Source organism: Cornus florida, unplaced genomic scaffold, assembly GCF_030987335.1.
Source record: "Cornus florida cultivar Cherokee Brave unplaced genomic scaffold, ASM3098733v1 CherokeeBrave_3.0.0_Hap2_Chr08, whole genome shotgun sequence".
Classification (NCBI taxonomy): domain Eukaryota; kingdom Viridiplantae; phylum Streptophyta; class Magnoliopsida; order Cornales; family Cornaceae; genus Cornus; species Cornus florida.
In genome coordinates, this window is record NW_026775578.1 from 40,931,253 (window position 1) to 41,003,341 (window position 72,089).

At 34.1% G+C, this 72,089-nt stretch overlaps 5 protein-coding genes across 6 annotated transcripts in view; 4 read left to right on the top strand and 1 right to left on the bottom strand.

Annotated features, from left to right (window-relative positions):
• The first annotated feature begins 5,560 nt into the window (after positions 1 to 5,560).
• On the top strand, positions 5,561 to 12,806 carry LOC132271463 (cell division cycle protein 48 homolog). Its single transcript, XM_059772844.1, has 8 exons — positions 5,561 to 5,839; positions 7,484 to 8,139; positions 8,242 to 8,469; positions 8,579 to 8,803; positions 10,092 to 10,163; positions 10,253 to 10,534; positions 10,635 to 10,991; positions 11,604 to 12,806. Exons 1-8 carry the CDS (start codon positions 5,674 to 5,676, stop codon positions 11,754 to 11,756), a joined length of 2,139 nt encoding a protein of 712 aa, XP_059628827.1. The 5' UTR covers positions 5,561 to 5,673; the 3' UTR covers positions 11,757 to 12,806.
• A 17,237-nt stretch (positions 12,807 to 30,043) lies between these two features.
• Positions 30,044 to 35,501, top strand: LOC132271464 (cell division cycle protein 48 homolog). Its single transcript, XM_059772845.1, has 7 exons — positions 30,044 to 30,332; positions 30,947 to 31,593; positions 31,711 to 31,938; positions 32,044 to 32,268; positions 33,678 to 33,998; positions 34,083 to 34,439; positions 35,053 to 35,501. The coding sequence occupies exons 1-7, from the start codon at positions 30,170 to 30,172 to the stop codon at positions 35,233 to 35,235; spliced, it is 2,124 nt and encodes a 707-aa protein (XP_059628828.1). The 5' UTR covers positions 30,044 to 30,169; the 3' UTR covers positions 35,236 to 35,501.
• Positions 35,502 to 39,139: 3,638 nt separating this feature from the next.
• On the top strand, positions 39,140 to 44,233 carry LOC132271465 (cell division cycle protein 48 homolog). Of its 2 annotated transcripts, none has more exons than XM_059772847.1 (7): positions 39,140 to 39,579; positions 40,198 to 40,910; positions 41,037 to 41,255; positions 42,394 to 42,465; positions 42,549 to 42,830; positions 42,924 to 43,280; positions 43,752 to 44,233. In XM_059772847.1, exons 1-7 carry the CDS (start codon positions 39,414 to 39,416, stop codon positions 43,932 to 43,934), a joined length of 1,992 nt encoding a protein of 663 aa, XP_059628830.1. In that variant the 5' UTR covers positions 39,140 to 39,413; the 3' UTR covers positions 43,935 to 44,233. The 2 variants fall into 2 exon arrangements, with proteins under 2 accessions (XP_059628830.1, XP_059628829.1); XM_059772846.1 differs by having other exon boundaries at positions 39,226 to 39,579; positions 43,749 to 44,233.
• Positions 44,234 to 49,973: 5,740 nt separating this feature from the next.
• On the top strand, positions 49,974 to 50,950 carry LOC132268613 (dirigent protein 19-like). The gene has a single exon (XM_059769439.1). The coding sequence runs from the start codon at positions 50,206 to 50,208 to the stop codon at positions 50,791 to 50,793; it is 588 nt and encodes a 195-aa protein (XP_059625422.1). The 5' UTR covers positions 49,974 to 50,205; the 3' UTR covers positions 50,794 to 50,950.
• Positions 50,951 to 60,525: 9,575 nt separating this feature from the next.
• The window catches only part of LOC132271466 (protein SUPPRESSOR OF FRI 4-like), a 14,404-nt gene continuing 2,840 nt past the window's right edge, over positions 60,526 to 72,089 (bottom strand). Inside the window, exons 2-7 of the mRNA XM_059772848.1 lie at positions 69,533 to 69,633; positions 66,887 to 67,010; positions 65,874 to 66,298; positions 61,773 to 61,915; positions 61,621 to 61,674; positions 60,526 to 60,911 (exon numbers count right to left, since the gene is read on the bottom strand). Coding sequence (XP_059628831.1) covers positions 60,840 to 60,911; positions 61,621 to 61,674; positions 61,773 to 61,915; positions 65,874 to 66,298; positions 66,887 to 67,010; positions 69,533 to 69,633 — 919 coding nt within the window. The 3' untranslated portion in view covers positions 60,526 to 60,839. The remainder of the gene's footprint in view (positions 60,912 to 61,620; positions 61,675 to 61,772; positions 61,916 to 65,873; positions 66,299 to 66,886; positions 67,011 to 69,532; positions 69,634 to 72,089) is intronic.

Below are 72,089 nucleotides of genomic sequence, written 5' to 3' on the forward strand. Positions count from 1 at the left end.
CCCCACTGAACCGGTTTGAGTCCCCCAGTGCACTATTTTGCCTTATTTAGTTGTCAGCTTGGAACGCTTGACTTCAGACGGCCATAACTTCTTCGTTCTGAACCCAAATAGGGTCATTCTTGAGTCCATTTTCAAAGATTTTGAGTTAGCTTTCCAATGAGACCAACCTAATCTACAAATTCCATTTATGTTGAGAGTTATGATTGTTTTAGTGGAACAGTGTCGGAATTTCTCTTGAACTGAGTAAGGGTACTTTTGGGAATTCATATCCGACGACCGTAGAACCTCACCGAGCATCATGGAATGACTAAAATGATTGTTTTAAACCTTATTTGTCTAGTTTAAGGATAAATTATCCTTTCACATTGTAAAACGACCATTTTATGCCTCGTGTGTCCTCTGGGTCGTTACAGGTGGAAGGACGACGGCGGCAGCCGATCAGCGGGTGAGGGAGAGGGACCCCGATGACGACAAAGGGGATGGCAAAGAGAGAAAGAAAAAGAAGAGAGAGGAGAGAGAAAGGAGAAAAAAAAAATTATTTTCAGTTTGGGTTTTGGGTTGGGTTTGGATTGAGCCCGAGCCTATAATACCCCTAATTTTAAAAGGATAGTCTCGGTATTTTATTAATTGTTTTAATTGTATTTTTAATTATATATTTGATTTATTGACTATTTATTTAATTGATTAATTGGTTATTTGACTATGTGGTTATTTGAATTATTTTTTTATTTTAAATGGTGTGTTAATTAAATAATTATTTGTATGATTTTTACTTGATTAGATGATGTGTAGTTAATTGGTAATTAATTGTTAGGAGTTAAATGATTTAAATGTTTGTTTCATTTTATTTTATTTTATGTTAATGGTTATGGAGAGTAGTCATGGACCTAACCCATGGGTCGCATGAACTATTTGGATAGGAGATTAAAATGGTACAAATAGTTACCTTTGGATTGATGGTACATATATATATGGTACCTTTGGATTAAAGTTAATAGTTAGTAATATTAATTATTATAGTCTGTATAACTATATATATATATATATATATATATATATATATATATATATATATATATATATATATATATAGTATATTTATGTATATGAAATCACGTATTGACATAGTTGTATATATTTATATTTTATATTTTTCCTTTTATTTTAGTATTTACCATATTAGCAGAAGTAGAGTGCATATAGGATTAGGGTTAAAGTGAAGGCCTATATATATTCTTTAAGTCTGTAGAAGAGAGGGCTTAAATATTATTTACGTGATATATATTATTAGAGAGAGAAAGAGGCAAAGAGATAACAGAGAGTTGAGAGAATATGTGAAAGAGAGGAAGAAGGAGATTCGGCTAAGGGAGGAGGGCGAACCCAAGGAGAAGAAAGGAGGGGTTGTGTGTGGGCTAGCGCGGAGTAGCAGAGAGGTTTGACGACAGCGCAAGTCGCCGGAATATCAAAGAAGAAGGATATTTAAGGTTTTCATTACGAAACCTTGAAGGCAAGTTCTTTTCCTATTCTCTCCTTTGGACTTGTGTTTCTATACATGCCTAAGAGATTCCAGGATACTTAAACAATATAATAAAATGATTATGCATGTTTGAATTAGATTAGAACAGAGGATTTCATAGTTTTATTCACCTGTTCTTGATTTGTTTATTTTTGGATTTATGTTTCATGATTTGTTGTTAAAGTTTGATCTTTACATGTTAGGACATCTAAAATAAATTAGTATGAGAGTATGGGACTTAGATCGAAGGTTAGAATTCTGTCAATGGAGGTTGGACGGAAAAAGAGGGGAGTTACAGGAAGAAGTAGTCGACTATATTAAAGGGCATAGTAGATTACGCGTAGTCGACTATATTGAAGGGCATAGTAGATTACGCATATTCGACTATATTGAAGGGCATATTGAAGTAGTAGTCGACTATGTACACTAGACTATCTTGAAGGCACAGAAGACTACGTATAGTTGACTATGTTGAGGGCACAATCGACTATGTTGAGGGTGGTTTTAGTTGTGATTTGGGTTTCTTGGTTATTTTGCCCATAATGTGTATTGTTCCATGTTAATTACTTTAAATGATTTAAATGGACATGAAAAAAATCTCAGAATGCATAATCTACCGTAACATGCTATGTATAATATGCTCAATTAATTATCTGATTTTTATTATGCATATTATTCAAATTTTATTGATGTATTATTTTAATTATTTCATCAATTATTGGATTGTGTGTATCTGATGTACCAGTATGGGATGGTGGCATCTTAGGGACGAATTAACTGATAAAAGTTAAGTCCTACCTATTCGGATTTATAAGGGAATGAATTAACTAAAAAGTTAAGTCTTCCTTATTTTCATGTCAGGCCATTAAATTATAATGGATTTTATTTTATGCTTTAGACAGGATGGATTTTTATATACATATGGATATGAGCCATGATATGAGCTTGAGTCTCAGGATCTATGGTTAGGGAGCGTATACTGCCTTGGGAAGTCTCATTGGTTATAAGAGTGTTGAGAATCCTGGTAGGTTGAGGTACTCATGCCTACTATATGTGCATTTTGCATATTTTCTTCTATTCAGGTTAAGTCCATCCTATAGTCCAATGGTAACCCTTTAGTATGTGTGTGTGTGTGTGTGTGTGTGTATATATATATATATATATTTTTTTACAGACTATTAGTTATTGTTGAGTTAACTAGGATGTATACGTGTATCGAATCTCCGCTCGGACTGTAGTAGAGTAAAACTTGTTTGTGGGTCTGACCCACTATTATTTTTCAGGTGTCCGTCAGCTTCAGGGATAGAGACTGTTTGTGCTGAGCAGAGATAGTTATTCATTCTTCCGACTACGTAGGATTCTTCGTCATGTTTTAGTTTTAGATTATTTCATTTAAGATGTTTTGTTTTGGGATATTATTAGGAGTCCACTAGATGGATTCCCGAGTTGTAATGATATAGGATGTTTTGGATAATTATTGTGGAGGATTAATTATTATGGATTCAAGGATTTATAATTTAGTTTCATTCTACTATTTTATTTGTTCTTAGTTATTTCTTTTGTATTTAATTGCTTGTTTATTACTTAATTGTTTGATATCCCTCGGGTTTGGGCTTGGGCCTGATCAACCAATGTCTCTGAGTCAAGGGGTATCACAGAGCCTAACCAGAATATGTCTGGGTTTTGACAAAACCCAACCCGAATATGAACTCGATTTGTGAATTTTAAGCCCTAATTTTAAAATTTTTGGGTTGGGGTTGGGTTGGGCTGGATTAGCCCGCCCAAATTATAACTTTAGACTTGGAGTCAGGCTATTAAAAAGTGTAATTTCTAAATGGAGGAGTTAAGTATAGACCTGAGCTTTTGACACTGTATACGTATAGAGCAATCTACCCAGAAAAAAAGGTATGAATTGAGTAGTTGTGTTTAGATTTCAACCCCCATTTTTTGGATTTGACAATCTATTTATTTATTTTCCTTTTGTACTTGAACAAACACATAAGATTGTTTCATTGGTTAGGAAATTAAACCCTTAATCTCCGATGTTAATATGTCCATTTGACGTCTGGACAGAGTTATGTCCCATTATGCCCCAAATGAGACGGGATTGCTTAGTTGGATATGTTCTAATCAGGTTATGCTTGGTATGAGAATTAGAATCAAGATCGGTCCAACTCCAAACCCGCCCCATTCAATTTTTAAACTATATGTAAAACATAAAATGGATAATTCAATTATTTGAGTTTTTGTTCTTTTTCACTTTTTTCACGATTCTTTAGATATATAACTATAAAATTAACAAAATTTATTATCATTCTTATAAATTATTTGGTTATATTTATCTTTTCTAAGGAATTAATATTGAATTAATTATAAATTGCATTTAGTAATTGTTTGAAATATGCATAAAAGGAACCCTCAAATCTTCAATCTATCTCGAGTTTAGAATGAGGCAAGGCGAGACCAGTTAGGTTTGAGTAGGAATGGCAATGGGGCGGGGATCTCATTTCCCATCCCCGTTTAATTTTTTCACCCCCATAATCGCTCCAAAACCCGCCGGGTTTTTCAAAGCAGCCTCCATCTTCATCCCCATCTACATAATCAGTTCTCCAAATTCGCCCCAAATGTGGCGGGGCCTCGCCAGGATAAAGATTTTTGTTATTCCTAATATATATATACTTATCCTATTTTATTAATATATCATAGTATGTAAGAGAAATTTAATAAATTTATAGTATATTTGGGGCGGGCGAGGCAACCATCCACCAAAACTATCCCAAAATTGATCGTGTTTTTCAAAGCAGCCCACATTCCCGTCTTCATTTACATAATCGGTTTCTCAAAATTGCTCTCAAATGAGATAGGACGGGCAAGACCTCATTGGGGTTGAGATTTTTGCCATCCTTAAATTTGAGAATTAATTTGACTTTATCAAACGAGTTTAGAATAAGAACGTCGTGTGTTATACCCGTTCCATTTACATCTCTACACAAGAAGTTTGAACAGCAATTAAGGCTGCAAGTAGGTCCAATTTAAGAATCTAATAAAGACCCCACCCAAAAAAAAAAAAAAAAAAAAAAAAAAAAAAGGAAATGACCCAGGGTTGCATGACCGTTGGAAAATGGTCAAACTCAAAACAGATGCTTTCTTGGTCATCTACAGCAGTAAGAAATAGTCGTGAGGTTTATTAATTTTGATTTGTCTTTTTTCCCTGTTTCTCAAAATTACAGTTTAGCATAATGACATAATTTACTCTAAATGAAATTTAATACTGTATTTTAATTGTATAATACTCATATAAATTTTTTATTTTTATTTTTACATTCTTTACTTCATTTACTATTTTTTTTTTTTTTCACGTGCTATACTTAAATTGTTGTAGTGTTAATAAATGCTGGAACAACTATGCCTCATGGAATTGGTTAACAGGAGTTTCCCTAATCAAATATAAATTTACTAAAAATGCATGCACAAATAATACACATGTCATTTTCTTAGGTCAAAATTTTATCCTAAAAGTTTCTTAAAATATCTTTTTTTAGTGAAAAATGACATGCTGTTGAGACAATTAACTGATTAGGACATAATGCACTGATGAGTGCAAGAGTTACCATTGTCGTGCTCCTTAAGAACATTAAAAGCTCTCAAAATTGACAATCATAGACTCCATGGGCCATGCCTCATTCCCTTATGTTGTTCCTCTTCAATAATGCATTATCCACTGAAATATGAACAAAGCACCAAAACCTAAATTTTTTTTTCTCCCTCAAATTGACAATTTTGCTACCAAAATTGAACTTCTAATACAAGTAGAGCTATATAAAAACATGTCAAATAACACAAAAATAATTGAAAAAGAAATCAAAAAAGAGATACAAAAAAGTTTTGCTCTCTACAAATTTTTTTATTTATTTATTTTTTTATATAACCGCCTTTGGATGACATGTGGCAAGAATTTATTGACTCACCTGTCCGTATGCAAGAGGTCAATCAATCAGTTAAGTCAAGAAATCCACCGAGAATAATCTCGCGCGAAGGGTTCTCTCTCGAACAAGCATTTGAACCTTGGGCTCACCATGTCCTTATGTTGAGGCTTCAAGAAACTTCCAATTTTCCAAACCCTTCTTTCCTTCTTCGGCTCTTTCCTTTGTTCTTCCATGGCTTCTGCATTTACTACTCTATCGATTAAACCATCCACTTTTTCTTTGTCTTCCAATTTTCCAAACCCTTCTTTCCGTCTTCGTTCTGCACCTTTTGTTTCTTTAGACCTTCGATCTCGTATCAAACCAAGCGCTTCTCGATGGCCCTCTGTTTCTGAAACAGGTATTTTCTTCTTCTTCTTCTTCTTCTTCTTCTTCTTTTTTTTTTTTTTTGGGGGCAAAATAACCCAAGCAATACTCTTTGGTATTTTCTTCTCAAAATTGTTGATAAGCGAAATAGGTCTCAAATTGTAACTTGCGATTTGACTAGATTACAATGTTACCGAACAACTGGTTATGAATTGATTTGATTGCTCAGATATTGTTATTCATGATATTGACCCGATTCAAGCCAGAGGTAATTCAACCATTGAATTTACAGGGGGAAAGATTTATCATCTCTATGGGATTAAATCACGAGTTATTGCCAAAAAAAAAAAAAGATTATGGAAGTAAAAATTCTAGCATTTATTGCTATTGCACTGTTCATTCTATTTCCCAATGCTTTTCTACTAATCATTTACATAAAAACGGTTGGTCAAAGTGATCTGGACTTGCAGTAGTATGAACTCTCAAGCCGTGCCAAAAATAGAAAGTAATTAATTCCAGTCTCATGAGTATTTCCTTTCAACTAACAGTTTGTTTGTTGCATTTTTAATGGATAAATTCTCTTGCTGTTTCCATATTTGTCTTAATTATTTAACGAAATTATTGTTATTGTTGGTGGTGGTGCTGCATTTATGTGTTGCACCTGCTTTACAGTGAGGAAGAGGGGTGACCTCCTTGTAAGGGTAGGAATGGGGGTATGAAATTCAGAGTACTTGAGCGTGAGCCACCAGAGTATTGCCTCTGTAGTTCTCCCGGGCAGTGAGGATCAATTAGTCAAGCAGGATGGTTTTGATGATGTTGGTGGTGCCAGTAAACAGAGGGCAGAGACTTGGGAAATAGTAGAGTGGCCACTGAAGTGTCCACATCTATTTCAGTCAGTTGGTGTGAAGCCACCTAAAGGGATTCTCTTATATAACAAAACTGGTGCTTCCTTCTTCTGTATAAATGGACCAGAGCTTATGTCTCAATATTTCGGAGGGAGTGAAAGCAATCTCAGGAAAGTATTCGAGAAAGCACATAAGAATGCTCCATCGATTATCTTTATTGATGAGATTGATTCTATTGCTCCCAATCGAGAGAAAACTCGTGGGTAACCTATTGAGAGGGTTGTTTCCCAGCTACTAACCCTTATGGATGGTGTTGAGCATCGTGCTCAAGTTTTTGTGATTGGTGTTACTAATCTTCCTAACAGCATTGACCCGGCCCTGAGAAGGTTTGGTAGATTTGATAAGGAAATTGAAATTGGTGTTCCGGATATGAACAGTGCAATAGCAAAAATGATGAGATTATGGAAGTAAAAATTCTAGAATTTATTGCTACTGCACTGTTCATTCTAGTTCTTACTGCTTTTCTACTTATCATTACTTAAAAACAGTTAGTCAAAATGATGTGGACTTGTACTAACATGAACTCTCAAGTCATCCCAAAGTTCATATTTAAAATCGAAAGTAATTCCAGTCCAGTGTTAGCACATTAGATGATGGTCCAGGAGTTCTTTCCTTTCAACTAACAGTTTGTTTGTTGCCTAGCTAGTTAATGGTTAAATTCTCTTGTTGTTAGTATAGATGTCTTATTTAATGAGCCTTCAGAAAATTATATCATGTTATTATTAATATTGTTGGTGGTGGTGGTGCATTTGAGTATTGAACCTGCTTTACAGGGAGGAAGAGGGGTAACCTCTTTCTTGTAAGGGGAGGAATAGTTCCCCTGGGCAGTGAGGATCAATTAGACAAGCAGGATGGTTATTATGATGTTGGTGGTGTCAGTAAACAGATGGCAGAGATTCGGGAAATAGTAATGTGGCCCCTGAAGAATCCACATCTATTTCAGTCAGTTGGTGTGAAGCCACCTAAAGGGATTCTCTTACATGGACCTCCAGGATGCGGAAAGACTTCAATAGGAAGAGCTATTGCTAACGAAGCTGGTGCTTCCTTCTTCTGTATAAATGGACCAGAGCTTATGTCTAAATATGTCGGAGGGAGTGAGAGCAATCTCAGGAAAGTATTTGAGGAAGCAGAGAAGAAGGCTCCATCGATTATCTTTATTGATGAGATTGATTCTATTGCTCCCAACAGAGAGAAAACTCATGGGGAAGCTACAGGGAGGGTTGTTTCCCAGCTGTTAACCCTTATGGATGGTGTTAAGAGCCGTGCTTATGTTATTGTGATTGGTGCTACTAATCGTCCTAACAGCATTGACCCTGCCCTGAGAAGGGCTGGTAGATTTGATAAGGAAATTGAAATTGGTGTTCCAGATATGGTTGGGCGTCTTGAGATTCTTCGAATCCATACAAAGAACATGCCGCTTGCTGAAAATGTAATGTCAAACACTATACTTTTGAGTTAGTATCATCTTCCATTTTTATAGTAGGTGTGTATATTGTTTTTGAACAATTTATATATGCTTTTAATTGTGCAGGTTGATTTAGAAAGAATTGCCAAAGGCACACATGGATATGTTGGTGCCGATTTAGCAGCTCTGTGCAGCGAGGCTGGACGCCTATGTATCAGAGAGAATATGGGCGTGATTGGCTTGAAAAATGATGTCATGGATGCTGAGATACTCAACTCCGTGGCTGTTACGAATGAGCTCTTCCAACTACAAATTGCTACGGGAAAAAGCAAGCCATCAATTCTGCCCGAAACAGTGAGGGATTTTTTATATTTTGTTTTTTTTCATAAGCAGGTATTGTATTGATCAAAAGATAGATCAATCAGTATATAAGGATCAAACTTTATGCCTTTTAATTGTGCAGGTTGAGTTAGAAAGAATTGCCAAAGACACACATGGATATGTTGGTGCTGATTTATCAGGTCTGTGCAGTGAGCCTGCATTGCAATTCCTCAGAGAGATGGGTGTGATTGGCTTGAAAATTGAGGTCATAGATGCTGAGTTACTCAACTCCATGGTTGTTCCGAATAAGCACTTCCAACTACAAATTGCTATGGGAAAAAGCAAGCCATCAATCCTGCGTGAAATGGTGCGGGAATTTTTTATATTTTATTTTTTCATTAGCAGGTATTGTATTGATCAAAAGATGGATCAATCAGTACATAAGGATCAAAGTGAAGGCATTCCTTCACTCTAGACATCGACAAGAAACAGATAAGTACCACTTCCAGTATACATGGAAGAAAAAGAAAAACACAGAAAGAAAACTGCATGGCAGCAACAACATCATGTAGAAAAGCCCCAACACCAAGTGTGACCCTTGTCACCTCAACAGCAGACATGCTAACCCCTTTGATGGAATCTAAAATTTCTCTCCCCTCAAATAGCCCACACAACAGCTGTGAAAACCATCCTCTTAACTTGGCATTATGTGATGATCGAAGCTATAGTATACTTAATTAACCAATTCAGCAGTTGATCAAAAGTTCTCACCTCTGGTAGAGACAGACTCAGAACATCATCAAACCATGCCCATATTTTCTTAGCAAATTGGCACCCCATGAATAAATGATCCCTAGAATAATCAAATGAAAGACAGTTAGAACACACTGAAGTCAGCTGAAATCCCCTCTTCTGCAGATTAAATAGTGATAGGTGCTTGTCCAAAATAATCAAACAAGCAGCAAAACAATTTGATGCCTCCCCTTATTCCAAGGCACCAAAGGAAGATGTTGTCTACATTTATCCCAAGCTTTTTTCGAAGTAAATGAACCCTCATCCCACATCAGTCTATCTCCACGTACCATTATGAATAGGCAAAATATAAATGAACTACTTTACATGGTACATCCCAGCTCCCAAAAAACTGAGATAGCATCTACCATCTTGAATAAGAACATTCACTACGGCCTGTCTTGAGAGTGAAAAGCATCTAACCTCTGCGACAAAGTAAGGCCACATCTCTTAACAAGCTAAAATTCACATTCTGTAGCATGATGTCCCTGACTGATAGAACCTGTTCCAAATAGCAGAATGAGAGGATGAAAGAATTGAACTCCAGTAGGAAGCTAGTGTTTCTGATGTACCTATTAGTAAACCAAGCAACCCACAGAGATTCTTTCTTCTTAATCAAGTCCCAAACCAAAGCACGTGAAAACAATTTCTGAATATCCTCAATCTTTCTCACACCAAACCCACCCTCAGCTTTAGGTAAAGAGACCTTCTTCCAACACAACAATTGAGCTTTCTTCACCAAATCTGAATCTCCCCAAATAAATGTCTTCAATTTTCTTTCTATACCATGAGACACAAAAGCAGGTAAATGAAACACAGTACTCCAATAGTTTCAACTCATTTCTAATGTTGTGGTGAGCCAGGTTGTTGAAGTGCCCAATGTCAGTTGGGAAGATATCGGAGGCCTTGAGACTGTTAGGCAGCAGCTTCAAGAGGTAGTTGCAGTTGCTGCATTGCAGTGTATGTATACACCTAAACCTTATATTTTTCAATTTTCTCCTCATACTCTCTCTTTATCATGTAGATCATCCAGTATCCCATGGAGCATCCTGAAAAGTTTGAGAAGTTTGGTGTGTCAGCCTCAAAGGGAGTTCTTTTCTATGGCCCACCAGGATGTGGGAAAACTCTTCTGGCCAAGGCTGTTGCCAATGAATGTCAAGCCAACTTTATCAGTGTTAAGGGTCCGGAATTACTTACCATGTGGTATGGAGAAAGTGAGGCTAATGTTCGAAAAATATTTGAAAAGGCTCGCCAATGTGCTCCTTGTGTGCTATTCTTTGATGAGCTGGATTCAATTGCTATAAAGGTCTGTTTTAGTGTTTTCTACCCCGAATTGTTCGTTGTGATATTTTGTAATCCCTGTTTACATTTTTTTTTTTTTTTTTTTTTTTTTTCATTCCTTGTAGAAGGGGCAGAATTCAGTAGATAGTGGCGCTTCTGACAGGGTTTTGAATCAACTGCTAACGGAGATGGATGGATTTTCTACCAATAAAATGGTTTTTGTTATTGGAGCCACCAACAGGCTTGATCTTATTGATCCTGCACTTACGCGTCCTGGCCGTTTTGATCAATTGATTTATATCGCTTTGCCTGATGAAGAATCTCGCTATCAGATTTTCAAGGCTTGCCTTAAGAAATCTCCTGTTTCTGAAGATGTAGACCTGGGATCCCTTGCTAAGAACACCCAAGGCTGCAGTGGTGCTGATATTATGGAAATATGCCAACGTGCCTGCACCTATGCCATAAAAGAGGAAATTCAGAAGGTAAGCTTCTGTACTAATTTTTCATGTGTGCCAACAAAAACCTCAGTGACCCCAGCACGGCCCAGTCTTCCCAGCCTTACCACCCCAGCACCCTAAAAATATTGTGTTAGTTGAATGAAAATTATAAAAGCCTCTTCATATGCCCACATAATTGGAACAATGGTGTTGTATCATGTCTGGAAAGGCGTGTAACAACTGTATTGGTTAGGTGTGAATATATGCCCTTACGCCTGTGGTCTAATCAGAGTCCAAGACTCGTTTGTTATGATGTCACTAATTTATGTTATATATAATCAGATTTAGTTGTAACTGAACTTCCATGAAAGTTGGACAATGCTTACTGTGTTTGAGTTTGGCCTTTTGTAGTACAAAGGAGATAGCATGCCATGATAATGCCATCCCAGTAAAATCCTTTGTCATATTCTGGGAAGTCCTTACACTAAAGAAATGATAAGAAAAGCAACTCAATTCTTTTAAAGGCACAATGCCCTCATTTGAACCTATGTGAAACTCAAAGGACTTGTTTAGTTCAAACCATCTTCGGAAATTCTTACTTTATTTTGTGGAAACTAAAATAGTATTAAGGTTGAATTTTCACTTTTCATTTTGCAGGAGAGTGAGAGGGAGAGGAGGAGAATGGAGAATCCGGAGGCTATGGAGGAGGATGTAGAAGAAGAAGTGTCAGAGGTCAAGGCTGCCCATTTTGATGAATCAATGAAATATGCGCGTAGGAGTGTAAGTGATATGATGATGTCATTGATATGAACCAGGCAGTTGTTGCAGGGGGTCTGAACTGACCATTTTTGAACCTTTCTTCAACAAACACACAGACACCTTTGAAGGCAACAATGGTATTAAGACTAATGTTCGTCTGATGATTACTATGTTGTTGTTTCCTGCTTTTTGTGGCATTTTCACTCGAGACGTTGTTACATATCCATATGCATGTAAATAATTTGATAAATAAATAAGGCTCGGGTGGGTTTTACACCTCTATGATATCGATATAGTGCGTGTAATTCCCCATTGTTTGCTCACCTCTGCATTTTGGGTGTTGACCTCTATTGACCTATACCGGAGCTAGACAAAAAGACTAAAATAGCCCTTATCTATGATTTAAAAATAATAAAATAACAAAAAAAATGGGAAAAGACTAAAATAGCCCTCTATCAATACTCCATCCCTACTCTCGTTCTCGACTCTGATCTTGCCCTCTCTCTCTCTCTGCCACTGCAAACTACAAAACCATACAAGAATCAGAAGTTCAAAACCCATATATCTATCTGTCTGCAAGAATCAAAAGTTCAAAACCTATTACCTATCAAAACCCATGTCGGCATATCATTTCAGATTGTTCAAAAAATTAAAACCCACATCTTTCAGTTTCCGTTTCAGATTGTTCCAAAAATCAAAACCCATATCTTTCAGTTTCCATTTCAGATTGTTCAAAAAATCAAAACCCATATCTTTCGGTTTCCATCGCCCGCTGTTCTAGTTCGGGTTTGCCGTTCGCAAGCTTCAGCCGTTGTCTCTCAATTCTCAAGCTTGCCCCCCTCTCTCTGTGCAACTGCTAACTTGTGTGTATGGTTTTTGTTTTAATTTTTTTTCTAAATCAACTAATCAAGGTCTATAATTCTTGTTTTGCAAACTAAATCCTCTTTGGTGAAATTTTTTATGATCTTTTTTATATAATTTTTTTTTAGGGCAAATCATTTCAGCCTTCCCAATCGCCTCCATCTCTAGTCTTGTTCTCAACTCTGAACTTACCCTCTATGCTCCATGGCTGCTTCAACTCTCTCTGCTATCACCCCTTCTCAGGTAAACCACCCTCTCTCCTCCAAACCTCTTTCCAGTGACATAACATAACATAAAAAATGGGTATTTCTTCTTCTCTTTATGATGTTAGTAATATTAATTGAGTTGTGGTTTTCAGCTGTGTTTGAGTAAGAATGGGATGTTCTCACCATGTCAAGCTCTAATGGTGAAGTCCACAAGGACTCGTCATCAATTGGGTGCTGTAACTGCAAACTACAAAAAAAAAAAAAAATACTGTACACAAATATATATATATTTGTGTATAGTATTGCAGTTACAGCACCCAATTGATGACTAGTCCTTGTGGACTTCATTTGTGTATTGTATTTTTTTGTAGTTTGCAGTTACAGCACCCAATTGATGACGAGTCCTTGTGGACTTCACCATTAGAGCTTGACATGATGAGAACATCCCATTCTTACTCAAACACAGTTGAAAACCACAACCCAATTAATATTACTATATATGTGTGTGTGTGTGTGTGTGTGTGTGTGTGTGTGTGTGTGTGGTGAGGGAAGTAAAGAAATATAAAAGGGTAATTTTGGAAATAAAGGGTTTAAAATGGTCATGTGCCGTGCACATGACCAACTCACCGGAATTTTCACCGCAATTCTCACCGGACGTGTTTAATCGCACATTTTTATATCTAGTATGGATTTATATAAACAAATTAAACGAAAAGGGTGTAATTCGCACAAATTGAAAACCAAAGGAGTATTTTTCAAACTTTCCCCAATAAATAATCAACTTGAAGTTCTTAAAGTCAGAGTGCAAAAGAGGATAATTTTAAAAGATAAAAGAAATTAGAGAGAAAAAACCAATTTGATTGTTCTTTCTCACTTCTCTTTTAATAGTCATTTTTGCCTACTTCTTGGAACATGAGAACTTATTAAAAACCCATATGGATATATATATATATATATATATATATATATATATATATATATATTACATACGCATATATGATCAAAATTGAACAATGTTACACATCTGAAATAAAAATAGAGATATGTATCTCAAATACGATGTGGTGATAATTAGAAGAAAGATGTGTTCTCTATTTTAATAGATATTATACTTTCTTTCTCTTGTTAAAGTATTAACATATTTAAGTAATAGTTAAATTAAGAAAACAAGCAAATCCAAAGTTGTAGATGATTCTCATCATGTATGTATATGTAATTATATATATAAGTTATAGGCATTTGTGTTTTCTCTTACTTTTGAGCTAAGAATATTTTTTGAGAATATGGACGTGGAGTAAGGCCATTAAAAAGTGTAATTTCTAAATGGAGGAGTTAAGTATAGACCTGAACTTTTGATACTGTATACGTATAGAGCAATCTACCCAGAAAAAAGAAGGTATGAATTGAGCAGTTGCGTTTAGATTTCAACCCCCATTTTTTGGATTTGACAATCTGTTTATTTATTTTCCTTTTGTACTTGAACAAATACATAAGATTGTTTCAACAGAAATAGAACCATCAACCTTCAATGTAAATATTCCTATTTGACGTCTGGACAGAGTTATGTCCCATTACGCCCCAAGTTATGTCCCATTACGCTCCAAATGAGATGGGATTGATTAGTTGGATATGTTCTGGTTATGCTTAGTATAAGAATTAGAATTAAGATCGGTCCAACCCCAAACCCGCTCCATTCAATTTTTAAACTCTACATAAAATGGATAATTCAATTATTTGAGTTTTTATTCTTATTCACTTTTTTTCACAATTCTTTAGGTATATAACTATAAAATTAACAAATTTATTATCATTCTTATAAATTATTTGGTTATATAAATATTTTCTAAAGAATTGATATTGAATTAATTATAGATTGTATTTAGTAATTGTTTGAAATATGTATAAACCCTCAAATCTTCAACCTATCTCGAGTTCGGAATGAGGCAAGGCGAGACCAGTTAGGTTTGAGTAGGAATGGCAATGTGGCGGGGGATCTCATTCCCCATCCCCGTTTAATTTTTTCACCCCCATAATCACCCCAAAACCCGCCGAGTTTTTCCAAACAGCCTCCATCTCCATCCCCATCTACATAATTGGTTCCCCAAATTCGCTCCAAATAGGGTGAGGCCTCGCCGGGATGGAGATTTTTGTTATTCCTAATATATATATATATAACCTATTTTATTAATATATCATAGTATGTAAGAGAAATTTAATAAATTTATAGTATATTTGGGACGGGACGGGGCAACCATCCCTCCCAAAATTGGTCGTGGTTTTCAAAGCAACCCACATCCCCGTCTCCATTTACATAATCGGTTTTTCAAAATCGCCCTCAAATGGGATAGGGCAAGGCAAGGCTTCACCGTGGTAGGAATTTTTGCCATCCCTAAATTTAAGAATTAATATATATATATATATATATATATATATATATATATATATATATATATAAAAATAATAAAAGATAAAAGAAAAGAAAATAAAATAAATTAGAGAGAAAAAAACCAATTTGATTGTTCTTTATCACTTCTCTTTTAATGGTCAATTTGCCTAGTTCCTTAGAACATGAGGACTTATTAAAAACTCAGATGTGTACACACACATATATCTATATCTATACCATACTATTATTAAAAGTGTAAAGAGTTTAATATTTCAGTATTTATTTATTAATATAAAAAAAAATATTTATTAATTGATATAAAAAGAGTTTTTATAAAACTCTAACACGAATTACCTATTTATCTATTTATTATGAGTTTTTTAATAAAAGAAAATCTAATTAGATAAGGATATATTAAAAAATAAATAAAATAATTTTTATAAAACTCTACCACAAATTACTTATTTTATTTTCTATAAAACTCCACCACATATAACCTGTATTTATCTATTTAGTATGATTTTTTTAATAAAAGAAAATCTAATTAGACAATGATATTTTTAAAGAAAATAAAATAATTTCTATAAAACTCTACCACAAATTACCTATTTTATTTTCTATAAAACTCTATCACATATAACCTGTATTTATCTATTTATTATGAGTTTTTTTAATAAAAGGATATCTAAATTTCTAATTAGACAAGGATATATTTAAAGAAAATAAAATAATTTCTATAAAACTCTACCACAAAAAAATATATATATTTTTTAATTGATGTAAAAGGAGTTTTTAAAAGATTTTCTATAAAACTCTAACACAAAATACCTATTTAACTATTTATTATGAGTTTTTTAATAAAAGAAAATCTAATTAGATAAGGATATATTTAAAGAAAATAAAATAATTTCTACAAAACTTTATCTATTTATTAGACAAGATATATTTTAACAAAATAAAATAATTTCTAGAAAACTCTACCACAAATTACCTATTTCTACAAAATTCTACCACAAATTATTGTAATGTAATTGATTTTTCCTATTTTCTATTTTTGGAGATTTTTTTATTTTTTGATTTTTCAGAATTTTTCTTCTCGTATCTCATTTTGCGTGCCAGACCCCGTGGGGTGTGCCGAATGAGTCCCTGGAGTTGGTTGGGGCATTTATTCGAAATCGGGACTCTTAGAAATGCATTGTTGGCCATTTCGGCATTTTTTTAATTTTTCAGGCTGGGAGGTCCTAGGCGAGACCCGCACCTGAATTTTTTGTGCACGAGATTGTGTTTCGGGGCCGTTATATATTTCTTGCATCTTTAATTAGTGCTTAATTGTGTGGCTAGATGTTTAAATTCATTATGTGGTACATATGTGTGTGTGTGTGTGTGTGTGGGGGGGGGGGGGGGGGGGAGGGGGGGTTGTTTTGGGGGGACAAAATTGATTTTTTGGTGGGTGTGGAGCCTTTGGCAAAAGGGGCCAAAGCCCCCTTTTTCTTCATTCTTTTCCCTTCCCAATCGCTACCCTTTCTCTCTCCTATATTCTTTCCTTTTTTCTTTTCTTTTAAGCTTCAATATTTCTCTTCCATTTTTTAGCCTATCCGATAGGTTTCCGGGCTCGATTCCTTGATGGAAAGTGTTCCCCTCCTTATCATCTAGCACATTGTTCAAGTGTTTAATTTTTAGAGGAGTGATGAATATTTTACGAATTTTTAAAAATTATAGATCTAAAGCTTCAGAGGGGGTTTTAAGCCATTTCAAGTCGGATTCCGGAGCCGCGCCTTTGGAGCAGTTTACTCTCCTAGTCGTCAGCTACATCTCCACCAAACAGTTTCCCATTCGCCCGACATTAATCGGCGTTGACTTTCCAGCCGAGGATGTCTTTTAGCTGCATTTTGAGGTAGTGATGTCTAAGCAATTACGTTTTGACTTTGGTTGAGTTATTTTGCTTAATTTCTTGTTGAGCATGCTTAGAATGATAAATTTAGGAATTTGAATGTTGGTTATGCGTTTACGTGTTTATGTGATGAAGCATGTTCTAAATGATGTTAATTGTGTATATATATGTGCTTGGTTGCAAAGTCGTTTAAAGAGCATGCCTTACGTTAAATTGTTTTCTTGAGGTTACTTATATATATATGATGATGATGAGTATCTATGGCTAAATTGATAAAGTTGTAAGCATGTATATGTTGATTTCATTCATGCATGATTCCATTCATGACATGGGCATGGTTTGGGGAAAATGAGGCTGAAATGATTTTTAAGAAATGTGTTTTGAAAGGGTTATGAGAAAAAGTTTTGTAAATGGAACCGAATTTCGCGAGCCCTAGGCTAATTCGAGCTAAAGGGAGCGCGGCCGGTGTAGGGCGTGAAAAAATTGATATTAGGCCCCAAATAGTTGCCGAATTTGGAACTAGGGATAATCATCAATCTCACCTTGGTAAAGTCGATTAGCGGTTTTCGGTATGCATTATGTTGGGTCGGGACTATAGTCGAAAAAGCATTGCATTTCACGGCATATCGATATTTGTGAAAATGATTCGTTTATGTGATGATGATCTGTTAATATAAATAATGTAAATTGTGATTTTAATAATTTCTCGAGTATGATCTCGACTTCTTTCTCCCATTCTTTGGTTGTTGGCTCAAATGAGTCCAAAACCGGTATTTAAGGCATTTCCTACTGAGCTGTTGAGCTCAACCACATATAACCTGTATTTATTTATTTAGTATGAGTTTTTTAATAAAAGAAAATCTAATTAGACAATGATATTTTTAAAGAAAATAAAATAATTTCTATAAAACTCTACCACAAATTACCTATTTTATTTTCTATAAAACTCTATCACATATAACCTGTATTTATCTATTTATTATGAGTTTTTTTAATAAAAGGATATCTAAATTTCTAATTAGACAAGGATATATTTAAAGAAAATAAAATAATTTCTATAAAACTCTACCACAAAAAAATATATATATTTTTTAATTGATGTAAAAGGAGTTTTTAAAAGATTTTCTATAAAACTCTAACACAAAATACCTATTTAATTATTTATTATGAGTTTTTTAATAAAAGAAAATCTAATTAGATAAGGATATATTTAAAGAAAATAAAATAATTTCTACAAAACTTTATCTATTTATTAGACAAGATATATTTTAACAAAATAAAATAATTTCTAGAAAACTCTACCACAAATTACCTATTTCTATAAAATTCTACCACAAATTATTGTAATGTAATTGATTTTTCCTATTTTCTATTTTTGGAGATTTTTTTATTTTTTGATTTTTCAGAATTTTTCTTCTCGTATCTCATTTTGCGTGCCAGACCTCGTGGGGTGTGCCGAATGAGTCCCTGGAGTTGGTTGGGGCATTTATTCGAAATCGGGACTCTTAGAAATGCATTGTTGGCCATTTTGACATTTTTTTAATTTTTCAGGCTGGGAGGTCCTAGGCGAGACCCGCACCTGAATTTTTTGTGCACGAGATTGTGTTTCGGGGCCGTTATATATTTCTTGCATCTTTAATTAGTGCTTAATTGTGTGGCTAGATGTTTAAATTCATTATGTGGTACATATGTGTGTGTGTGTGTGTGTGTGGGGGGGGGGGGGGGGAGGGGGGGTTGTTTTGGGGGGACAAAATTGATTTTTTGGTGGGTGTGGAGCCTTTGGCAAAAGGGGCCAAAGCCCCCTTTTTCTTCATTCTTTTCCCTTCCCAATCGCTACCCTTTCTCTCTCCTATATTCTTTCCTTTTTTCTTTTCTTTTAAGCTTCAATATTTCTCTTCCATTTTTTAGCCTATCCGATAGGTTTCCAGGCTCGATTCCTTGATGGAAAGTGTTCCCCTCCTTATCATCTAGCACATTGTTCAAGTGTTTAATTTTTAGAGGAGTGATGAATATTTTACGAATTTTTAAAAATTATAGATCTAAAGCTTCAGAGGGGGTTTTAAGCCATTTCAAGTCGGATTCCGGAGCCGCGCCTTTGGAGCAGTTTACTCTCTTAGTCGTCAGCTACATCTCCACCGAACAGTTTCCCATTCGCCCGACATTAATCGGCGTTGACTTTCCAGCCGAGGATGTCTTTTAGCTGCATTTTGAGGTAGTGATGTCTAAGCAATTACGTTTTGACTTTGGTTGAGTTATTTTGCTTAATTTCTTGTTGAACATGCTTAGAATGATAAATTTAGGAATTTGAATGTTGGTTATGCGTTTACGTGTTTATGTGATGAAGCATGTTCTAAATGATGTTAATTGTGTATATATATGTGCTTGGTTGCAAAGTCGTTTAAAGAGCATGCCTTACGTTAAATTGTTTTCTTGAGGTTACTTATATATATATGATGATGATGAGTATCTATGGCTAAATTGATAAAGTTGTAAGCATGTATATGTTGATTTCATTCATGCATGATTCCATTCATGACATGGGCATGGTTTGGGGAAAATGAGGCTGAAATGATTTTTAAGAAATGTGTTTTGAAAGGGTTATGAGAAAAAGTTTTGTAAATGGAACCGAATTTCGCGAGCCCTAGGCTAATTCGAGCTAAAGGGAGCGCGGCCGGTGTAGGGCGTGAAAAAATTGATATTAGGGCCCAAATAGTTGCCGAATTTGGAACTAGGGATAATCATCAATCTCACCTTGGTAAAGTCGATTAGCGGTTTTCGGTATGCATTATGTTGGGTCGGGACTATAGTCGAAAAAGCATTGCATTTCATGGCATATCGATATTTGTGAAAATGATTCGTTTATGTGCTGATGATCTGTTAATATAAATAATGTAAATTGTGATTTTAATAATTTCCCGAGTATGATCTCGACTTCTTTCTCCCATTCTTTGGTTGTTGGCTCAAATGAGTCCAAAACCGGTGTTTAAGGCATTTCCTACTGAGCTGTTGAGCTCAACCACATATAACCTGTATTTATCTATTTAGTATGAGTTTTTTAATAAAAGAAAATCTAATTAGACAATGATATTTTTAAAGAAAATAAAATAATTTCTATAAAACTCTACCACAAATTACCTATTTTATTTTCTATAAAACTCTATCACATATAACCTGTATTTATCTATTTATTATGAGTTTTTTTAATAAAAGGATATCTAAATTTCTAATTAGACAAGGATATATTTAAAGAAAATAAAATAATTTCTATAAAACTCTACCACAAAAAAAAAAATATATTTTTTAATTGATGTAAAAGGAGTTTTTAAAAGATTTTCTATAAAACTCTAACACAAAATACCTATTTAACTATTTATTATGAGTTTTTTAATAAAAGAAAATCTAATTAGATAAGGATATATTTAAAGAAAATAAAATAATTTCTACAAAACTTTATCTATTTATTAGACAAGATATATTTTAACAAAATAAAATAATTTCTAGAAAACTCTACCACAAATTACCTATTTCTATAAAATTCTACCACAAATTATTGTAATGTAATTGATTTTTCCTATTTTCTATTTTTGGAGATTTTTTTATTTTTTGATTTTTCAGAATTTTTCTTCTCGTATCTCATTTTGCGTGCCAGACCCCGTGGGGTGTGCCGAATGAGTCCCTGGAGTTGGTTGGGGCATTTATTCGAAATCGGGACTCTTAGAAATGCATTGTTGGCCATTTCGGCATTTTTTTAATTTTTCAGGCTGGGAGGTCCTAGGCGAGACCCGCACCTGAATTTTTTGTGCACGAGATTGTGTTTCGGGACCGTTATATATTTCTTGCATCTTTAATTAGTGCTTAATTGTGTGGCTAGATGTTTAAATTCATTATGTGGTACATATGTGTGTGTGTGTGTGTGTGTGTGTGTGTGGGGAGGGGGGGTTGTTTTGGGGGGACAAAATTGATTTTTTGGTGGGTGTGGAGCCTTTGGCAAAAGGGGCCAAAGCCCCCTTTTTCTTCATTCTTTTCCCTTCCCAATCGCTACCCTTTCTCTCTCCTATATTCTTTCCTTTTTTCTTTTCTTTTAAGCTTCAATATTTCTCTTCCATTTTTTAGCCTATCCGATAGGTTTCCGGGCTCGATTCCTTGATGGAAAGTGTTCCCCTCCTTATCATCAAGCACATTGTTCAAGTGTTTAATTTTTAGAGGAGTGATGAATATTTTACGAATTTTTAAAAATTATAGATCTAAAGCTTCAGAGGGGGTTTTAAGCCATTTCAAGTCGGATTCCGGAGCCGCGCCTTTGGAGCAGTTTACTCTCCTAGTCGTCAGCTACATCTCCACCGAACAGTTTCCCATTTGCCCGACATTAATCGGCGTTGACTTTCCAGCCGAGGATGTCTTTTAGCTGCATTTTGAGGTAGTGATGTCTAAGCAATTACGTTTTGACTTTGGTTGAGTTATTTTGCTTAATTTCTTGTTGAGCATGCTTAGAATGATAAATTTAGGAATTTGAATGTTGGTTATGCGTTTACGTATTTATGTGATGAAGCATGTTCTAAATGATGTTAATTGTGTATATATATGTGCTTGGTTGCAAAGTCGTTTAAAGAGCATGCCTTACGTTAAATTGTTTTCTTGAGGTTACTTATATATATATGATGATGATGAGTATCTATGGCTAAATTGATAAAGTTGTAAGCATGTATATGTTGATTTCATTCATGCATGATTCCATTCATGACATGGGCATGGTTTGGGGAAAATGAGGCTGAAATGATTTTTAAGAAATGTGTTTTGAAAGGGTTATGAGAAAAAGTTTTGTAAATGGAACCGAATTTCGCGAGCCCTAGGCTAATTCGAGCTAAAGGGAGCGCGGCCGGTGTAGGGCGTGAAAAAATTGATATTAGGCCCCAAATAGTTGCCAAATTTGGAACTAGGGATAATCATCAATCTCACCTTGGTAAAGTCGATTAGCGGTTTTCGGTATGCATTATGTTGGGTCGGGACTATAGTCGAAAAAGCATTGCATTTCATGGCATATCGATATTTGTGAAAATGATTCGTTTATGTGATGATGATCTGTTAATATAAATAATGTAAATTGTGATTTTAATAATTTCCCGAGTATGATCCCGACTTCTTTCTCCCATTCTTTGGTTGTTGGCTCAAATGAGTCCAAAACCGGTGTTTAAGGCATTTCTTACTGAGCTGTTGCGCTCAACCCCCCCCCCCCCCCCCCCCTTTTTTTATTTTACCATTTGTAGGAAACCGGATGAGTATGGACGTATAACTTGCCTTCGCGGACTTAGAGGACTTTAGAATCCTTCATAGTGTTATGATGTTGTATTTACGGCCAAGGCGACCTCATTTATATACTTAAATTGTTTATAATTGTGTAAAGACAATTTGTATAATTTGATTATTAATGATGTATTGAACTCATTTCCGGGTTAATCGAATGAACAAATGTTTAATTATGTTATACCGCCATACGTATGTTCTTGGGACAGGCTTAAGTTGTATTTGAGGTCCCAAATGGACCAGAAGAATGCGAGGGTTTCACACATGCAAGCATAGGCCTAACAGGCCTTAGCAGGGCAAACCGGTCGACGCCTAGAGATTTCACGTCGACTGGTATCTTCCAGTGGGCTTATTGGGCGTGGGTAGCTAAACCAGTCGACGTAAAAAGGGTATACGTCAACCGGTTTAGCCAAATAAGTTGACGGGTACTATCTTCACGTCGACCGGTTCCTGGACTTCTTCTGTTCTGCCTTCTTCTTCCCTTATGACCAACCATCTGCCTTATATGATGTTGTAATGGTACCTTGTGAACCTTAGAATGATGTATTAATCATGTCTTGACATTGTAATGATTGTTTTGCCTTTAGATGATCTCGGGTTTAGGGAAGGACCCGGTTAGCGATTCAGACCCTCGGGTTCGGATTGTTACAAATTATCTATTTTATTTTCTTTAATAAAAAGAAATCTAATTAGACAATGATATATTTAAAGAAAATAAAATAATTTCTATAAAACTCTACCACAAAAAAAATATTTATTAATTGATATAAAAAGAGTTTTTAAAAGAGTTTCTATAAAACTTTTAAAATAGATTACCTATTTATCTATTTATTAGAAAAATGATATATTTTAAAAAATAATAATAATTTCCGTAAAGCTCTACTACAAATTACTTATTTCTAATGATATATTTAAAGAAAATAAAATAATTTCTATAAAAGTCTACCACAAATTACCTATTTTGTTTTCTATAAAACTCTATCACATATAATCTATATTTATCTACTTATGATGAGTTTTTTTTTAATAAAATGATATCTAAATTAGACAACAATATATTTAAAGAAAATAAAATAATTTTGATAAAACTCTACCACAAATATATATATATATATATATATATATATATATATATATATATATATTAATTGATGTAAAAAGAGTTCTTAAAAAAGTTTTTATAAAACTCTAATACAAATTACCTATTTATCTATTTATTATGAATTTTTTTAATAAAAGAAAATCTAATTAGACAAAGATATATTTTAAAAAAATAAAATAATTTCTATATAACTCTACCACAAATTACCTATTTCTATAAAATTCTACCAAAAATTACTTATTTTATTTTCTTAAATAAAAAGAAATTTAATTAGACAAGGATATATTTAAAGAAAATAAAATAATTTCTATATAATTCTACCATAAAAAAATATTCATTAATTGATATAAAAAAAGTTTGTAAAAAAGTTTCTATAAAACTCTAATACAAATCACTTATTTAACTATTTATTAGACATGGATATATTTAAAGAAAATAAAATAATTTCTATAAAACTCTACTACAAATTACCTATTTCTATAAAACTCTACCATAAATTACTTATTTTATTTTCTATAAAACTCTATCATATATTACCTGTATTTATCTATTTATTTTGAGTTTTTTAATAAAAAGAAAATCTAATATATATTTAAATAAAATAAAATAATTTCTATAAAACTTTATCTATTTATTAGACAAGAATATATTTAAAGAAAATAAAATAATTTCTATAAAACTCTACCACAAATTACCTATTTCTAAAAAACTGTACCACAAATTACTCATTTTATTTCTATAAAACTCTATCACATATAACATATATTTATTTATTTATTATGAGTTTTTTAATAAATGGAAATCTAATTAGGCATGGATATATTAAAAGAAAAGAAAATAATTTCTTTAAAACCCTACCACAAATTACCTATTTTATTTTTTCTATAAAACTTTATCACATGATAACCAATATATATATATATATTGGATTAGGCTTATGGTGTGCATCAGGGTCCTCCAAATGTGGAATAGGTGATATAATGCATGATGGTTCAAATTTTGTTATTTTTAATTTGTTGTATTGAGAATGCAGCAGTAGTTGTTGTTAATCTGATAAGTTTAACTTGAATTGTTAATTTTTTTTCTTTACTTTTTCTTTTTAGAAACATTATTATTATTATTAATTTCTTTTGTTTTATTTTCATTTTTCTATTTCTAATTGATGTTTAGATGTGTTTGATTTAGTAAGTTTACTTTGGATTGTGGTTTTTTTTTCTCTTTACTTTTTTCTTTTCAGAAACATTATTACTATTATTATTAATTCCTTTTGTTTTATTTTTATTTTTCTATTTCTAATTGATGTTTAGATGTGGTTGATTTAGTAAGTTTACTTTGGATTGTGGTTTTTTTTTGTTCATTTTATTATTTATTATTTGTGGTTCATTCTTAATTTATTATTATTTTGAGTCATTGCTGTTATTTTTTTATTTACTCTTTATTTTTCAGAAGTATCATTCTTCTTTTTTTCTTTAGTTTTTGTTTTTATTTTACTCTTTGTAAGTTTAATTTGGATTGTAATTTTTTTTCTCCTTTTTTTTTTGGTTCATTCATAATATATTATTTTGAGTCGGGGTTTCAATGTTTTTTGAGTTTGGGTTGGACTTGATTTTGAATTGAATTTGTTGTTAAAATTTTTTTACAATTATGACTAATGGTTTAAAATTATGAATTTTAATATTTATCTAAAATTAGTATTTATATCATAATTAATAATTATTTAAGTAAAATTTTGTAACTCCTTAAATTTTAATCTTTACTCTTAGAATGCTATTTGTTGCTCATGATTAATGAATATGCAAAAAAATATATATATATTTGATTTCATTAATATTTAAAATTGTAATTACTCAAACAAGTTGCTAATTAATTATTTAAAAATAAATTTATTTTGATAATTCTCTATAATTTTTAATTAAAATTATAAAATAACTTTTGATCACGATTTTTACTAGTGTGTGTGTATATATATATATTTACATACACATATATGATCAAAATCGAGCAATGCTACACATCTCGAATAAAACTCGAGATATGTATCTCAAATACGATGTGGCGATAATTAGAAGAAAGATATGTCCTCTATTTTAATGGACATTATATTTTCTTTCTTTTGTTGAAGTATTAACGTATTTAAGTTATAGTTAAATTAAAAAAGCAAGCAAATCCAAAGATGAGTAGATGATTCTAATCAAGTATGTGTATGTAATTATATGTTCTTGGCAGAGTTATGTCCCATTACGCCCCAAATGAGACGGGATTGACTAGTTGGATATGTTCTAATCAGGTTATGCTTGGTACGATAATTAGAAAAAATCGGTCCAACCCCAAACCTACCCCATTCAATTTTTAAACTATACATAAAATTGATAATTCAATTATTTGAGTTTTTGTTTTTCTTCACTATTTTTCACAATTTTTTAGATCTATAAAATTAACAAAATTTATGATCATTCTTATAAATTATTTGGTTATATTTATCTTTTGGGTTAATTACAATGACACCCCCTGAGGTTTACTGTAATGACATCTATAGATAAGTTAGACCTTTTTTTAAACAATGACACCCCCTTAGTTTGGATAAAGTTTACAAAGACACCCCAATTGATCAGTGCCACAACTAATACATAATAAAATGACATTTTTACCCTTTAACTTATGTGTTGACTTATCTAAATAATGAAATTACTTTTTTAACCCTAATATAATAATAATAATAATAATAATAATAAATATCAAACCAAAATGAAATATCAAACCTGTTAAAAATGGGTATGAATGTTAAACCAATAATTTTGTGTGTGTATATATATATATATACGCCTTCAAGATCGTCCAGGCACGACTTCAACGGTGGCCGCGGCAGAGGCGGCACCGACACCACCGTAACCTTCACGATCTGAAGAAGCATGGTGAAGGCTCCGCGGCGATGGCTTTAAAGGTTCTAATAAGGGTTACGCTTCTGTATTCGGCCGTAGATTCGGTCAATGGGATTCCCTTCCCGCTGGACCTGTCGATCGAGGGATCAAAAGGGCTCAAAGCCTCAGTGTATACAGATATGTATTGATGGTCTTTAATTGGTTTAGGTGCGACGGCGATGGCTTTGCGACCAGTGGAGAATCAACGACTGGCAAGGCATCAAGATCTGTGATGACTTGCGATGCATCAAGATCTATGATGACCGGCGATTCATCGAGATCTCTTTAGACGTCGTTCTTGCCCAAAACGTATGAGCTTGTTAATGGATCGTACAACTGATGACATGATCTGGTGGAATGAAGATGGATCAACCTTAATCGTTTGGAATCTGACCGAGTTCGTTGGAGATTTTGCTGCCTTAATTCGCTAGAGATTTGTTGCCTTAATTTGGAATGGGTATGAATGTTAAACCAATAATAGAGAAAATAGATGAGATTGTAGGTTTCACCGTTTTTGATGGATGAGGTGAGAGGAGAGAGAAATAGTGTGTGGTGAGGTGTACTATGGGTTATAAGGGCAAAACTGCCATTTAAGAGTTTTGATATTTTACATTTTAATTTAATAAAATATTGAAGGGCAATCTTGACTTTTCACCTCTTTTAAAGGGCTGTTTGGATCCAATTTTTGGCAGGGGGTGTCATTATTCAAAAAAAGCTTAACTTGTATATGGCTGTCATTATGACAAACCTCAGGGGGTGTCATTGTAATTAACCCTTATCTTTTCTAAAGAATCGATATTGAATTAATTATAGATTCTATTTAGTAATTGTTTGAAATATGCATAAAAGGAACCCTCAAATCTTCAATCTATCTCGAGGTCGAAATGAGGGGAGGTGAGAGTAGTTAGGTCCAAGTAGGGATGGCAATGGGGCGGTCTCATTCTCCATCCCCGTTTAATTTTTTCACCCCCATAATCCCCCCAAAATCCCAAACCTGTCGGGTTTTTCAAAGCAGCCTCCATCCCCACCCCATCTACATAATCGGTTCCCCAAATTCGGCCCAAACGAGGTGGGGCCTCTCCAGGATGGAGATTTTTGTTATTCCTAATATATGTACTTAACCTATTTTATTAATATATAATAGTCTGTAAGAGATTTTAATAAATTTATAGTATATTTGGGGCGAGGCGGAGCGGGGCGGGGCAACCATTGCGAAATATTTGTATTGTTGAAAACCTATTATTTAATCAGAATTTCTTTTATGTGATACTTAAAAGCATGGTTTGTTAAACCGGTCAATTTGCAATCCGAAAGACTCACGTGCTGTTTGATAAAACTAAAAATTTTTAAAGCTGAATTTTAAGTACTAAAGATTTTAAGTGGTACTTCAAAAATAAATATTTTTTATATATGTTTTTGAATTTATAGCATTTAGTGATAAGTATGTCTATGTCACTTAAAATTTTACCCCATTTTAAGTAACGCTTACCGTTTTCAGTGATACTCAAAATGCGTTATCAAACGTATTTAATTGGATAAACACTTAATCCATTTAGAATTAAGCGTTGAATTAAGTAATTAAACAACACATCGCCCATTTTTCGAGTCTTTGTGAGTTCAAATTCATGTTAAAAAAGCATTAAATACACTCTAACCACCTTGTAACCGTTATAATCTGTCGTCGGACGACCGAAAGTGGTTTATTAACCGACTAAAAGGTCTTGATTTAAACTGTAACAGCTTGAAATGCATTCAATGCACTTTAACCACCTTGTAACAACTATAATCTGCATTTTCTCTATATATATACATGTTGCATTGATGATGAAAAATAATAAGCTAAAATGGTTCACTATACAAATCTCAAAGAGGATATCTTAACTTAGTGGTAAAGAGTTTCACTTCACTATTTGGAGGTCGAGAGTTGTAATTTTTTTGCAACCATTCCAAAAAATTTTCCAGTAATTATCCAATGCCATGTGATACCGTTGATCACCTGTACCGGTGAGTAAGCATATGATTCATCCTTGCATCAAATAAGCGAATTGAATTTTGTAAACTTTTTTTTTTTTTTTTGGTAAAGTACAGCAATATCTCCTAAGGTTTACCAAAAATACACCTAGATGAAAGTTTATCTATTTTAGGATAATGACATCCCCTTAAGTTTGATACAGCTACCAAAGACACCCCACTGATAATAAATTGACATTTTTACCCTTTGACTTTTATATTGACCAATTTAATTGTTGAAATGACCTTTCTACCCTCATACCTATAACCATTTATTTCCTTCTCTCCTTTATTCTCTCTTCTTCCTCCCCAACAACAACACACACATACTGTCACACACACACACACACACACATCCACACACACACACATACACACATATATATGTATTACAGATACATATATACACACACATACAAGGTGGCGACGGGTGGCAGCGACTATGGCGATCTACCTCTCCTCCACCGACTCTAGATCCTTCGAATCTAACATGACGAACTGCCCGACTCTAGATCCGCAGCTCGCCTTTGATTCCATCGACCCATAGAGCCCCATAGTCGTTGATGAGATAAGTGCGGTGATGGTTGGGCCAGTGGAGGGCTCGCCCGTAATGGGCGATAGCAGAGATGGTCGCAATGGGCTGGTTCGCGGTAGAGAGCGCGAAACAACGGTGGACGGGTGGTGGTGACAAGGACGGTTCACAGCGTGGCACCGGTGGGCAAGGAGAACTCGGGCGGTAGAGATGGACTAGTTCGGTCGTGGATGAATCAGCGGCGGCTCAGATGTGGGTGACAGCAGAGAGCTTCGGCTTTGATGATGAAGGCGGCGGCGAGCTCAGTGATGTGCAAGGCTGAAGACGGTGATGTCATGGCTCAGCCGTGGATGATGGCGACGGCGAGCTCAACTTTGGATGATGGCGGCCGGAGAGTAAGGACGGCCAGAGAGAAAAATCCGGCGGTGATGGCTTGACTGTTTAGTAAATGGGTTGTTTTTTTTTTTTTTCTTTTTTTTTTTTTGGGGGGGGGGGGGGTTGGTTTGGCTTTGTAATTAATTGGTGGTGAAGGGTGAAGGTCCGAATCAACAGAGAAAAGGGGTGGAGATGGTGGCGGTGTTTTCGGGGTGATTATGGATTTTGGTGTAGTGGTGACGCCATAATTTGGTTGTAAGATTAATTGGGTGCTGAAGGTAATTTGGTCATCTAAGTATTTTATATTTATAATTAAAATTAATAAAATAGTGAAAGGTAAAATGGACTTTTCACATGTTTTAAGACTTTATTTGGATAACAAATTTCACAAGGGGATGTGATTGTCTCAAAATAGACTTTCATCTGTGATTGTCTCAAAATAGACCAACTTTCATCTGAGTGTCCTTTTAGCAAACCTCACGAGTGTATATGTACTTTACCTTTTCTTTTTCTTTTTCTTTTTCTTTTTCTTTTTTTTTTTTATCCCAAAATTGAACTTTCTATTAGGAGTAGAACTATATAAAAACAAGCTAGATAAGACAAGAATAATCGAGAAATAAATTAAAGAAAATATACAAAAATGTTTATGCAATCAGGTTAAGCATTTAAAATCATAAATAATGGGCAATATGGTAATTGGCCTGTTCCGATTTCGATAGTAATGCTGGGAAACAGAGATGTCCAAATCCTTGCAATTGAAGTTGAAAGAATACAGTATTTTATTTTATTTTCACTTTTTATATAGTCGCCGTTTTTGAGCTTGGAGAAACTTCAAATTTTCCAAACCGTCTTTCCTTCTTCTGCTCTTTCCATTGTTCTTCAATGGCTTCTGCGTGTACTCCTCTACTTTTTAAACCATCTACTTTTTCGGTTACAAACGGTCTGTCTTTGTGTCATCAGGTTCGATCTCGACCTTCTGTTTCGTTTAACGTTGGATCTCGTATCAAACAAAGCCCTCCTGGATGGTCCTCTGTTTATGAGACAGGTATTTTCTTCTTCTGTTTTTTCTTTTTATCTTTTTATCTTTTTCTCTATCTGAACAAAAAAAAAAACCCTAGCAATTCTTTGGAAGGTCTTAGAATTGTTGATAAGATCGATTTGACTAGATTACAATATTACCCAGTAACTGCTTATGAATAGATTTGATAGCTCACATATGATTGATCCGATTCAATATGATTGACAGATAATTCATCCATTGAATGTACAGGCGAAAGATTTATCATCTCTGTGGGATTAAATCCAGAGTAATTGCAAAGTAAAAAAATAATAATAATAAAAATAAATCTCGTATTTATTGATACTGCACTGTTCATTATAGTTCCTACTGATTTTCTACTTATCATTTACTTAAAAACAGTTTGTCAAAATGATGTGGACTTGTACTAACATGAACTCTCAAGTCATCCCAAAGTTCACATTTAAAATAGAAAGTAATTCCAGTCCAGTGTTAGCACATTAGATGATGGTCCATGAGTTCTTTCCTTTCAACTAACAGTTTGTTTGTTACCTAGTTAATGGTTAAATTATCTTATTGTTAGTATATATGTCTTATTTAATGAGCCTTCAGAACATTTGAGTATTGAACCTGCTTTACAGGGAGGAAGAGGGGTGACCTCTTTCTTGTAAGGGGAGGAATAGTTCCCCCGGGCAGTGAGGATCAATTAGACAAGCAGGATGGTTATTATGATGTTGGTGGTGTCAGTAAACAGATTCGGGAAATAGTAGCGTGGCCACTGAAGTATCCACAACTATTTCAGTCAGTTGGTGTGAAGCCACCTAAAGGGATTCTCTTATATGGACCTTCAGGATGCGGAAAGACTTCAATAGTAAGAGCTATTGCAAATGAAACTGGTGCTTCCTTCTTCTGTATAAATGGAGCAGAGCTTATGTCTCAATATTTCAGAGGGAGTGAGAGCAATCTCAGGAAAGTATTCGAGGAAGCAGAGAAGAAGGCTCCATCTATTATCTTTATTGATGAGATTGATTCTATTGCTCCCAATCGAGAGAAAACTCGTGGGGAAGCTATTGAGAGGGTTGTTTACCAGCTGTTGACCCTTATGGATGGTGTTAAGCGCCGTGCTCATGTTATTGTGATTGGTGCTACTAATCGTCCTAACAGCATTGACCCTGCCCTGAGAAGGTTTGGTAGATTTGATAAGGAAATTGAAATTGGTGTTCCAGATAAGGCTGGGCGTCTTGAGATTCTTCGATTCCATACGAAGAACATGCCGCTTGCTGAAAATGTAAAATATCAAACACTATACTTTTGAGTTAGTATCGTCTTCCAATTTTTATTTTTATTTTTATAGTAGATGTGTATATTGTTTTTGAACAGCTTATATATGCTTTTAATTGTGCAGGTTGATTTAGAAAGAATTGCCAAAGACACACATGGATATGTTGGTGCTGATTTAGCAGCTCTGTGCAGTGAGGCTGGACGCCAATGCATCAGAGAGAAGGTGGGCGTGATTGGCTTGAAAAATGAGGTCATAGATACTGAGATACTCAACTCCATGGCTGTTACGAATGAGCACTTCCAACTACAAATTGCTACCGGAAAAAGCAAGCCATCAATTCTGCATGAAACAGTGAGGGATTTTTTATATTCTGTTTTTTTTTTTTTAATAGCAGGTATTTTATTGATCAAAAGATAGATCAATCAGTATAAAACTTTGTGCCTTTTAATTGTGCAGGTTGATTTAGAAAGAATTGCCAAAGACAAACATGGATATGTTGGTGCTGATTTATCAGATTGGTGCAGTGAGGCTGCATTGCAATGCCTCAGAGAGATGGGTGTGATTGGCTTGAAAAATGAGGTCATAGATGCTGAGTTACTCAACTCCATGGTTGTTACGAATGAGCACTTTCAACTACCAATTGCTACGGGGAAAAGCAAGCCATCAATTCTGCGTGAAATGGTGAGGGAATTTTTATATTTTATTTTTTCGTAGGCAGGTATTGTATTGATCAAAAGATGGATCAATCAGTACATAAGGATCAAAGTGAAGGCATTCCTTCACTCTAGACATCAACAAGAAAAAGAAACAGATAAAGTACCACTTACAGTATACATGGAAGAAAAAGAAAATCACAGAAAGAAAACTGCATGGCAGCAACAGCAGACATGCTAACCCCTTGATGAAATCTAAAATTACTCTCCCCTCAAATAGCCCACACAACAGCTGTGAATTCCACCCTCTTAAACTTGGCATTATGTGATGATCGAAGCTATAGTATACTTAATAAACCAATTCAGCAGTTGATCAAAAGATCTCACCTCTAGAAGAGACCGACTCAGAACATCATCAAACCATGCCCCTATTTTCTTAGCAAATTGGCACCCCACGAATAAATGATCCCTAGAATCATCAAATGAAAGGCAGTTAGAACACGCTGAAGTCAGCTGCAATCCCCTCTTCTGCAGATTAAATAGTGATAGGTGCTTGTCCAAAATTATCAAACAAGCAGCAAAACAATTTGATGTCTCCCCTTATTCCAAGGCACCAAAGGAAGATGTTGTCTACTTTCATCCCAAGCTTTTTTAGAAGTAAATGAACCCTCATCCCACATCAGTCTATCTCCACCATTTGAATAGGCAAAATAGAAATGAACTACTTTACATGGTACATCCCAGCTCCCAAAAAACTGGGATAGCATCTACCATCTTGAATAAGAACATTCACTATGGCCTGTCTTGAGAATGGAAAGCATCTAACCACACCATGACCAAACCTCTGCGACAAACTAAGGCCACATGTCTTAACAAGCTAATAGTTGAATTTGATCCAACATTAAAAATCACATTCTGTAGCATGATGTCCCTAACTGATAGAGCCTGTTCCAAATAGCAGAATGAGTGGATGAAAGAATTGAACTCCAGTAGGAAGCTAGTGTTTCTTTTTTTTTTTTCCTAGTTGGTACTCACACACACGTGTCTTTTGAGACTTGAACCCCTAACCTCCCTTTGGGAGGGGAGGTAAGAGGCTGATACCGCTAGACCACTGGCCCATTGGTGAAGCTAGTGTTTCTGATGTACCTATTAGTAAACCAAGCAACCCACAGAAACTCTTTCTTCTTAATCAAGTCCCAAACCAAAGCACATGAAAACGATTTCTGAATATCCTCAATCTTTCTCACACCAAACCCACCCTCAGCCTTAGGTAAAGAGACCTTCTTCCAACACAACAATTGAGCTTTCTTCACCAAATCTGAATCTCCCCAAATAAATGTCTTCAATTTTCTTTCTATACCATGAGACACAGCAGCAGGTAAATGAAACACAGCACTCCAATAGTTTCAACTCATTTCTAACGTTTTGGTGAGCCAGGTTGTTGAAGTGCCCAATGTCAGTTGGGAAGATATCGGAGGCCTTGAGACTGTTAGGCAGCAGCTTCAAGAGTATGAGAAGTTTGGTGTGTCAGCCTCAAAGGGAGTTCTCTTATATGGCCCACCAGGATGTGGGAAAACTCTTCTGGCCAAGGCTGTTGCCAATGAATGTCAGGCCAACTTTATCAGTGTTAAGGGTCCGGAATTGCTTACCAAGTGGTATGGAGAAAGTGAGGCTAATGTTCGAAAAATATTTGAAAAGGCTCGCCAATGTGCTCCTTGTGTGCTATTCTTTGATGAGCTGGATTCAATTACTATTAAGGTCAGTTTTAGTGTTTTTTATCCTGAATTGTTCATTGTGATATTTTGTAATCCCTGTTTACATTTTTTTTTTCGTTCCTTGTAGAAGGTGTTTAATTCAGTAGATAGTGGCGCCTCAGATAGGGTTTTGAATCAACTGCTGACGGAGACGGATGGCATTTCTACCAATAAAATGGTTTTTGTTATTGGATCCACCAACAGGCTTGATCTTATTGAGCCTGCACTTTTGCGTCCCGGCCGTTTTGATCAATTGATTTATATCCCTTTGCCTGATGAAGAATCTCGCTATCAGATTTTCAAGGCTTGCCTTAGGAAATCTCCTGTTTCTGAAGATGTAGACCTAAGATCCCTTGCTAAGAACACCCAAGGCTGCAGTGGTGCTGATATTTCGGAAATATGCCAACGTGCCTGCACATATGCCATAAAAGAGGAAATTCAGAAGGTAAGCTTCTGTACTAATTTTTCATTTGTGCCAACAAAAACCCCAGTGATCCCACCCTTGCACGGTCCAGTCTTCCCAGCCTTACCACCCCCAGCACCCTAAAAATATTGGTAGTTGAATGCATATTATAAAAGCCTCTTCATATCCCCACAGAATTGGAACAATGGTGTTGTATCATGTCTGGAAAGACATGTAATAACTGTATTGGTTAAATTTGTATATATGTCCCGACTCCTTACGCCAGCGTGGTCTAATCAGAGTCCAAGACTTGTTTGTTCTGATGACACTAATTTGTGTTATATATGATCAGATTTAGTTGTAACTGAACTTCCATGAAAGTTCGTTGTGATATTTTGTATTGGTTAGTACAAAGGAGATAGCACGCAATGATAATGCCATCCCAGTAAAATCGGTCCTTTGTCATATTCTGGGAAGTCCTTACACTAAAGAAATGATAAGAAATGCAACTCAATTCTTTTATAGGCACAATGCCCTCATTTGAACCTATGTGAAACTCAAAGGACTTGTTTAGTTTAAACCCCCTTCGGAAATTCTTACTTTATTGCTTGGAAACTAAAATATTAAGGTTGAATTTTCACTTTTCATTTTGCAGGAGCGTGAGAGGGAGAGGAAGAGAAGGGAGAATCCAGAGGTTATGGAGGAGGATGTAGAAGAAGAAGAGGTTTCAGAGGTCAAGGCTGCCCATTTTGATGAATCAATGAAATATGCGCGTAGGAGTGTAAGTGATGATGTCAATGATATGTACCAGGCAGTTGTTGCAGGGGCTCTGAACTGACCATTATTGAACCTTTGTTCAACAAACACACTGACACCTTTGAATGCAACAATGGCATTTTCACTCGAGACTTTGTTATATTAAGCAATTGATTTGAACTTCTTGATAGGTTCATGGAACTTGAACTTCTTTATAATAAGTTCTTTGAACCCTAGGTTAGTGGCTTGAATTATGTCATGTTATTTCTAGTTTCTTCTTGTGAAAATCTTTTTGATAAGAATGGATCAATTTTGGAGCAAATATTAATTGACGCATTTATACATTTATTTAGAAACTGTTGTAGAGATCATTGTTTGATATGCTAGTAAAAGACCAGATTGACATGCATGTTAGTGAAAAATGCTAAACATCACGGATTATTTTTGTGATGTGGTTTCTCGAATTACATAGCAAGTGAGCAACTTTTTGATGGATGATACTGCAACTTCGTGTATTCTGAAAGTAATTTTGTCAAGATAATACATGATAGGATAGAGAAAGAAAACAATAGCAAAAAAATTATTTATTATAAAATCTAAACCCTAGCATAAAACTTTGACATACGCATCAAGGGTTATAACCTTCTTTTCAATAAGAACCATAATTTTTTCAACCATCTACATGCATGTGAATAATTTGATAAATAAATAATCAACTTGAAGTTCTTAAAGTCAGAATGAAAAAGAGAATAATTATATATATATATCTATAATAAAAGATATATATATATCTATAATAAAAGATAAAAGAAAAGAAAAGAAATTAGAGAGAAAAAACCAATTTGATTGTTCTTTCTCACTTCTCTTTTAATGGTCATTTTGCCTTTTTCCTTGGAATATGAGAACTTATTAAAAACCCAGATGCACACACACACACACATATTACATACACATATATCATCAAAATTGAGCAATGCTACACATCTGGATATTTTAATAGATGTTATACTTTCTTTCTCTTGTTGAAGTATTAACATATTTAAGTTATAGTTAAATTAAGAAAACAAGCAAATCCAAAGTTGAGTAGATGATTCTAATCATGTATGTGTATGTAATTATATATATATATATAGGCATTTGTGTTTTCTCTTACTTTTGAGCTAAGAATATTTTTTGTGAATATAGACGTGGAGTAAGGCCATTAAAAACTGTAATTTCTAAATGGAGGAGTTAAGTATAGACCAGACTTTTTGACATTGTATACGTATAGAGCAATCTACCCAGAAAAAAGGTATGAATTGAGCAGTTGTGTTTCAACCCCCATTTTTCGGATTTGACAATCTGTTTATTTATTTTCCTTTTGTACTTGAACAAATACATAAGATTGTTTCAACGGCTAGGAAATTGAACCCTCAACCTTTGATGTAAACATGTCCCATTATGCCCCAAATGAGAAGGAATTGATTAGTTGGATATGTTCTAATCAGGCTATACTTAGTTTGAGAACCTTCGATGTAAATATGTCCATTTGACATCTTGACAGAGTTATGTTCCATTACGCTCCAAATGAGATGGGATTGATTAGTTGGATATGATCTAATCAGGTTATGCTTAGTATGAGAATTAGAATCAAGATTGGTCCAACCCCAAACCCCCCATTCAATTTTTAAACTATACATAAAATGAATAATTCAATTATTTGAATTTTTGTTCTTATTCACTTTTTTTCACGATTCTTTAGATATATAACTATAAAATTAACAAAATTTATTATCATTCTTATAAATTATTTGGTTATATTTATATTTTCTAAAGAATTGATATTGAATTAATTATAGATTGTATTTAGTAATTGTTTGAAATATGCATAAAAGGAACCCTCAAATCTTCAATCTATCTCAAGTTCGGAATGAGGCAAGTTGAGACCAGTTAGGTTTGAGTAGGAATGACAATGGGGCGGGGATCTCATTCCCCATCTCCGTTTAATTTTTTCATCCCCATAATCGCTCCAAAACTCGCCAGGTTTTTCAAAACAGCCTCCATCTAGCATCATCTCCATTTATATAATCGGTTCTCCAAATTCGTCCCAAACGGGACAGGGTCTTGCCGAGATAGGGATTTTTGTTATTCCTAATATTTATATACTTAACCTATTTTATTAATATATCATAGTATATGAGAGAAATTTAATAAATTTATAATATATATGGGGTGGGGCGGGGCCACCATCTCCCGAAACTGTCCCAAAATTAGTCGTGTTTTTTAAAGCAGCCCGCATCTCCATTTCTATTTACATAATTGGTTTCCTAAAATCGTCTTCAAACGAGATAGGGAGGGGCAAGGACTCATTGGGGTGGGGATTTTTACCATCTCTAAATTTGAGAATTAATTTACCTTTATTGAACGTGTTTAGAATAAGAACGTTGTGTGTTATAGCCGCTCCATTTGCATCTCTACACTGCAAGTTTGAACAGCCAAATTAAGGCTGCAAGTAGGTCCAATTTGTATGAATCTAATAAAGCCCACAAAAAAATAAAAAGGAAATGGCCCAGGGTTGTTGCATGACCGTTGGAAAATGGTCAAACTTAAAACAGATGCTTTCTTGGTCATATATAGGAGTAAGAAGCAGTCGTGAGGTTTATTTTGATTTGTCTTTTTTTCCCTATTTCTCAAAATTGCAGTTTAGCAGAATGCTATATGAGATTTACTCTAAATGAAATTTAATACTGTATTTTAATTGTATAATACTAATATAAATTTTTTTTTTGAAATGTAAATTGTTTTTTTTTTTTTTAACATTCTTACTTCATTTACTAATTTTTTTTTTTTTTTTTTCACGTGCTACACTTTTTCTTTTTCTTTTTTCTTTTTTGGAGGTACTCTAAAAAAATAATTTATTCAATTGAAATAATTTTATTTTTGACGGTCAAAAGAGATAATTTATTCAATAATGAATTTTTTTTTTAATGTTCCAATCAAAACAGATAATTTATTCAATAAAGTTTAACTCTTTTTAGGTATTTTGTTTTTAGTCCTGTCAAAAGAGGTAATTTTTTATGGGTCCCGTCAAAAGAGATACTTTATTAAATAGAAATAATCTTTTTTTCTTGCTCAAAAGAGATAATTTAATCAGCATAAATAACTTTGATTTTGAATAAATATTTTTTTTTGACCCTATAAACAAAATATATATTTAACAGAGATAAAAAAAATTTTTATTTTTTATCAAAAGAAACTTAAAAAGTTAAAGATTAAAGACAAAGAGATAAAATTTGAAAAGACAATTATGTCATTTTTTATAGAATAACTATTTCTTTTAAGACTTTAACTTCATGAAGCCTTCCAAAAATTATTGTAGAAAATATTTTGTAGTAATCATTTAAATTGTTGTAGCGTTAATAAATGCTGAAATAGCTATGCCTCATGGAATTGGTTAACAAGAGTTTCCCTAATCGCATATAAATTTACTAAAAATGCATGCACAAAGAATACACAAAATGACAAGCTCTCGAGACATTTAAATGATTCGGACATAATGACACTCATGAGTGTAAGAGTTACCATTGCAAAATATGGTTTTTTTTTTTTTTTTTTTTGCTCTCAAGAAATATGCGGCGGATGGTTGAAAACTTGTCGTGCTTGCTTTAGAACATTAAAAGCTCTCTAAATTGACAATCATACCTTCCATGGCCCATACCACATTCCCTTATGTTGTTCCTCTTCAACTACAATACTCCCTCCCTCTTCAACAACAATACATTATCCACTGATACATGAACAAAATACCAAAACCTAATTTTTTTTCTCCCTCAAATTGGCAATTTTGCTACCAAAATTGAACTTCTATTACAAGTAGGGCTATATAAAAACATGTCAAATAATACAAAAATAATTGAAAAAGAAATCAAAAAAGAGATACAAAAAAGTTTTGCTCTCTCTAAAAAAAAAAATCCATTTGAGAAACGGAAATGCCCAATTGAAGCTAAAGAAAATTTTTTTTTTTTTTCTTTTTCTTTTTATAAACCGCCTTTGGATGACGCGTGGCCAGAATTTATTGAACTCACCCTGTCCGTATGCAAGAGGTCAATCAATCAGTCAAGTCAAGAAATCCACCTGACAATAATCTCGCGCGAAGGGTTCTCTCTCTCCTTCGAACAAGCCTTTGAACCTTGGGCTCACCATCTCCCTACGTTGAGCTTCCAGAAACTTCCAATTCTCCAAACCCTTCTTTCCTTCTTCGGCTCTGTCATTTGTTCTTCCATGGCTTCTGCATTTACTACTCTATCTATTAAACCATGCACTTGTTCGTTTACAAACAGGCTGTCTTTGTCTCATCATCTGGTTCGTTCTGCACCTTTTGTTTCTTCATACCTTCGATCTCGTATCAAACCAAGCGCTCCTCGATGGCCCTCTGTTTCTGAAACAGGTATTTTTTTTTTTTTTTTTTTTCTCCTTGAGCAAAATAACCCTAGCAATACTCTTTGGTATTTTCTTCTCAAAATTGTTGATAAGCGAAATAAGTCTCAAATTGTAACTTGCGATTTGACTAGATTACAATGTTACCCAACAACTGGTTATGAATTGATTTGATAGCTCAGATATTGTTATTCATGATATTGACCCGATTCAATATGCTCGGGAGATAATTCAACCATTGAATTTACAGGGGGAAAGATTTATCATCTCTATGGGATTAAATCCCGAGTTATTGCCAAGAAAAAATAAAAAAAATAAATAAATAAATAAATGATGATGAGATTATGGAAGTAGAAATTCTAGCATTTATTGCTATTGCACTGTTCATTCGAGTTCCTATTGCTTTTCTACTTATCATTTACATAAAAACAGTTGGTCAAAGTGATCTGAACTTGTAGTAGTATGAACTCTCAAGTCATGCCAAAAATAGAAAGTAATTAATTCCAGTCTCATGAGTTCTTTCCTTTCAACTAACAGTTTGTTGCATTTAAATTCTCTTGTTGTTACCATATTTGTCTTATTCAATGAAATTATTGTTATTGTTGGTGGTGGTGGTGCATCTTTACAGTGAGGAAGAGGGGTGACCTCCTTCCTGTAAGGGGAGCAATGGGGGGTATGAAATTCAGAGTAATTGAAGGTGATCCGCCAGAGTACTGCCTCTGTGTAGTTCCCCCGGAGGCAAGTGAGGATCGATTAGACAAGGATGGTTATGATGGTGTTGGTGGAGTCGGTCAACAGATGGCAGAGATTCGGGAGATAGTAGAGTTGCCACTGAGGCATCCACAAGTATTTCATTCAGTTGGTGTGAAGCCACCTAAAGGGATTCTCTTATATGGGCCTCCAGGATCCGGAAAGACTTCAATAGTGAGAGCTATTGCTAATGAAACTGGTGTTTCATTCTTCTGTATAAATGGACCAGAGCTTATGTCTCAATATTTCGGAGGGAGTGAAAGCAATCTCAGGAAAGTATTCGAGGAAGCACAGAAGAAGGCTCCATCGATTATCTTTATTGATGAGATTGATTCTATTGCTCCCAATCGAGAGAAAACTCGTGGGGAAGCTATTGAGAGGGTTGTTTCCCAGCTGTTAACCCTTATGGATGGTGTTAAGCGCCGCGATCATGTTGTTGTGATTGGTGCTACTAATCGTCCTAACAGCATTGACCCTGCCCTGAGAAGGTTTGGTAGATTTGATAAGGAAATTGAAATTGGTGTTCCGGATATAGTTGGGCGTCTTGAGGTTCTTCGAATCCATACGAAGAACATGAAGCTTGCTGAAAATGTAATATCAAACACCATATTTTTTAGTTTGTATCATCTTCCATTTTTATTTTTATTTTTATTTTTTATTTTTTTTATAGTAGATTATATATTGTTTTTGAACAACTTGTGCTTCTAATTTGTGTAGGTTGATTTAGAAAAAATTGCCAAAGACACGCATGGATATGTTGGTGCTGATTTAGCAGGTCTGTGCACTGAGGCTGCACTCCAATGCATCAGAGAGAAGATTGACTTGAAAAATGAGTCCATAGATGCTGAGATACTCAACTCCATGGTTGTTACGAATGAGCACTTCCAACTACAAATTGCTACGGGAAAGAGCAAGCCATCAATTCTGCGTGAAACAGTGAGGGGATTTTTATATTGTATTTTTTCTTAAGGATCAAAGATGGATCAATCAGTACATAAGGATCAAAGTGAAGGCATTCCTTCACTCTAGACATCAACACGATAAAAAAAAACACTACATCAACACGAAACAGATAAGTACCACTTCCATTATACATAAAAGAAAAAGAAAACTACATGGCAGCAACAACATCATGTAGAGAAGCTGTGAAAACCATCCTATTAAACTTAGCATTATGTGATGAAGCTAAAGTATACTGAATAAACCAATTCAGCAGTTGATTAAAAGTTTTCACCTAAACATCATCAAACTATGCCCAGATTTTCTTAGCAAATTGGCACCCCACGAATACACGATCCCTAGAAACAAGTTCAAGGCCTCACCTTATTCCAACACAGCTTTCGCCAAGGCACCAAAGGAAGATGTCATCTATATTTATCCCAAGCTTTTTAAGAAGTAAATGAACCATCATCCCACATCAGTCTATCTCCACCATTATGAATAGGCAAAATAGAAATGAACTGCTTTACATGGTACATCCCAGCTCCCAAAAAACTGAGATAACATCTACCATCTTGAATAAGAACATTCACTGTGCCCTGTCTCGAGAATGGAAAGCATCTAACCACACCATGACCAAACCTCTGCGACAAAGTAAGGCCACATCTCTGACAAGCTAATAATTGAATCTGATCCAACACTAAAATTCACATTCTGTAGCATGATTTCCCTAACTGATAGAAGCTGTTCCAAATAGCAGAACGGGGGGATGAAAGAATTGAACTCCAGTAGGAAGTGTTTCTGATGTACCTATTAGTAAACCAAGCAACCCACAGAGACTCTTTCTTCTTAATCAAGTCCCAAACCAAAGCACATGAAAATGCTTTTCTGTATATCCTCAATCTTTCTCACACCAAACCACTTTCAGCTTAAGGTAAAGAGACCTTCTTCCAACACAACAAGTGAGCTTTCTTCACCAAATCTGAATCTCCCCGAATAAATGTCTTCAATTTTCTTTCTATACCATGAGACACAACCAGCAGGTAAATGAAACACAGCACTCCAATAGGCAATCAGAAATTTTTATATTTCTTAACAAGAGTTTCAACTCATTTCTAATGTTTTGGTGAGCCAGGTTGTTGAAGTGCCCAATGTCAGTTGGGAAGATATTGGAGGCCTTGAGAATGTTAGGCAGCAGCTTCAAGAGGTAGTTGCTGCATTGCAGCGTATATATACACCTAAACCTTATATTTTTCATTTTCCCCCTCATACTCTCTCGTTATCATGTAGGCCATCCAGTATCCCATGGAGCATCCTGAAAAGTTTGAGAAGTTTGGTGTGTCAGCCTCAAAGGGAGTTCTTTTCTATGGCCCACCAGGATGTGGGAAAACTCTTCTGGCCAAGGCTGTTGCCAATGAATGTCAGGCCAACTTTATCAGTATTAAGGGTCCGGAATTGCTTACCATGTGGTATGGAGAAAGTGAGGCTAATGTTCGAAAAATATTTGAAAAGGCTCGCCAATGTGCTCCTTGCGTGCTATTCTTTGATGAGCTGGATTCAATTGCTACTAAGGTCTGTTTTAGTGCTTTCTACCCTGAGATGTTCATTTTGATATTTTTTAATCCCTGTTTACATTGTGTTTTTTTTTTTTTTTATTCCTTGTAGAAGGGGCACAATTTAGTAGATAGTGGCGCTTCTGACAGGGTTTTGAATCAACTGCTAACGGAGATGGATGGAATTTCTACCAATAAAATGGTTTTTGTTATTGGAGCCACCAACAGGCATGATCTTATTGAGCCTGCACTTTTGCGTCCTGGCCGTTTTGATCAATTGATTTATATCACCTTGCCTGATGAAGAATCTCGCTATCAGATTTTCAAGGCTTGCCTTAGGAAATCTCCTGTTTCTGAAGATGTAGACCTGGGATCCCTTGCTAAGAACACCCAAGGCTGCAGTGGTGCTGATATTATGGAAATATGCCAACGTGCTTGCAAATATGCGATAAAAGAGGAAATTCAGAAGGTAAACTTATGTACTAATATTTTTTCATCAATCCCCAGCCCCCTCTAAATATTGATAGTTGGATGCATATTATACAAGCCTCTTCAAATCCCCACATAATTGGAACAATGTTGTCGTATCATTTCTGGAAAGGCATGTAACAACTGTATTGGTTTAGTGTGTATGTATGTGCATATGTCAACGTGGTCTAATCAGAGTCTAAGACTTGTTTGTTCTGGTATCACTAATTTGTCATTTCTGGACAATGTTTATTGTGTTTGAGTTTGGCCTTTTTGCACAAAGGAGGGAGCATGCAAATGATAATGCCAGTCTTTTGTCATATTCTGGGAAGTCCTTGCACAATGCCCTCATTTGAACCTATGTGAAACTCAAAGGACTTGTTTAGTTTAAACCCTCTTCGGAAATTCTTACTTTATTGCGTGGAAACTAAAATATTTAAAGGTTGAAGTTTCACTTTTCATGTTGCAGGAGCAGCGTGAGAGGGAGAGGAAGAGAAGGGAGAATCCAGAGGCTATGGAGGAGGATGTAGAAGAAGAAGAGGTGTCAGAGGTCAAGGCTGCCCATTTTGATGAATCAATGAAATATGTGCGTAGGAGTGTAAGTGATGATGTCAATGATATGTACCAGGCAGTTGTTGCAGGGGCTCTGAACTGACCATTTCTTAACCTTTGTTCAACAAGCACACAGACACCTTTGAAGGCAACAATTGTATTAAGACTAATGTTCGTCTGATGATTACTATGTTGTTGTTACCTGCTTTTTGTGGCATTTTCACTCGAGACTTTGTTATAATAAACAATTGATTTGAACTTCTTGATAGGTTCATGGAACTTGAACTTCTTTATAATAAGTTCTTTGAACCCTAGGTTAGTGGCTTGAATTATCTCATGTTATTTCTAGTTTCTTCTTGTGAATATCTTTTTGATATGAATGGATCAATTTTGGAGCAAATATACATTCACGCATTTATACATTTATTTAGCACTTGTTGTAGAGATCATTCTTTGATATTTTAGTAAAAGATCAGATTGACATGCATGTTAGGGAAAAATGCTAAACATTGGGAATTATGTTTGTGACGTGGTATCTCGAATTAAATGGCAAATGATTTGGCAACTTTTTGATGGCTGATATTGCAATTTCGTGTATTCTGAAAATAAGTCGAGAGAATACATGATAGGACAGAGAGAAAAATTAACAAAAAAAAACTATTTATTATAAAATCCAAACCCTGGCATAAATCTTTGACATAAGCTTTAGAGGTTAGAACTTTCTTTTCAATAACAACCATAATTTTTTCAACCATCTACATGTGTAAATAATTTGATAAATAGATAATCAACTCGAATTTTTTTTTTGAAGTTCTTAAAGTGGAGAGTGTAAAAGAGAATAATTATATATATATATATATATAATAAAAGATAAAAGAAAAGAAAAGAAATTAGAGAGAAAAAGCCAATTTGATTGTTCTTTCTCACTTCTCTTTTAATGGTCAATTTGCCTAGTTTCTTGGAATATGAGAACTTATTAAAAACCGAGATGCTTACACATACATACATACATAAAATTTACATACACATATATTATCAAAATCGAGCAATGCTGCACGTCTCGAATAAAACTCCAAACATGTATCTCAAATACGATGTGGGATAATTAGAAAAAAGATATGTTTTCTATTTTAATAGATATTATATTTTCTTTCGCTCGTTGAAGTATTAACATACTTAAGTTATACTTAAATTAAGAAAGCAAATAAATTCAAAGATGAGCAGATGATTCTAATAATGTGTGTGTATGCAATTATATATATATATACACACAGGTATTTGCGTTTTCTTTTACTTTTGAGATAAGAATATTTTTTGTGAATATGGACGTGGAGTTAGGCCATTAAAAACTCTAATTTTCTAAATGGAGGAGTTAAGTATAGATCTAACCTTCTGACATTGTATATGTATAGAGCAATCTACCCAGACAAAAAAAAAAAAAAAAAAAAAAAAAGAAGGTATGAATTGAGCAGTTGTGTTTAGATTCAACCCCATTTTTTGGATTTGACAATCTGTTTATTTATTTTCCTTTTGTACTTACAAATACACAAGATTGTCACAACCGTTATATGTCCATTTGACGTCTTGACAGGGTTATGTCCCATTACGCCCCAGGATAGACTAGTTGGATATGTTCTAATCAGGTTATGCTTGGTACAAGAATTAGAGTCAAGATTGGTCCAACCCCAAACCTGCCCCATTCAATTTTTAAACTATACATAAAATGGATAATTCAATTATTTGATTATATTTAACTTTTCTAAAGAATTGATATTGAATTATTTATGGATTTAGTAATTGTTTGAAATATACATAAAAGGAACCCTCAAATCTTCAATCTATCTCGAGTTCAAAATGAGACAAGGCAAGACCAATTAGGTCTAGAGATGGCAATGGGACAGTTTGAGGAGGGGATCTCATTCCCCATCTCCGTTTAATTTTTTCACCCCCATAACCACCCCAAAACTCGCCAGGTTGATCAAATTAAGAGCCTCCATCTCCATCTCCATCCCTATCCCCATCAACATAATCAGTTCCCCAAATTTGCCCCAAACAAGAGTGGCCCCCGCCGGATGGAGATTTTTGTCATTCCTAATAAATATACTTAACCTATTTTATTAATATATCAAAGTATGTAAGAGTAATTTAATAAATTTATAATATATTTTGAGGCGGGGCGGGATGGGTAACCATCTCCCAAAACCGGTTACCCCATCCCGTCCCAAAACCCGCCTAGTTTTCCAAAACAGCTCTCATTTCCATCCCTAATTACATAATTGGTTCTTCAAAATCGCCCCCAAACGGGGTGGGACGAGCAGGGCCATGTAACGACCCGAAATTAGGAGCAATTACAAAACATGATTCGGAAATTGTACAAATAAAATTACCAAAAATAATCCCAATTACAAATCCAAAGTCCATTCATTGTCCCAAACAAACTTAAATAACCTCAAACAAACTCCTGTTGCCCTACTCTATTAAACACCAATTTTATCTGGTCACAAACAATGTCAAACAAAAATCTGCGTGGTGGTTACTAGAAATTCTTTTAAAATTCATTTTAAATTGGAACAGGACAAATGAAAATGATTTGAAAACTAGACTCAAAAAGAATACGTGACACTGCAATTCCCAGCAGCTTAAGAGACTTTGCGTCAACTAAGCTTCTCCCAATTGCACCTTCAATTCTCACAACTCAGCAAGGAGAGAGATACTGGAGAGAGGAAGAAGGAGAAACCAATAGCCATAAAAGGAGGTAGGTTTTCAAATCTTAAAATTTTTATTTTCAAATCTGGTATTCAAAAGAAAATGAAAGTTTGAAACTTCCGCTTCTCGATATTATTTGAAAATCTTGTTTTTGTTGTGAAATGCGTTTGCCAATAATCTGAAATTATTGTAACCTTAGGTTCTGTTTGATAAAACTGAAAATTTCAAGTACTGAATTTTAAGTGTTAAATATATTAATCTGTAAACTTGTCTGATATTGTATTAATTTCAAGCGCTGAATTTATTAAGATTGTTTGTTAAATGCAAAAGCTAAAATCTAAATGTTGTACATTTTTCCCTTGAATATTTTCTACACATAATATTATTATACAAGATACTATATAAAATAATGAATTTCATCAAAGAAATATATCAATTCAATAATGGATAATAATGTCAAAACGGATCATAAAAATTTCAAAATCAACATATAAAATGAATAACTTATGAAAATAAAATATTTATAAGAAGGAGATTATAATTTACGCACAAATCATTCGATTTTTATTTATATAGTAGATTGCATCATAACAATGGTGGGAGGGTTTCATTGCATGATTGTTGATTATAAACTTAAGTGAATCATGCAGTATATATATACATTATTTATATTTACATTATTTGGAAAGAAAAGTACAATGAAACATTTGAGAAATTCGAATAAACTAAAGTAAAAATCCATCGGAAAGAAATAGAAATGCAAAGTGGAAATAGAAAGTCCATCAATACGTTTAATTTCAAGAGTAGAATCAATACGTTTAATTTCAAGAGTAGAACAAGTGATGGAGAACCTAAAAATATAATATTTATGGATAACATTATCATTAATAAAATATTTTAATACCTAAAATTACTTATTATCTTCTGCGATAAGCGTTAAGCAAGTTCCACGTCACTTAAAATTTTGGTCATGTTTTAAGTTACCGTGTAATATTTTAAGTGATAACCTAAATGTTATCAAACACGCTAATTTTAAAAAAATCATGTTCTATGTTAAGCGCTAAATAGCGATATCAAACAAGCCCTTAGCCTTATTGTGGAATCTGAATAGAACACTAGGTTGGCTTTTGGACAGCTATTTTCATAATTTACTTTTACTATTTTCTTTGAAGTTTTAAGGCATTGAAATACCCAATAAATTGAACCTGTGAAAATTTATTTGATTTGATTTCGTTAACTATTGAATTAATTATGGAATTTTTTTTTAGTGGTGTAAGGTAGTACGTGGGATTACTTTTCACCCAACAGAAATCCCTCTATTTTGTAGACTAAAATAAATTCCTTTATGCAGTTTTTTTTTTTTTTTTTTTTTTTTTTTTTTTTTTTTTTCTGGAATATTGATTACAAATTTCATACTACAATCAATTGGGTTTCATTTAGTTTTGGTGTAAATCAGTTCGGGTTAGTAATTGATTTTATATGAACTTTTGGGTAAATAATATTTTTTTTTTTGCTGAAAGTTTTTTTGGAGACAACAGTAGCCTTTTTAAAACGGGCACAAATTATTCTATTTGCTGGTAGTATTTCTTTGAAGTTTTCTTTTTACAGATTTGTATTGCATATGACATTGGGTGGTTAAAGATAAAGTCATAGATTTCTTTAGTACTTTATTATATTATTATATTTGTAAGATTTGAGTTATGAAGTAGTAGTACTGATTTATGAGTAAATTTATATTTGTTAATTGTGATTACTTAGGAGAATGAAAATGTTTATGAAATTTGGCTAACGTTGCCTATTGTGATAATTGATTATGGTTTTCCAACTGTGCATATGTCAAATAGGTAGGGTAAGAGTTTTTCATAGGTTGAAAAACCTTAAATGGCCGGGCCCTAACGAGGAAGTGTTCAGGGTCCCGGGATGAGAGCCCCTTAGTCCGAAGGACGGGGCCGGTGATCCCCAAGGGTAGGTCCTTGAAGACACGTGAGAGTGCACATTATTGGACCGAGTTTGATCTCATTGTAACCGTGACGTAGTCAGAAATTAATTTCAATGGAGCAACCATTAACAATAATATGATTTTTAAAAAAATTTAAAAATTTTGAACAAAAATAAGAAGAGTAAAGGGGAGGGGCTTTTTATCAAAAAAAAATTCCTTAACCCACACAAATGCCTCCTTCACATGGGCTTTCTTTGGGAGTTAAAGGCCTAATACTACTAAGGCACTAGACTATTGCTACTTTTTATCAATTTTGATTTGTAAAATTTTTGCAGATAGGAATGCTAAAGGATAAAGGCATTTCTTTTTTTCTTTTTTTTTTTTGGACAATAAATTAAAAAATGAGGAGTCTTTTTGAATTTTGAATATTTTTCTTAAGGTCTTTTGTAAAAAATTTATGAGTTCAGTCATGATACTTGTATATTTATCAAAATTTGTATATAAAAAGTATGACAAAATATTTAATAACAAATAAGAGATCATTTATGAATTTTGATTCTTAATAACATCATGATCGTTATCACAACTTTGACAATACCACTCCACTGCAAGCATATGTTGCAACTCATTAAATTGTCATTTAATTATTTAAGAGATGAGTGTGGCAGTAAAAATCACTGTTTTGGGGAGAAACAGTGTTGGAAAATGAATTGTCATTTAACCATCAGGCCATGGGCCCATCATCTAAAGAATGGCAAACCCCACCCTGATTGATTTCTTATTTCCTAAGGCAGAAGAAGTAACCTTTGGGCCATCAAATCGTGGGGTCCACTGGCAGGACAGCCCACCATCTGATATCTGATTTTTACTTTATAAAAGTGTGGAAGTGTATTCAAAGAAAACAAAAACGACGACGTCTAACCCATGGCAGTTTTACTAGCAATTTAGCATTCAAAATAACTTGTCTCCAAAGTCATCATCATATTAGTTGTTGGCTCTTAAATTAAAGAGCGAATTGTATAGACCCTTTCTACTTTCTATGTTTTGGCATGAAACCCCCTCAAAAATTTTCTTAACATAAAACCCCCCTAACATTTTTTATTGTTGCAGCAGTGCACCCTAATGACTAAAATGCCCCTTAGAGTCTTTTTTTTTTTTAAATAATTTTCATTTTAGATTTTAAAATTTTAAAAATTACACACCATTAAAGTGATCAATAATGACAAAAAATGCCCCTTAATATAAATTTAAAAAAATTTAGATTTCTTTAAAATAATTTTCGTTTAAAGTTTTCTTTTCCTTTTTTATTTTTAAAAATAAAAATTATTAAAATCCAAGGTACTTTTTTTTTTTTTTTTTTTATAGCTGCACCATTAATTTTTATTTTTTGAAAATAATTTTTAACACTATGCCAAATGAGTTATTTTTATCAACTTTAATCTTAGAATAAAAGGCATTATTTCTTTTATATATATATATATATATATATATTAAGGGGCATTTTCGTCATTAAAGGGTAGTGTTGCAACAAACAAAGAACTTGGGGTGGTTTTATGTCCAAAAAAAATAAAAATAAAAAATGGAAGGAAGTTTTCAGCCAAAAATTGAAATGATACGGGGTTTTATGCAATTTCCCCAAAATTAAAATGTGCCATAAGCATTTGTAAACAATATAGTCTTAAAAGCATTATAACCCTTTTATTCCACCATTATTGACCCACCAGTTTCTATGGCTACACTTTTTCAAAACCCCATTTCACACCTCTTAACTATTTTCACTCTCTTTTGCTTCATCACAATTCCGTCCACCGGAGCGAATTACGGCTTCCTCAAATCAATCGTTGCGAAAAAAATCGAGCTTGGGAAAGAAAAATTAAGCCACTTTCGATTCTATTGGCACGACATCACCGCAGGCAAAAATGCTAGTGTGGTCACGGTGGTGCAACCACCCTCCAACGCATCGGCCACCTCTTTCGGGATGATTAATGTCATCGATGACCCGTTGACCGAAGGTCCCCAACTGAGCTCGAAATTGGTTGGCAGGGCTCAAGGTTTTTATACTCTGTCGTCGCAACAAGAGATTAGTCTATTAATGGCTATGAACTTCGTGTTTGTTGAAGGCAAGTATAATGGAAGCACGATCACCGTGCTAGGAAGGAACACGGTACTCAATAAGTTTAGAGAGATGCCGGTGATCGGAGGGAGTGGTCTTTTCCGACTTGCTCGCGGTTTTGCTCGGCTCAAAACTTACAAATTTGACATCAAGTCCGGTACAGCCACTGTTGAGTACAATGTCTATGTGCTGCATTATTATTAATGTTTGGCCTTTGTTTTTTCCCTTCTTGTGCTCGTGAAAAAGTTTGAATAATTAATCATTGGCTGTTGGCCACTTTCTATGTCTATTGCTCAGACCGGGTCCACCAAAAATAAATAAATACCAAACTCATCTATCAAATGTTTTTTTTTTTTTCTTGAATAATAAAATAATCACACACAATTTTGTCCACGCCGGAACTCCAGCCTCTCCCCTCCACTTGAAGATGGAGAGAGGCCAAAAGCCGTTTGGTTCATCAACATTTGATATCTTTTTTTTTTTTTTTTTCACCATTACATGAAACTCTTTTAACCACTGAACAATTAAACTTATAGCTACAAGCTAAATTTCGGATGTGGGCCGAGTGTGCTTATTACTAGAAATAAATTAATTAAATTTATTACTAGAAAATGGTCACCTCCAAACTCATCTCTCACTGTTGATGTTATAACTTATAACATGTTTTCTTTTTCTTTTTTTTCTTTTTTTTTTTTCGTGATTACATGGAACGCTTTTGGCCACCGATTCTTTGAACTTAGAACTACAAGGTAAATTCTGAATGTGGGCTGAGTGTGCTTGGCGTCCTCCACGCCAAACACATCAATTTTAAGTCTCACCTAAATTATCTTATTTTTTACCATCAACTGTAATTTAGTGGTACTTTTTTAAATTCTAAATTATAAAGTGGAGAATTTAAGTCTTGTAGGAGGAAAGCGAATGTGAGTGTGTTTCTTGCTACCCTATACATGAATTTAGAATACAAGAACGCCCGCTCTGGGAGTTGAGCACTATACTAACTAGGCCCTAGGTGAACTTAAATGTGAGGCACTTTATACACAAATATTCACACGCGTAAAAAATTTATAAGAATGCCAAAAAAAAAAAAAATGTGAAGATAATCACATAAAATATATTAATATTGAAAACACAAAAAAATAATAAAAATATACATTAATATACACATAAAGTAGTAAAATGTCATATTCAATTTCGAATTTAATCACCAAATTTTTAAAGATCCCAATTTTGAATGGGCTAACAAGAGTGTGGATTCATTTAATCAAAGAGACCTAATTAAGTTTTTTTATTTCTCCCTTTAAATGTTGAGGCTTAGGCAACCGCCTTAGTCGCCTTGGCCAAGGCCCTGCTACTAAGTAATGCTTAAGAAACCATAGTTTTTTTAAAATAAAAAAAAGAATGGATCATCATCAACCTATCTTCTCTAGTATAATTCTAATTAATCGTTTATCCATCACCCAAACACACTTAAATTTTACTTCTTCTTTTTTTATATGAGTATTTGATTATATATATATATATATATATATATATATTGTCAATGCACTTCCTTGTACTAGAAGTTGAAATTAAAGTGTGAATGAATTTGATTATCATCCAGGTGGTAAAATCATTATAGATAAGTGATATATATATATATATATATATTTGGCAAGTGTTCCTATTTCAATTGCTATAGTTAGAACATTCCCTGTAGGCAAAATGTGGTCAGACCAAGAGCCTTATAACCTAGTGATATCTCCTTTATCAATTTCTTAAAGTAAATGGTGAGGATTCGAGTCTCGAAAAAAATAAAGTAGGTGTGTGTGAATTTTTTGCCAATAACAAATAAAAAATCAAAGACTGGCGAGCCAAATGCAATAGTAGGCGTGCTCCAAATAAAAATAAAAATAAAAAAAATTAATTGCATACTCTGGTCTGGTTGGCAAGTCTTGCTAGCCATGGCCACACAAAAAGTATAGCACCTACTTCCTCTCTCTCTTTCTCTTTTTCTCGCCCTATCCCTTCCTCTAACCTCCAAAATGAGGGATCCCAAAAATAGTGTCTGTGGAGAGCCATGTCAGCTCAATGGGTTGATGTGGCTCTCCACAAATATTAATATAACTAGCCAAATATGAGAAACCAAACGCTCTGTTCTTGGTGATCTCATTTTTTTTTTTATTATTATTTGTCAAACTACACAAATTTGGAGGAATGTCACAAGTGACAATTACTATAAATATAAATGCATTCAGTGATCAAGAAAAGACGCGTGTGTAGAATTGTTAATTATTATATTGGTTAAGCTATTCATTTTTTAGCTGGGAATGGACCTTTCAGTCTTTCACAAATGGCTATATTCTGATTAATTCTAGTGGAGGATTAAATCAAATGAAAACTAGGTAAGTAACTAATAGTACTTGTTTTGTCCACTTTGTACTCTGGCATTTTCTCGCAACTAGTTTTTCGCTCTCTATTTCAGATAAGCGATTTGTTTGCCATTGAAAAACATAATAAATGCAACCTAGGTATGGATTATCTATCATACTGATTTTAGCATATTATATAAAATGATACTGAAAAATCGAATTAAGTCGTTCGTTGAAATTAATTGTATTAGTAAATTTAAAGACATATTTGATTGAGAGCATTTTAAGAAAGCTCTAAAAGATGATATTGTAGTAGTAGAGACTCATCCTTCACAATTTGCATCTGTGATGCCCTTGGGGATGCACCCAATTGATCGAATGTCTAAATATAATTAATTTTTTATTTTCAGAAATTCATACAATATGTTGTAGTGATTTGTGAATAAGCTCAGCAAACCAAAATAATAAAAGACAAGCCCATTTATTTAGTATATGATTTCCAGTCTATAATAAGCCTGAATTTTGAAATAGAGGATTTGTTGACTGAGAGTAGATCAGGTAAGCCAAGACCTCCCTCTAATTTAGGCTTCCATACCTTTTCCCATGGAACTTTGGCTTCATGCCTTAGTAGCTCTATTCCTGACCACAATAAGGGCCTGAAAATGGAATTGATTTCATTGACGACTTTGATTGGTAGACTAAAATATTAAAATGGTTTCTAATCTATATATAATTTTCTATTCAGACCAATTATTACATAGGACATGTGTTTATTGTTATTAAAACAACATAACGTCTGACTAATAATGTTGAGCCCTCAATCTCAAGGCTAAGGTGTCCAGGCTTTTCCATTTTGGAAAGGAGATAGAAGAGCTTGGTAAGAAGTTGGTAAACAGACTTAAGAAAAAAGGGAAAACATTACATATTTTTTTACTTTTGAAGTATCTTAGTTTAAAAAATTGCTCATCTCCATGCTTAGCGGATAGGGCATGCTAGATTTTACTGCAATGTTACCCCATCAGAGGCTAAAGAGCTCCAGGAACTGAGCCACCTTGTAAAACATTGGAAGGAAAAGAAGATAAATAGCACAGAGAAGAAATACAAAAAGGCTTAAAACACGCCAAGTATTGTATGCTCTCATTCCAGCCGTTAGAGCAATATCAAAATCAGTTAGTTGAATTGTACTACATTGTAGCTTTTGAGAGTGATGTTTTTGTGTACACCTACAATGGTTACATGGCTAAGGCAGTATGTGGTCATAAGATCTTTGAAATATTTGGATTTGTTGGGATAATTAACCTCCTCTCCAACCCATTCAAGCGGAAGTATCATCACATCATATCAACACAAATATATATAGAGATAATAATCACACACATGCACGCACAACACAATATTTAACATGGTTCACCCAACTCTAGGGTTACGTCGATGGGAGAGAGAGATTTCACTGTTATAAATCAAGAAAGAAAATGTACAGTCACATGTCAAAATCTCACTCACTCACTCATCTTCTCTTTTGAAACTACATGTATACACTCGGAAATTACATATACTCTTCTTTCTCCCCACAACACTCACCCTTAAACCCCTTACATCTTTTTTCTTCTCTCTTTCTAAACCTCTCACACCTATCTCTATATATAGAGTCTTCAAAACTCAATTTCTTGTTTAACTAGTATTCCTCAACTTGCATACAAGAAATTACCATATCAATCTCAACTCTAAAAAAGAAACTTAATGGGATACAATTTCCTTCGTAAATTTCAGCATTCTGAAACGGAAAAAGAAATTAATTTCTGCATACAATTTTGAGCCACAAACCCAACAAACTCCACCTTGGCTCGAAATTGGTCTTCACACACTCCTCCATAGCTCCACCTCGAATAAAGATCTTTTCATACCTCTACTTAATTGAAAATTTCTTCACCTCAAATAAAACACTATATTAAAATTGAGAAATACTCTAACAGGAATAACCATTAACCTTGACTAGTAATTGTCCATGCTAAAACCATTGCGTCATATGCATAGCATTTTAGTCACTTCGATCAACATTGAAGTTGAAGTGATACTTTAGCATGTTATAAATTGTTGCAGTATCGATAAAATGGATGAGGACTAGTTATCTTTGGAAGCTTTTTCACTAAAGGCTGAAGGACTGGAGGACCACAACCGAAACCAGTAGTTAGACATCCTCCAAGGCATCTTGCAAAACTTTCTATCATTCTATGCAAACCCTTACCTTGGTTGCATCTATGACAAAGTCTACACAAAAAACAACGGTAAGAAAGTCGATAGGAATCAGAGCTGAAGAATCAGTTTATGAAGATAGAGCTAAACATCTGAAGTGAAAGCTATCAGAGATGCGTTTTAACTCTAATACAGGACTAGACTTTTTCTTATTCATTTATTTTTTTACTTTTATATCTCATTTATTTGATTAGGGTGTCTCATTTATTTGATTAGGGTGTAGGATAGTCTAACATTCTTGAGTGTAAGTTTACAAAATTTACAGCATGTAAAATATTATACCACATACTTGCAAACAATTTTATAACGCGTACTATTATAAATGTTCATAGTTCCACCTGGTATGTGCCTCATCAAGGTCTCTCCTACCTTCAATACACAAATTGTAAAACAAGTAGTAGAACAACCCAAACAAGGCATTGTATCCTAAAGTGCTCACCCAAAACAACCATCATTACTTTAACTAAGAAAATAGTAGACAGACCCTATCAAGCCCCCCACATGTTAAAGAAGTCACAAAAGTCAGGCCAACAAACATTATATTTATTGTCATCACACCTCTTAAGTTTTTTATGAAAGATTTGGCTATGGTTGTGAATACCTTTACACAGCTGAGAGAGTCGGCGACAAAATGTCTCATTTTATACCTAACTGTGTAATTTTCCATTTCTCTATACAAATAAGTAAGAAATATTTAAATTCAATTAAAAAAATGTTGAGGATATTTTAATAAAAATATAATTAAGTAGCAGTGTTAGTGGTTTAGAGGAGCATTATATGATTTGCGGCTCTCTTTTTTTCACAATACTTAAGACATGAAACAAAATGAGGGCTGGAGTTTCCTCATATGTGTGTGTGTATATATACTTAAACCTATTTTACTAATATCTCATAATATGTTAAGGTAATTTAATAAAATTTATAGTATATTCGGAGAAGGGTAACCCTACCCCAAAATTGCCTCAAAACCCGTTGGATTTTTCAAAGTAACACCCATCCCTGTTCCCATTTACATAATCGGTTCCACAAAACCGCCCCAAACGGTGAGGGGTGGGACCGGCGAAATTTTTTGTCATTCCTAATTATATCATATACTTATTAATTTAATAAAATTTATAGTATATTCGGAGCGAGGCAATCCTACCCCAAAACTGTTCCAAAACTCGCTGAATTTTTCAAAGTAGCACCCATCCCTATCCCCATCTACATAATCGGTTCCACAAAATTGCCCCAAACAGTGTGGGGTGAGACGGGTGAAAATTTTTGGCATTCCTAATTGTATTCAAAGTACATTACATTGTAAGTAACTAGTGCACTATTCTTTCTTTTTTTTATTTCAGGTATCCGCTTTATTGTGTGCCTATCTAATCCGGAAATTCATTTTGAGCGGACGTCAAAGAGAAGGGAGTTTATGTGGAACAAGATATTCCTCCTATTTGTTGTCTGAGAGGTCGGTTCAATAGACTTGTTGAACGATGGAGATCAATATTTATATGAAATTGATATTTATGCATAGTGGTAAAATTAACATGCAATCACAAGCTGTAATCCTCACTATATACATATAGCTTTCCAAATTCTCCTCCTTAATATTGTAATGGTAAGTTGTAACCCTAACCATATATATATATAATATACTCCCCCTCTTTCCAAGTGATAGATAGAATGAATTACAATCAATGGCCAAGATATAGCTTCTAGAAAGTATTTTCATATTTACCAACTAAATTCTATTCTTTTAGAATTATAAGTCTCCAATATTATAAAATTTCCAATCCCTCCTTACAACACTCCGCAATTTTCTACAATGTCATTTGTTGATGATTAAATTTTGAAAATTGTATGTGATTTAATCAATGGGCAGGCAAATATGTTGGGAAAAAATTAATGAGAATGAATTGTTATAATAACTCTCTAATATCCTCCATATATAATTAAAAATAATAATAAAAAAACAAAAACAAAAACAAAAAAGCAATTATTTATGCTTCCTTAAGTGTTTTTATGATACTATTAATTAATATCTTACCATATACCCATTAAATTTATGTTGTTTAAGATATTTTTACACTTAAAATAACACGAGTAGCATTTTGGTTGGCTAACAGCATTAGGTGTTTTACACTGGATGGATGTTGATTCCACACTGTAAAAAAAGTATAACTTACCTTATACCCATTAAAATTATGTTGTTTAAGATATGTTTACACTTAAAATAACACGAGTAGCATTTTGGTCGGCTAACAGCATTAGGTGTGTAACACTAGATGGATGTTGATTCTACACTTTAAAGAAAGCATAGAGTCCTGTGTCAGCAACTGTGTTGCCGCAACTCTCCTCATCCTTTGGAGAGTCTTCTTCTTCACATCATTCTCTCACATTCTTCACTCTTATTATTTTTAAAATTTGTCTCACCCACCACGTTGCACCATCACTTTATTTTTAAAAATAAAAATACATAAGTACGAGGGTCAAAAATTAATGTTGGCCTGTCTACACTCAATTCTTGGCAAAGGAAAATGGTTGTATAATTTGGTGTGGCCCCCATCAAGTATAGAAGTACACACCAAACAATATCATTATCCACAACCCAAGCCAATCGTCATTTTAACTTGAGTTGTGGACACTTTAATTATTCATATAATCTTTCTGTTGTAATTTTTTAATGTAGAAAATTTAGCTCATTAAATTCAAATATTAGTGTGCTTCTAATTTTAATTTGATGTCATACGGAGTACTTTTAAACTTGTTGATATGATTCATATTGAGCACGTTATATCTAAAATTCTAAATAGTAATGTAAATATGGTCTATGCCAAATAAACTAAAATCCTTGCAATTTACATGCAACAAACGTATATATTAAACACTATATATATACACAACAAAGTCCAAACAGTAATAGGTTGTCTACCTACTAATTTAATCATGGTAATACAAATGCATAAAACTACCACAAATGTTCAACAGATACGTACAGAAAAAATAAATAGACGATAAAAGAACAAACAAATATTGAAAATTCTTTCTTCATCCCATCTAATGGACTTTGTCTCCTTTTAAATGCACTTCAAATATTGAAAATTTGCAAACAAGTTACACCAACTAAACTCTTAATATAATTGTGTGGTTTTTAAGTTTTACCGTACAAAATGTAAAGGATTATCTATCAATTGCTCAAAAAATAACCTAGCATTGTAAAAAAAAAAAAAAAATTTGGTTTAATCCCAATTATTGGTCCAATGAGACAACAAGTCGAAAGATAGAAGTGTAATAATCAATGGTGCATTACTTAAATTTCATGTAGTATTTAATAATTCATAAAAGATTGTTGTAAAAAAAGATTAGAAATATAAATTGCGGACATTAAGGGTTCTTTTTGGCGACATATATTTGTGTTTTTTATTATTAAAAAAAAAAAAAAATTCTTATTACGATTGTTTAACTACAGTAACAAAAACAAGTGAAAATGACTAATTTTTTACTTCATATTTGAGTCTTTTCTACAAACATGTGCATTATTGTACAAGCTAACATGAGTTTTTGGAAACTTTTTCTTTTTTTTTAATCTTTTTCACCAATTTGTCAACAAAAAAAACATTGCTAAAACAAGTTCTAGACGTTTAAAATTTAAGTAATAAATTTAAAGAATAAGAGGGAAAAGTGAGAGAAAAGAAGGTTTGCACATGCTGCCAAATTTCTCATAGAATTCAACGTTTGATAAGTTTTAAATTAACTGGAACAATTTGATAAAGTATACTGAATACAAGTCTGCTCCTACGAGTAATCGACTAAGTTACTCATCGTTATTACTAATTTATATGTTAGTATATGAATTATTAAAATAAGGAAACAAAAGTAACAAATTTACTCTAGTACTTATTAGAATACCTTCACCCTTATTTACTCAGTCTTATGTTATTTAGTATCATACTTATTACAATACAATATACCCTCTTTTTATTAACTTTCAACTTGTTACAAACTAGACACTTACCTATATATAGACATCTCCACCCTAATGAACATGGAGTATTATCATCAAGGCTTAATATTTAGTTTCTAAAACTATCCACATAAATATCTACTATTTATCATTCAAAATTCTTCTGACATCTCCAATTTACTAATTTTTTAGATATTTTTCTATATTGTAGAATCTTCATCTCTCTATAACAATCCATATTTTTTTTTATAATTTATAGCAAGTATAAGAGAAGAGATATAATATATGTATTATTGCATTTTTATTCATCAATGTAACAATTCGTATTTTCTCATAATTTTTAAACAATAATAAGAGAGGAGAAATAACATATGTATTGTTGAATTTTTAATGACAAATTTTAGTTTTTTAAAAATATATATATATATTATACATAAAAAAAATATAACAACACGAAAGAAAAAGAGAACACGGCATTGTCCCTTAAAAATTGGTCTCCATCTTAACCAATCTTTTAAGTATATATCCAACCTCTCACTGCTAGTATATCCCTTTGTTGTTCCATAAACGGTCTGTTAAAGAGATTCTCAATTCAAGAAAAGGGTTAAAACTTGTGATATATCTATGTACAGAGATATAATATTAATTACAAAATTTAGAAAGAAATAATAATAATAAGGCCCGCCTAAGTCTCATATTTATTCCTTCACCATCCGATCACCCCTTCATCAATGACTAAATTCTCTTCATAAATTAGCACGAAAATAGAAAATATCAATGAAATAAAAAATTAAAATTAAAACAAAATATAAAGACAAGATAAAAATCATTTATCATTTTTCATTATTATTAGGCCAAAGTGCCCGTAGGAATAATAATAATAATAATAATAATAAAGCTTGCCTAAGGTAATATTTGATGAAATTAAAAATCAAGTACTAAAAATTTTAAGAATTGAATTTGAACTACAGAATATTTTAGGTGATTCTTAAAAATAAATATTTTTTTTTTATATTTTTAACTTTAAGTGATAAGTGATGTCCCTATCTTTTAAAATTTTACCTATCACCCCTTCATCAATGACTAAATTCTTTTAATAAAATAGGGAATAAAACAGCAGAAAAATAGAAAATATCATAAGAAAATAAAAATTAAAAATTAAAACAATATATAAAGAAATGGCTAACAAAACAATTGACATTACGCCTTTAAAGGAGTGCCCGTGATCTTACTCAGCTCATATTTAACTAACTCTAATTAGAGCATGATGACATCAGCCCTTGCATATAATAAGTTGGACACTCCTATCAGTACTCATTTTTGTTGCTTGCAAATTGAGTCGAGGGAGGGAGAAAGCTAAGGGGAGAGGGGATCACATTCTCATAGACGTGATCAACGAAATGTCAATATATCCCCATAATTGAAAAAGGACTTACAAAAAAACCTAAAACTCGAAATAGTATTAAATGCTGACTGGGTCTAAAATTTAATTAAACGTTTATCCCTCAACTTATGGTTAGAAGAATGGCTCGTGCTATGTCTTCTCTTCCAAAAAATACAACACATCAATCTAAACAATGAGACTAGAACTCCAGTATAACAAGATGAAGACCAGGACTTGCCATTCAAGTCAATAAATTCCACAATGTTTGCTTTCGGATCCAAAGAGACGTCCAAGTCATGCCAACACGGTGCCAGCTAATTTAAAAGGGCATTCGACCAGCAAGCCTGCTTTCCGATATCCTTCTGTCAATGGCTGCATCAATTGAGCTCATCTGTAACACGGAACCGCACACATGAAAAATTAGAACAGGAACACGGCCACCAATAACATGGAAGAACCTTTTAAAGATTAGAGCTTGCTTCTACGCAAAAGATACCAAAACTATACAGAAGAAGCTGACCTGGGCAACGTTTGTATTCACTGTTCGATCATAAAAACATATTGCAATGACGATACGAATGGACAAAACTGTGTTGGGTATATTCTCATTCCAACCAAACCCCAACATCTCATAATCAACATAGAAAGAATATACATGAATAAATAATAAACATTTCTCAAGAGCAAATACATACGCTCCTTTCCTAACGGAGGATGATGCTAGTTTCGCGAATCCTTAGAATTGATCGCTGGGAGCTTGTCAGAAATGAAATTACTAACTACCAGCAAAGATGGTGTAAATACCTACTTGAATATTTTGATGACCATGATTGGTGGGATTGCTTGCCAACCAGAGAACGGCAATAAAAGAATAAGCAACCCATTTTGATTATATTGGTTTGAAATCAAAGGCTCATATGCTTTTTAGAATAAGCTTCTTTATAAGGGAAGAAACAATGGAGATACATACAGAAATACCTCAATAGATAAGAAACAACGTGAAACAACCAAATCTGGAAAAAAAGAAAGATAACACCTACCCGTATGGTTAGATGTGCAAAGCAACTTCATATTCGCACTAAGAGGTATTTAGAACTTACCTGGCTAGTTTCATCATGCACCTGATACTTTGGCAAGGACATTCTTCTTTCCTCCTGCAAACATTTTATATTATTACCAAGCGCAAAAGGTTCACAACAATAAGAGAGGTGAAAAAAAATGCAACCTTAATACAAGTTTAGAAAGAACTAACCATGGACATAGCCTCATCATCCCAAACCAAATAAACCTCATTTGTGGCTGGTTGGGTAGCAGGAGCTTTGTTTGCAATTACAGGAGGCGGCCCAATTGAAGGACCACCAGTATTTGGGCCAGAGGCATAAGAATGTGAATTGCCTGCAATAACCAAATTGCACATCATGCACTAAAATTGCAATCACCATACAAATTCAAATAAAGGTTAACCATGCCCAAATTTGATGTACTATGCTATATAATACCTACAAATCATTCAGCATATGTCCCATAATGTAACTTAAAATTCAGTGGTGTTAATGTCATGGCAGGTTTGGACAGCAGTCACAGCACTTGCATATTAAGATTGCCAAAAATTCAAGTTGACCAATCTAACTAAATGCCTCATTTCTTTTTTCTTTTCTTTTTTTCTTCTATTATTAGTTTTTTTTTTTTTTTTTTTTGGCACTTGGAAACTGCTTTTTTTTTTTAATTAAATATTCATCAACTTGTTCAGTTTTCGACATGATCAATCAAACTTCTTGGACAGGTTACTCATATACCGGTCCATTCAAAGTAATTGCTATTGGTGCAGACCCTGTTGTTACCTTGTAACTTGGGGAAGTTAGACACAGAGAGAAAAGTAGACCTCAGTGAAGAAGAGTCATAAGAACCCCCACACCAACCCCATCCCCTCACCCTTTCTTTAAGGAAAGGTAAAAGGCCATCTTCCAATGCTGGATGTTGGGGCCTGGGAGGAGAACACCGGAAACAGTGTCCACCTTTATTAATATGTTGCACACAGTGAAGCGTTCTCATGCTTGTCAGCACAAGATTTTATCATACACTAAGCAATAGCTTACTTTTAAAAAGTAAGGGTAAAATAATAACTCGCACCGAAGCCCATGCATATAAGCAGGTATACTCACAAAAAACTATGTGCATATCTCACATCATCTCTACAGGAAAAGGGGGTGAAAATGCACGGACCTTGTGATAAAAATCTTAACCTTAACCTTAAACTTAACCTTGTGATTTCCGCTCCCTAAAAATACTTAACATAAGACAAAATATAGGCAGGTCTGAAACCTTTTCCACGCTCTGTTGAATACAAGAGCCTCACTCCAGATAGCCAGCATGTCCCTTACCCGTCATCACCCAAAAAGCACAAACAAGGAGGATAAGTGACATGCATCTCGAGCCAAGTCATAATGAAGGTGAAGAGGTTGACACTTCTCCAATCCTCTTGCACATAAAGCACCATCCACTATGATCTCCTTCCTTTTTCTTATATTATCAAATATTAAGAATGGCTTTCTTAGCAACCTCACACGCAAATAAAGTATACTACAAGAGATCTTTAGTGCATAGAAAGGCCACTTCATCACTTCCAAAGCTCCAACCAAGATACTACAGTAGGACCACACTGAGAACCTCTCATTTCAAACAAAATCCTTCACTTCCCCATGCAACTTCATCATATAACACAAGGGTGGAAATTCTTGTTAAAGGGTTGTATACGTGTCATGTCAAAATAAAAGTATTATGTTATATGGATCAATCCAAATGCGACCTGTTTATCAAACGGGACAAACACTCTTGAACAAACACAACTCATTTATTAAATAGATAACATTATACAACCCATGTAAACTGTTTAAGAAATGGATCTTATAACATGTAACGCGACATGACACGTTCAACAATCTATTTACTATTTTTTCTTAATTGTTAATTGTAAATATAAAACATAAAAATAAAATGTTGAATTTAGAACTATGGAATGACTAAATTTTTCATTTTATCACAATAATCACACAATTAACCAAAGGTTTCACTATAGTACCAAACTAAGGTGCTGTTTTCTAACCCAATTTAGCACTTAATTTTGAACATATTAAGTGCTTATTCAATTAAGTGTATTTGATATCGCAATTTGAATAACACCTTACAAAAATATTTGTCACTTAAAATAGGGTAAACTTTGAAGTGACAGTAAATCATTTATCACTGAATGTTGAACACATAAAATTCAAAAAACAAAATAAAAAATTGAAAATTTTCTCAAATTACAATTATCACTTAAAACTTAAACAATTGAAATTCAGCTCATAAAATTTTTAGTACTTAATTTTAGTTTTATCAAAAAAAAACACCGAACTTAAATATATTGCTTATTAAAAAAAATTGAAAAGGATCGTGGGTCCATTTGGGTTCACCAGACACAATTAGTTAAACAAGTCAAATCGAATTAAGCAGTACGAGTCTCCAAACCCGAACATCACACATTAATGAAACGGGTTAATCGAGTTGACAAGGACACCATTGACGCAAACCCAAACCCACTGGTTCCATGTTGGGTTCAAGCCATGTTAGCATGACATCAAATTTTGTCATCCTTATATAGCACCTCAAAAAGAATCAACTCCAGTTCTTAATCTTCAAAAGCCCGGGAAAACCCCCCAATTCCACAATATCCCATTCTTTAAAACAGAAACGTTTCATAACTGAAGCCTCTTTATCAACCGCCAAATTGAAAAGCTCAAGAACCTCTCTTGACGCGCTTAATATCCATGCCACTCATCATGCCATAGTTTGATGCACATTAGTGCTAGAACATACCAGCTCTAAATACTTATCAACGTCCCTATCCCATAGGAAAACTCACTAATCCTCGGTCTAATTCAAATTTAGATTCAATTACCCTCCACAAGAGTTATGTCCCCAGACCTTCATATCCACTTTTCTAAAATAACTCAATTGGAGGTCATCAATTATTTTAATCTCTAAGCCCCCACGGTGCATACTTCATTCCGCGCCACCAAATGATACTTGAAACCACCCCTGAAGCATCCCACCAAAAAATAAATAATTAAAAAATATCACTGGAACAACATTAATCTCCTTTTAGCTAAAGTTGGAATAGAGAACATAATAGATAAAAATAAGTAGGCAAACTCAAAAGTAAGCTCTTTATGAGAGTAAGACGTTTACCCTTGGCTTAAGGCTTAATCTTCCACCTAGGGGTGCAACTTGGGTGGGCCAACCAGACTTTTCATGTGCATAGGCAGCATATTCTTCAAAAGTCTGGGGGTCACATCTTGGTTGTAGATCACAATAAGTTGTGGATAATGCTAACACTTGCTGGTTTATATAGATGCTTAACATAATTTATATATTTGTTATCAAGTATTCTAAAATAAATTGGCAAGGATCTGGGAATAAATTGCTTAAACGAGTACCTTGATCTATATTGGTGTCACTTGAGAAATCAGGTTAGCTAAGGGCATATTCAAACAATCCACTAAGAAAGAAAGCGGGAGGAGAGAGTGAGTGAGTTCACTTTTAGTCCTTAAAACCTATGTTACATGAACTCTTCAAAAAGTAGGTGAAGTACCCATGTCTGACACATTATTCAGACATGGGAATGGGATACGTGTCATGCACCCAAAAAAAAACTACCCAATAATTCCATTTTATTACATTATTACTCCAAATGAGTAAAAGCCTATATTGGATACTATGTTACATAAAAACATTTTTTTTACTCTAAAAATAAAATAATATATTAAATAAAATGAATATTTAGCAGTCCATGTATCCTTTTGTTTGGGGATTTCACATACAAACAAGTGGATACATACCCATACCCGACACACGAACCCAAGTCCATGAAGAAAAAAAAAAATGCATAAATCAAATCGAATTTCAGATGAGTTGGTTTGGTTTTATTCAAAGGGTCGATGGATTGGTTGAGTCCAGAGACATAAATACTGAACCTACATTGATTATGTTTAATGGTGAGGAAAACTGAACTACATGGGACTGACTTGCAATCTCCCACCCCCCAAAAAATGCAACTCTATTGCAACAATGGCCATTTGCATGCAATGAAGCTAGTGCGTGAGACAATCAGTGCAACCAATAACACAAAAGTTTGGTCTTTAATCAAATTTCATTAAACATGATTTCAACATAATTCATTTCAACATTCATAGCGATTTTCATGTCCTAAAAAATACTGGACATTATTTCAGCACCAAACGAGACCAAAAAATGATAGCAAACACAAATTTTAAAAACTTCATGGAGCAAACAATAATGAGAAAAAGAATCAAACCTTGAATGCTTGGGTTGTGGTAGCTACTTGTCACAGAAGTGTTGTTGGTATGGAGGTCAATTGGGCTTCTGAGTTCCGCTGGACTGCTTAATGGAATACTTGTAGAAAGCATAGGGGCCGAAAATGGTGAATTTTGACTAGGTATACTATTATTAGCAACGACAGGGAACAATGGTTGAGATATAGGAACAGAAGGTGTAGACGAGGGCAGTCCTGGAGGAGCGATTGGCAAGGATGGTTGAAGGGCAGGTGATGCAGTAGATGGTGTAAGAGGTCTCATATTCTGTACTGGAAATAAAGGCTGTTGTGGCAGACCAAGTGGCATGGGAGGAGGAATTGAAGCAACTGGTTGATGTGGGAACCAATGTTGGGGACGAGGAGGAACTGGCCAACCAGCAGGAGGCATTGGTAACGCAGGATTATAACTGCAACCAAGAATAAATCCAGTAAGAACTAGATCAAGTGTTTTGATTCAACAGTGCAATATATATAGAACGACATTTGCACATAGATGAGAAGAAGACATATTCAAAACGCAGCCACAATGAACTGGTCAATACAACTAGTAGGATAAACAATAATCTAGAATTCTGGAAGACTTTGGCACCAGGTACCAACTATTCTGAAAGACAATGAGGTTATTTCGAATTAAAATATTAAAACAGATGATCAAGTATGGCTAGTAGATCCAGAACGTTTTTTGTTAGGAGATCCATGAAAAATCCTAAGCAATATCATAAAATACTTCTTTTCTGATGCAAAGCAAACTCATGAAAGAAGTGCATCAACACTATCATAAGCTGTGCATCACTACCAATGCAATTATAAAGTATTTGTGTAACATGAGATGAATGAAATACACGGCCGATGCTATTGGAAGAGGCATACCAATAGATTAATACAATAAAAAGAATGCATTTAACCGAATTTCAGCGTCACCTTTTCTGAAACACCAGGAGCAGAACAAGTGCAAGCAGGAATAACTTAAAACAAAAATCTGACAGAAAACATACATTGGCCGCGTAATGCCTAAAGTTGATTGAGGAGGAAACATGCCTAATGATCCTGGTGCCACACCACCAAGAAGTTGGGAGGAAGGTGTCTCCACTTTGGCCAATTTTGATGGGGCATCCTCATCTGCAAGAAAAATAACAGTCAGTTTAGATCATTAGCAGCATAAGATCCACAAGAAGTACAGCATCTATAGAATGTCTCATCACTGCTCCTGGAAAAGACTAGTAAGTTGCATCAATTTCAGACTCAGTTACGATTACATCAAAAAGGAACATGCAAAGAGCCACGAGTACCATTCCGTTAGTGGTTTCTTGGTGCACCTATTAGAAAATAAGACTAAACATACATGCACTATAGAATAGTGACATGTGATCCACTTGTTAACTACACAGCAAAATAAAATAAATAAATAAAATATAACGTCAAATGTATCTTCCCACAAAAAAATACACATTACATGCATAAGCATTATCCCACCAAATAGACACATGCACCATAGGTTCCTAGGCATGGCTAGGTGTCAAACCCGTCTAATCCCTAAAACTTAGAACACAGCAACACAAGTAGATTATCACCATGCCAACCTTTCTTCATTAGATTAGAATAAAATAAATTGTGTCTGATGCTTTCCAGACATAGTAATTGCAAACAATTTTTAGTATCCATGCAATACAATCTTGTGAATAACTCCTTTATTTAACATTCTCATCAAGGGAATGTATTACAGTATATACGTCCGACATTACCATATCCATATCCCATACCCATGTCAATGATGCCATGTCATGTCCAAGACGGGTCATCCACACATTTTAATATCCATGTTACATGGGCTAGATGCACATATTCAGTAACGAAATGCTCTCTCAACTGCTGATGATAAATCTTACCTAATACAGAAAACTAATTCTGTTGTGGTCCCATTATGCTGCTAAACAGAATCAAGTCTAATGGAACTGCCAAGTTTCAATGTCCATTGACAAAAAGGAATTATGGAAATATCTTTAAGGTCTATCTGCCTTCAGTCAAAATAAACCCACAAGATTATAATTTCTTCTTCATCAACCAAATTGTCAAATTTCCCGATGCAATTTTATTCACATTTTTTTCTCATTCCTGCTAGGTTGTTCAAGAGATTGAAGCAATGCACAGAGATGCCAAATGGGTACTAAAACATTGTTAATTTAGCTTTCATTTGGTGATACACAGAAAGGATCACAAACTACAGAAAGATGAAAGTTCTCTCAAATTAAGGCCTCTAAAATCCTTGAATGTGGCTCTTCTGGGTAAATGGTTATGGAGTTTCTGCAATGAAACCAACAAGTACATAGTAGCTAAATATAGGGTTGATGATTTGTGAACTGGACGATGTAGTCATCCCACAGCTGTGGCTTATGAAATCTTCTTAGGTAATGTGTGGTGCAATTCAACTCCTCACCAGGACACTTACCCACACCTCTATAATAAAAATGTCAGCAAGCAACAATCACAGGATATCAAAAATAATTAGTGATGTTGTCTCCCTCGTAAAATAGAAGTCTACAAGATTTGGAAACCACCTTTCTCCGGAGCGAGCTTGGGTCAAGCAGGTGTAACTTAAAAAGAAGAACCTTGGATTAAGTATCAACATTTCATCAGAGCCCGCAGCCCAGCCCAAGACCACCAAGCAAGCCAACATGGCTCAAGCCCAACAAGGTAACGAGCGGGCCTGGACTTGAGGTGCCATCATGCGAGGCCCATTGGACCAGCCAAACACACACAATTGACGACCCACAAGCCCAGCCCAATAGACCCAAAAATTCAAACCAAAAAAAAAAAAAAGAGAGGCAAAAACTTATATATTCTGATTTGTGGTATTGAACTCTATTACCCATAACAAAAAATTTCTTTTTCTTTGTGGGGCAAAACCTTCAGACGGTCATAAATTCGTGCTCTTTTGTCCAATTTTGATCACTTTTTTTTTTTTTTTTAAGTATAATTTTTTTTTCAAAAAAGTTTAAACTCAAGGTTATATAAAGGGAGACGAGGTTCAGATCAGGTCAACCATCTCAGCTCTAAGATGATCAGTCTATGACAGCCCACTCATTAAGGGAGATTCTATGCTACCCTTTCAACACCAAAAAAAAATAAGCTTACAAATTATTGTTAAGTACGAAAAATTATAAAATTGTCGAAGTACACCCTTTTTTGAAGGTATCAATAGATATTTCTAAAAAAACTTAATCAACCACATAATGCTTACAAATTTAGGTGAGTAACCAGCCTCAAGCTGATTATAATCAGGTTGAACAAAAACCACTAAATTTTGAGGGCACACAGGTTAGGTCAAATTTATTCAACTAAACTCCAAATGGTGATTTCACAGTCCTTCCACAATACAGATGAACTTGACAGTGCAAACAAAGAATTCTAGGATAAGAACCAGATTTTGAGATATAAAGAAAATTAGCAATTTAGAAAATGATCTATCTAACCCAATAATTTTTTATATTCCTGCAATTAGAAAGCAACCAAAGGAAACATATTAAAAAAAAAAAAAAAAAATTAGTTAGTTCAAAATAAGGACAATGCATAACCAGACATACAGACACAAGACACAGTAAGGAACACAAACTGACAGAATGACAGATACACAAGGACCATACCTTCCTCTCCATAATGAGATGCCATGACGTCAGCTGGTATTCCTTGCATTCCATATATTTCAATTTCTGTTGATTCTCTACCAGGTTTTGCATTTGGCACCCTGTTAAAATCACCTTAAATCAGCACAACACAAAAATTGCCATGGAACAGCAAAACGATTTTGAAGAATCTTTAGAACCGAAGCAATGTACTTTTTATCCTAATATTAATTGTACCAACTACAAAAGAGAACGAAAAAGAACAGTGAAATGATTTTCTCAAAAAGATTTAAAGGAAAAAGAAAATGATTAGCAGAAAGAAAAACCACCTGCAGCCAGAACACTGGGAGATCTAAAGGTAAAGCAACCTATATGCGGACAATATGCAACCTATAATTGGCCAAGCAGACAGCAATGTAATTTCACAATCATTTTTCATTTCATAATTCAGTCATTATATCGATTGTTCTTAGTCTATCAGATTACTAACTTTTAAGTCACTAGCAAGAAGGCAAAGGGTATCATATCCTCATATAATGGCATACCAGTGGAGGTTCCAGCTGTTCTGAAAATTTCAGTTGATTTGTTCAGTTTTAAGATGTTTCAACTGTACTAATATGATTCAAAGAGAAAATTCAACCACACTCCAACTGTCAAGACCCAGCCCACGTTGTATAGATACTATCCATGCTCACAGTTTTCAAAATGCGTCAACACATTTAGGAGGCATCCACACATATAAGTGCTAGCAACTTCTCCCCCCAAGCGATGTGGGATGTCACAATCACCTCTTGGAACCCAATGTCCTCGCTGACCTAACCCTCATAGGATCGTGCACGCTCCCCCCATTTCCAACTGGGGATTGGCTCTAATACCATTTGTCAAGACCCGGACCACGCTATCTAGATATTTTCCAATTTACACGCTCCCCGTGCTCACGGTTTTCAAAATGCGTCTACACAGTTAGGAAGCATCCACATATATAAGTGCCAGCAATTTCTCCCCCCAAGGCGATGTGGGACGTCACACAACCTAAGTTCAACTTAATATTGTTTAAAATTGACCAACCAGCGCATTTCCTAATTCTGTATAAAGGATAAACAAAAATATTTAGAAAAACAAATGAAAGGGAAATAGCGAGAATCCAAGTACATGTTACATACATTATATACCAAAGGCAAAGGAAAAAGGAAATCCTATCACAACCCAACCAAAGATATAATATATAAACATATATGTATTATATACAGAAACGCCCAAAAATATTATTACCGCCATTAAAACCCACATTTGAGCACATGAAAAACGTAGACCCGAAGAGACTTCCAAGAAGGATATTCTTCATCTGAGAAGGTTCTTCTATTCCATTCTCAAGATCTACCCAAAAAAATGAAATGAGGTGTAACCTACGAAGCTCTGAATTGGCTAAATTCCCCACTCCACTGAACAAAACCTAACTATATCGATCACCTATATTGGGATAAGTTAATTTTACACAAAAGTATATACACGAGACCCCAAATCATATTAGTCAAAGGGAAAGGAAGATTATTACACCAAAGATGTATGTTATATTTTTATCTCAGCAAAGGATGACTCAACAAAAAAAACTTGAACAGGTAAAAGAAAATGATGACACTTAAAAGACCATCCTAAATGAGTCATCTCACCCGAGAAGTTATAGTGTCAAGGCAAGAGACCAAGTTAACTCATCAAAATAAGACATGACAACATAATGCAACTCAAAACAGAGCAATCATTTTTAAGTGCAGATAAAGCACTCATTATGAGCAATACTCACTATTGGTCACTCGGAACAATCCACAAGAGCTTATAACATCTTTTATCACCTCATTTGAAGAAACTGGATCTTATAGTATATGTGTAACTCACTAGCCATATTTTGGAGAAGTAATTTGACCTTGTTGGAGATCGTATTGGAACTCTTTTTCTTTATTCTTTTTCTTTTTTTTTTTGGATTTTTTTAGCTTGAACTAGGAAGAAGTTCAGTGACGGATCCAGGAATTTATTTCGGGGACATATTGAACATGATAAAGTATTTTTTTTCCCAACAAACATTTTTTTTTTATAAGTATTTGTTTCCAACTAACATGACAATTAAAAATGCACTAAGACAGCAAGTCAAAAAATACAAGTGCAATAATCAAGATTCAAATATTATGAAATTTTAAGAAGAGTTAAAAATAAAAGCAGAAAAAGAAAAATGAGAGAAATTTTAAGAAGAGTTAAAAATAAAAGCAGAAACATAGGGTTTGATTGAAGGAGAATACAATATTTTTTTTAAGAGCATTAAAGGAAAAAAAAGAAGAAGAAAAGTAAAAGCGAAAAGAAAGAAAGAATTAGAGAGATTTTTATAAAATAGAAAAGGGTTCATTTTGTAAAATTTCATAAAATATAAGTTAAAGAAAGTTAATACCAACAGGCCAGTGGCCTAGCGGTACCAAACCCTTACTTCTCAAAGAGATGTCAAGGGTTCGAGCCTCAGTAGAGGCATGTGTGTGCGAGTACCAACTATAAGAAAAAAAAAAATAAGTTAAAAAAAGTTCGCAGGCGCGAG

Excerpts from the sequence above, each read along its gene's own strand:
- LOC132271465 (XM_059772846.1), top strand. The coding sequence starts at position 39,414 with ATGGCTTCTGCATTTACTACTCTATCTATTAAACCATGCACTTGTTCG. Across the intron at positions 41,256-42,393 it reads CATCAATTCTGCGTGAAACA|GTTGTTGAAGTGCCCAATGT; the intron begins GTGAGGGGATTT and ends TTGGTGAGCCAG. Across the intron at positions 42,831-42,923 it reads TGGATTCAATTGCTACTAAG|AAGGGGCACAATTTAGTAGA; the intron begins GTCTGTTTTAGT and ends TATTCCTTGTAG.
- LOC132271464 (XM_059772845.1), top strand. The coding sequence starts at position 30,170 with ATGGCTTCTGCGTGTACTCCTCTACTTTTTAAACCATCTACTTTTTCG. Across the intron at positions 31,939-32,043 it reads CATCAATTCTGCATGAAACA|GTTGATTTAGAAAGAATTGC; the intron begins GTGAGGGATTTT and ends TTAATTGTGCAG. Across the intron at positions 32,269-33,677 it reads CATCAATTCTGCGTGAAATG|GTTGTTGAAGTGCCCAATGT; the intron begins GTGAGGGAATTT and ends TTGGTGAGCCAG.
- LOC132268613 (XM_059769439.1), top strand. The coding sequence starts at position 50,206 with ATGGCTACACTTTTTCAAAACCCCATTTCACACCTCTTAACTATTTTC.
- LOC132271463 (XM_059772844.1), top strand. The coding sequence starts at position 5,674 with ATGGCTTCTGCATTTACTACTCTATCGATTAAACCATCCACTTTTTCT. Across the intron at positions 8,140-8,241 it reads ACATGCCGCTTGCTGAAAAT|GTTGATTTAGAAAGAATTGC; the intron begins GTAATGTCAAAC and ends TTAATTGTGCAG. Across the intron at positions 8,804-10,091 it reads CATCAATCCTGCGTGAAATG|GTTGTTGAAGTGCCCAATGT; the intron begins GTGCGGGAATTT and ends GTGGTGAGCCAG.